This window comes from Camelina sativa, chromosome 17 (genome assembly GCF_030686135.1).
Source record: "Camelina sativa cultivar CO46 ecotype springtype chromosome 17, ASM3068613v1".
NCBI lineage: Eukaryota > Viridiplantae > Streptophyta > Magnoliopsida > Brassicales > Brassicaceae > Camelina > Camelina sativa.
In genome coordinates, this window is record NC_141896.1 from 13,687,866 (window position 1) to 13,759,954 (window position 72,089).

The following is a 72,089-nucleotide window of genomic DNA, read 5'->3' on the forward strand; positions in this document are numbered from 1 at the left end:
GAGAAGAATAAGTGTTTGCTATGAGGAATATCAAAGAAAATTTCTAAAAGTGTGACAATTTAAGAGAACATATTAAAGAGTAAAGACTAGTAATGAAGCTAAGGTAATGAATTTAAGAAATTTAAATAGAGTAGAGTTTAGAGCACAGCCTTTATGGTGTTTTGATGGATAGGAAGGAGAGGGTTGAACACTGATGCGGTTTGAAATTCCTCCTTGAGACCGCTTCTCTAACCATGGTTTTTAACCCGGTCAGTTTTATCGTCAGACTGACATATGCCCACTGAATCGGACATAACTTTCGAACGGCTGCTCGGATTGGTATGATTCCACTTCCACTGGCAAGATGACTCCATGGTCTAGAACTTTTGTGAAGAACGCGGAAGCTGAATCGCAGTGGAAGGGTTTCGTCCGAGTCGATCTTTGAGACGCTTCGGCTGAGCTTTAAGTAAAAACTTTTGCTTGTGGCCGAGCAGAATCTGTGAGGTACGGTCTGAAGTCACTTGATAGTTGATCTCCCCCGTAACCTTTACTTGATGATGGGCTGAAACCTCATCACCTCAGTTGAAACCTTGTGCATCACCGTTCTTGTGCACATCCGATCAACAGTTGAAACCTTGTGCATCACCTTTCTTAAAGACCATTGTGCACATCCGATCAACAACTTGGCACTAACACACATGCTCTTGGACTGATTCATCACATTCCACCAGCTTAACAAAGACTTGGTGGCCCTTGGTTCTAACTCCAGGCATTGTGCTGCGCTCTTACATGGCTATCTTGTAGCCTTCAACCTCGCCACTTCTTCTCCTTGAGATAGTGAGCGAGCTCCACACAATCTTCAATGCTGAAACTGAAACCAAAAAGATCAATGGAACAGATTCTAAACAAGAGATTGTTAGAGATTAGAGTATAGAGAATATTACTGAAATTAAATAGAGAATTTAGAGAATAAGTAACCAAGTATAAGTAACCAAGAGAATAAAGTATAAGAGAGTATAAGAGAGAATATGGGCGATAGTATAAGGTGAATGGAGAGTAGAATAGAGCTCAAGAGTTCCTATGGACAGAGTTAGACTCTGTTTTCTTGAGTTTGCAGAAGCTTTGACAGCCAAGAACAACCAAGAAGACAATCTCTTTTGGTGCTTTAATGGCTGAAACACATGGACCTTATGGAAAATTAGTTTCTCCAAAGGTTTAGGACACTTCTCATGGTAGAATCACTTAAACAGGTGTTCTCCAAGAGTCTAATGCCTTCAAGGATCACGAAAGAGCATATAGAAGATGCTTTCCATGTTCAAAATTCAAATAAAAGAAGAAACACCTTTGGAACAACCTTTTGTCCATTGGTTAAAAGAATGCATCTTGGACCAACTTGAATCTATTTGACCAAGCGGGCCATACATGCTAAAAACAAGAACTCTCTCTTCCCCAAACTCGAATCTGGACACACCATATGGCCAGAAACAAAGCTTTCTCAACCTTGAGAAGAAGAAGAAGCGATTTAGTAATTAAGCCTTTAAAGGAAATTTAACAAAAGCAAAATTAAACCTTTAGAGGAAAATTAACTAAATCCTAAGAGAACTAAATCCTAAGAATTTCGTGGCTCATTCAAGCACACAAGAACCGTGAATCCTCACCATGAACAACACAATTTGCTCAATGGTTCATCACTTCCCACACATCCCAAAATAAACAAAGCTATTACCAAATCGGTAAAGCTTAAGGATGGGGCTTGTAAAATCGATTTCTTTCCACACACTTGGTCTACAAATTCTAACAAGACAAGAGACCAAGCTTACTCAACAATGAGCTGCTAGAGAATCGATTTAATCAACAAAAGCAAAATTAAAGCTTTAAAGAAACTAAGCTAAGCGATTTAACACCTAAGCAAAGTCTAAAACTTTAACTAAGCTAACTCCTAAGAAAACGACTTTGAGAATGAGTTTAAAAACACCAAGAACAGAACCTGCTCTGATACCATGTTGGGATTTATGAGACAAAGCTCACAAGAGAGGGTAGACAAACACTTGGTGAATGAATCCCCCTTTACCCACAACAAACTAACTCATTCTCAAGGGGGAGGAGAGAACATCAACTTGTGATGAACTCCCCATAAACAAGCTAGATAGAACCCAAATACTAGAGAGTAAGCGGATCCTAACTAGGAGAAGCACTAGTTTGAGACTTATCCTCTTCTAGTATCACAACACTTAGAGTTTGTGTACTTAGGAGAAGGAGGATTAAGAATCAGTAATCTAGGCTAAGTAAAGCAGTAAATAAGAAGAGTTTAGGTGGATTTGAGAAGAGAATAGGCTGCCTTAAGGGCAGCCCCTAACCGCTAATCCTAAACTCTCTACATTGTTAATATGAAACAAGAACACAAGTATAGAGAGGAAATCGGTTTCTCTTCTATTGAATAATAATGTTATTGTGTTGATACATATGAGATAAATTACACCTTAATATAGAGAATACAAAATGCACATGACCGTTAGACACAAATGAGAGATGAAAGGGACATATGGCCGTTGGTGCACAAGTGGGTGTATGGTGAAAGGGACAGCTCCTTCCCTTCTTTTCCCTTTGTGAGACATTTAACTTCTTCTTGGGCCTCTTCTTCTTATAAGGCCTTTACTTCACAATTCTTCTCACATTGCACCTATGGCCTTGCTAACCACTCTCATTGTGCTACGGCCCACATGGCCTTATTGACCACTCTTATTGTGCTCACGGCCCACATGGCCTTATTGGCCACTCTTATTGTGCTCACGGCCTTACTGGCCGCTCCCACACCACTCATGGCCTTACCGGCCACACTTCTTGTACTAGCAGCCTTACCGGCCACTCTCTTTTGTAAGGCCTCGTTTTCCTTCTCCTAAGCCACTCAAACTTCGGCCTTTCCATCACATGGACCGAGAGCAGCCCTAAGAGCACGACCGTACGGACGGGCCTTCTCTTCATTGTACGGACGGGCCTGTACGGACGGGCCTGTACGGACGGGCCTTCTCTTCAATGTGTTCACGGCCTAACTGGCCGCTCACCGGACATGGGTCCGTTCACGGACACGGTACATGGTACCGGACACGGTACATGGTCGCTCACGGACACGGACATGGCCTTACCGGCCTTTACATGGCCTTTCCGGCCTTTCTTCTCTTCTTCCAAGGCTCGGCCTTACCGGCCTCTCCTCTCTCCTCCTTGGTACATTCTAATATTTAACCCCATAAACACTAACATAGCTGTTCACAGCTACTAAGCAATGTTTTCTTGCTGTTAGCCTGTTTTGGGACAAAATGGGTATAAGTGGCTTTTAAACTCTCCACATCTATCTCAAACTCTTATAATTAGTTAGTTGCATTGGATTAAGACACATTTTAACCCCATAAACACTAACATAGCTGTTTACAGCTTCTAAGCAATGTTTTCTTGGTTTTAACCTGTTTTGGGACAAAATGGTGATAAGTGGCTTTTAAACTCTCCACATCTATCTCAAACTCTTATACTTAGTTAGTTGCATTGGATTAAGACACATTTTAACCCCATAAACACTAACATAGCTGTTTACAGCTTCTAAGCAATGTTTTCTTGGTTTTAGCCTGTTTTGGGACAAAATGCTTATAAGTGGCTTTTAAACTCTCCACATCTATCTCAAACTCTTATACTTAGTTAGTTGCATTGGATTAAGACACATTTTAACCCCATAAACACTAACATAGCTGTTTACATCTACTAAGCAATGTTTTTTTGCTGTTAGCCTGTTTTGGGACAAAATGGGTATAAGTGGCTTTTAAACTCTTCACATCTATCTCAAACTCTAATAATTAGTTAGTTGCATTGGATTAAGATACATTTTAACCCCTGAAACACTAACATAGCTGTTTACAGCTACTAAGCAATGTTTTCTTGATTTTAGCCTATTTTGGGACAAAATGGGTATAAGTGGCTTTTAAACTCTTCACATCTATCTCAAACTCTTATAATTAGTTAGTTACATTGGATTAAGACACATTTTAACCTCATAAACACTAACATAGCTGTTTACAGCTACTAAGCAATGTTTTCTTGGTTTTAACCTGTTTTGGGACAAAATGGGTATAAGTGGCTTTTAAACTCTTCACGTCTATCTCAAACTCTTATCATTAGTTAGTTGCATTGGATTAAGACATTTTAATCCCATAAACACTAACATAGCTGTTTACAGCTACTAAGCAATGTTTTCTTGGTTTTAGCCTCTATTGGGACAAAATGGGAATAAGTGGCTTTTAAACTGTCCACATCTATCTCAAACTCTTATACTTAGTTAGTTGCATTGGATTAAGACACATTTTAACCCCATAAACACTAACATAGCTGTTCACAGCTACTAAGCAATGTTTTCTTGCTGTTAGCCTGTTTTGGGACAAAATGGGTATAAGTGGCTTTTAAACTCTTCACATCTATCTCAAAGTCTTATAATTAGTTAGTTGCATTGGATTAAGACACATTTTAACCCCATAAACACTAACATAGCTGTTTACAGCTACTAAGCAATGTTTTCTTGCTGTTAGCCTGTTTTGGGGACAAAATGGGTATAAGTGGCTTTTAAACTCTCCACATCTATCTCAAACTCTTATAATTAGTTAGTTGCATTGGATTAAGACACATTTTAACCCCATAAACACTAACATAGCTGTTTACAGCTTCTAAGCAATGTTTTCTTGGTTTTAGCCTGTTTTGGGACAAAATGGGTATAAGTGGCTTTTAAACTCTCCACATCTATCTCAAACTCTTATAACTAGTCAGTTGCATTGGATTAAGACACATTTTAACCCCATAAACACTAACATAGCTGTTCACAGCTACTAAGCAATGTTTTCTTGCTGTTAGCCTGTTTTGGGACAAAATGGGTATAAGTGGCTTTTAAACTCTTCACATCTATCTCAAACTCTAATAATTAGTTAGTTGCATTGGATTAAGATACATTTTAACCCCTGAAACACTAACATAGCTGTTTACAGCTACTAAGCAATGTTTTCTTGATTTTAGCCTATTTTGGGACAAAATGGGTATAAGTGGCTTTTAAACTCTTCACATCTATCTCAAACTCTTATAATTAGTTAGTTACATTGGATTAAGACACATTTTAACCTCATAAACACTAACATAGCTGTTTACAGCTACTAAGCAATGTTTTCTTGGTTTTAACCTGTTTTGGGACAAAATGGGTATAAGTGGCTTTTAAACTCTTCATGTCTATCTCAAACTCTTATCATTAGTTAGTTGCATTGGATTAAGACATTTTAATCCCATAAACACTAACATAGCTGTTTACAGCTACTAAGCAATGTTTTCTTGGTTTTAGCCTCTATTGGGACAAAATGGGAATAAGTGGCTTTTAAACTGTCCACATCTATCTCAAACTCTTATACTTAGTTAGTTGCATTGGATTAAGACACATTTTAACCCCATAAACACTAACATAGCTGTTCACAGCTACTAAGCAATGTTTTCTTGCTGTTAGCCTGTTTTGGGACAAAATGGGTATAAGTGGCTTTTAAACTCTTCACATCTATCTCAAAGTCTTATAATTAGTTAGTTGCATTGGATTAAGACACATTTTAACCCCATAAACACTAACATAGCTGTTTACAGCTACTAAGCAATGTTTTCTTGCTGTTAGCCTGTTTTGGGGACAAAATGGGTATAAGTGGCTTTTAAACTCTCCACATCTATCTCAAACTCTTATAATTAGTTAGTTGCATTGGATTAAGACACATTTTAACCCCATAAACACTAACATAGCTGTTTACAGCTTCTAAGCAATGTTTTCTTGGTTTTAGCCTGTTTTGGGACAAAATGGGTATAAGTGGCTTTTAAACTCTCCACATCTATCTCAAACTCTTATAACTAGTCAGTTGCATTGGATTAAGACACATTTTAACCCCATAAACACTAACATAGCTGTTCACAGCTACTAAGCAATGTTTTCTTGCTGTTAGCCTGTTTTGGGACAAAATGGGTATAAGTGGCTTTTAAACTCTCCACATCTATCTCAAACTCTTATAATTAGTTAGTTGCATTGGATTAAGACACATTTTAACCCCATAAACACTAACATAGCTGTTTACAGCTTCTAAGCAATGTTTTCTTGGTTTTAACCTGTTTTGGGACAAAATGGTTATAAGTGGCTTTTAAACTCTCCACATCTATCTCAAACTCTTATACTTAGTTAGTTGCATTGGATTAAGACACATTTTAACCCCATAAACACTAACATAGCTGTTTACATCTACTAAGCAATGTTTTTTTGCTGTTAGCCTGTTTTGGGACAAAATGGGTATAAGTGGCTTTTAAACTCTTCACATCTATCTCAAACTCTTATAATTAGTTAGTTGCATTGGATTAAGATACATTTTAACCCCTGAAACACTAACATAGCTGTTTACAGCTACTAAGCAATGTTTTCTTGATTTTAGCCTATTTTGGGACAAAATGGGTATAAGTGGCTTTTAAACTCTTCACATCTATCTCAAACTCTTATAATTAGTTAGTTACATTGGATTAAGACACATTTTAACCCCATAAACACTAACATAGCTGTTTACAGCTACTAAGCAATGTTTTCTTGGTTTTAACCTGTTTTGGGACAAAATGGGTATAAGTGGCTTTTAAACTCTTCACGTCTATCTCAAACTCTTATCATTAGTTAGTTGCATTGGATTAAGACATTTTAATCCCATAAACACTAACATAGCTGTTTACAGCTACTAAGCAATGTTTTCTTGGTTTTAGCCTCTATTGGGACAAAATGGGAATAAGTATGAAACCGCACACACACCTTGTCCGTACATCCGTCCGTACAACCATCACCATTGGGCCGTCCGTACAGCTAAAGGCCTACCAAGCTCAACCCATGAGGATCACGAGTCCATTCCATGTTCACCAGCCTCCAACGGTCACAAGAGCTTCTCGATCCTTCTCCTCATAGCCGTTAGTGTAGAGTGCGCAAGTGGGAAGGATCACATGTCTTCTTAAGGACATGTCGCTATCTTTATATGTAAATGTGCCTAGGATCATCTTAGTATATTCTTTTGTATATGTCTATAAGTAGATTGTAATTATGTTCTAAATGAGGTAAGAAGAGATAATATCTCTTTCTCCACAATACTCTCTCTATACTCTCTTACTATACTCTCAACGATTCTCACTCTCTTGTTATTCAAATCTTCTCACTAAACTCATAATCGATCCTATTAATTCTTTCATGGTATCAGAGCCTGGTTGCTCGTCATTCTAAAGTTTTTGATCATCACTTACTTCCGCTTCTCCTTCTCTCTCATTTTCTGTTTTGACTTGAAAGTCATTTTCTTTAACCGTTGGATAATAGCTTTACCTAACGGTCTCTTCATCATGGAAAGTGTCAAAACCATGGTTGTTCCGGTGACTCTCAAGGGAGAGAACTATCTGCTGTGGGCGAGGACCACGAAAACTGCCCTTTGTGGCCGAGGCCTTTGGTCTCACGTTGAGAAGAGCGAAGCTCCGAGTGGTGAGGCCACCAAGGACGGCAAGGAACTTGCCGGAGATGAAAAGAACAAATGGTTCCAAGAAGACCAAGGGGTCTTAGCCATCATTCAAAACTCTCTAGATGCCCCCATTCTTGAAGCCTACTCCTACTGCGAGACGGCGAAGGACTTGTGGGACACCCTCAAGAACGTTTTTGGTAATATTACCAATGTCAATCGTATCTTCGAGATTAAAAGGGCCATCAATAACCTCAATCAAGAGGATATGGAGTTTACAAAGCATTTTGGGAAGTTTAGGTCCCTTTGGGCTGAACTAGAAATGCTGCGACCGGCGACAATTGATCCGGCCATACTGAACGAGAGGCGTGAACAAGACAAAGTGTTTGGGCTGCTCTTGACCCTAAACCCCTCCTACAATGATCTCATCAAACACATCTTGCGGTCAGATAAACTCCCAAGCCTTGATGATGTTTGTAACCAAATTCAAAAGGAGCATGGCTCCATGGGATTGTTCGGCAGCAAGGGAGAGCTGGTGACCGCTAACAAAGCTGAGATGGCATCAGCAAACAAAGGCTACTACCGACCGGAGGACAAGAACAACCCGCCGGTTTGTGAGCACTGTAAGAAACTTGGCCACTTCAAGAGCCGCTGCTGGATCCTACATCCGCATCTAGCACCACCACCGGGAACAATCCGAGGTGGACGACCAAACCGCGGAGGACAACCGAGAGCTCACCAAGCAACTGCCGTGGGGGAGCCATTGATCTCTGAGCAGCCTCAACAAGTGACCGGTGGAACTGCTCTTGCTGCAGCATCGTCCGAGCTGGTAAGGCGGTCCGACCTTGATGCGCTCATCAAAGCCCTCAAGGAGGCCACCGGTAAGGCGTTTCTTACTTCAAACAAAACTAAGTCTCTTATTGTTGATTCTGGTGCATCTCATCACATGATTAGTGATTCTAGGTTAATGAGTGATATTAAGCCTGCTAATGGTAATGTTGTGATAGCTAATGGTGAGAAAGTTCCAATTAAAGGCATAGGGAATTTAAAGTTATTTAACAAAGAAACTAAAGCTTTCTATATGCCAAATTTCACATCTAATTTGCTATCAGTTAAGAGGGCCACCACTGATTTAAATTGTTATGCAATATTTGGTCCTAACAAGGTTCATTTTCAGGATATTGAGACAAGTAAAGTTCTTGGTCAAGGAGGTTCCAAGGATGATCTATATGTGCTTGAGGACTTGAATCTATCTTCTTCTACTGCATCTTGTTTTAATTCGGTTATTATTAAACCTAGTGATTCTATTTTACATGCTAGGCTAGGACATCCTCATACTAGAGCTTTATCATTAATGTTTCCTAATATTTCTTTTAAAAATGATGAGTGTGAGGCATGTATTCTTGGTAAACATTGCAAGGCTGTTTTTCCTAAATCTATGACTATTTATGAAAATTGTTTTGATTTAATCCATTCAGATGTTTGGACTTCCCCTTGCTTGTCTAGAGAAAATCAAAAATATTTTGTGACCTTTATTGATGAAAAATCAAAATATACTTGGCTGACCTTGCTTCCCTCTAAAGATAGAGTTCTTGAAGCCTTCACTAATTTTCAAAAATATGTGACTAACCATTATAATGCAAAGATTAAAATTTTGAGATCAGATAATGGAGGAGAGTATACAAGCCATGCCTTCAAACAATACCTAGCAAACCATGGGATTATTCATCAAACAAGCTGTCCATATACACCCCAACAAAATGGTGTTGCTGAAAGGAAGAATAGGCACCTCATGGAAGTGGCAAGATCCATGATGTTTCACACCAATGTTCCAAAGAAGTTTTGGGGAGATGCTGTTCTTGCGGCTTGCTACCTCATTAACCGGACACCAACCAAAGTTCTTCAAGACAGTTCACCGTTTGAGGTAATAAACAAGGTAAAACCCTCATTTGATCATTTAAGAGTATTTGGCTGCGTGTGTTATGTGTTGAAGCCAGGAGAACTACGCGACAAGCTTGATACTAAGAGTGTTAAGAGCATGTTCCTTGGGTACTCGACGACTCAAAAAGGCTACAAGTGCTACGAGCCAAACATGAAGCGCGTTTTTGTCTCTCGTGATGTTAAGTTCGTGGAGTCTAAAGGCTTCTATGAGGAAAAGAACTGGGAGAGCCTTCGAGACTTGTCCACCTCACCATCTGACCGAGCTAACAACCTTCGCATCCTTCTCGAGAGACTCGGTGTTGACAATGCCCCCGCGTCAACACCTGCACCCCCAGTCAATGCACCGGCCACTTCACCGCCGGAGTCTCTAGACAATGATCCCTCGGCTGCACTTGATGAACACTCGGCTGAACTTGATGAACAATCCGATGATGAAAATGGTTTAAATTCAGTTCCGGTGGACAATGCTTCCGGTGATGAGGATTATGTGCCCACCGAGGAAGACAATGACGATGAGGCCACACCACAGGAAGTTATCCCACTTCGCCGCAGTGAACGCCTCAAGTTTCCCCTCTCCAATTGGCGAAACACTCGGGTCTACTACAACAACGTTGCTGTAGCTCATCCGATTCAAGCGGTATGCACCTTGGCTCATTTTCCTCCACACCATCAAGTGTTTCTTGGCAAGATTGATGCTCATTGGATTCCCAAAGACTATGAAGAAGCCAAGAATCATAAGGAATGGTGTGATGCTGTCAATGCCGAGAAGAATGCAATGGAGGCCAATCATACATGGGACGAGGCTGACTTACCCAAAGGCAAGAAGGCTGTGACATCCAGGTGGATCTTTACCATTAAATATAAGAGTGATGGGGAGATCGAACGCTACAAAGCCAGACTCGTTGCAAGAGGGTTCACTCAAACGTATGGGGAGGACTACCAAGATACGTTTGCACCGGTGGCCAAACTTCACACGGTTCGAGTTGTTCTCTCTCTTGCAACCAACCTTGACTGGAACTTATGGCAAATGGATGTTAAGAACGCCTTCTTACAAGGAGAGCTCGAGGATGAAGTTTATATGAGGCCACCTCCGGGTTTAGAAGACATCATTGGTCCCGGGAAAGTATTAAAACTGAACAAGGCGATTTATGGACTCAAACAGTCCCCTAGGGCTTGGTATCACAAGTTAAGCACCACACTCCTTGAGAAAGGCTTCCGCAAATCAGAGGCTGACCACACTCTATTCACCTTACCAAGTGAAAAAGGTATTATAGTCATTCTAGTTTATGTTGATGATATCATCATAACTGGAAGTGACAAGGTAGGCATTCAAGAGACTAAGGCTTACCTTAAGTCAGTTTTTGATATCAAAGACCTAGGAGAACTTAAATATTTTCTTGGTATAGAAGTATATAGGACTAATGAAGGATTGTTTTTATCACAAAGAAAATATGCTCTTGATTTATTGAGTGAAGCAGGGAAGCTAGGTTCAAAAGCTGTATCTACACCCCTTGATGAAAACTATAAGGCCGGAGGAAAGGGGGAGTTTGATGCAGCTCCATTTCAAGACGTCAAGCGATACCGGCGGCTAGTAGGTAAGCTTATATACCTTACTATCACTAGACCTGATATTTGCTTTGCTGTTAATCAGGTGAGCCAACACATGCAAAGTCCTACCGTGCATCATTGGGGTATGGTGAACCGCATCCTCAAATATCTCAAGGGCTCGCCGGGGCAAGGCATATGGATGGGTCGAAATGAAAGCACGGAGCTAGTAGGGTATTGTGATGCGGATTACGCCGGAGACCGTGGAGACCGTCGCTCCACTACAGGCTACTGCACGTTCCTAGGAGGCAACTTGATCACATGGAAGAGCAAGAAACAAAAGGTGGTATCCCTATCAAGTGCTGAATCGGAGTATAGAGCCATGAGAAAGTTAACAACCGAGTTGATGTGGCTCAAGGCACTCATCAAGGACCTTGGAATCGAGTCACCTAAGCCTATTACTATGCATTGCGACAATGAGGCAGCTATTCACATCGCAACAAACTCGGTGTTCCATGAGAGAACCAAGCACATTGAAGTCGACTGCCACAAAGTCCGAGAGCAAATTAAACTTGGAGTTGTTCTACCATGTCACACCGAGAGCTCTGAACAATTGGCTGACGTTCTCACCAAGGCGGCCAGTCCACAAGTGTGTGAGTACATTCACCCCAAACTTGGCCTCAAAGATCTTACTCGGCCATGATTGTCTTCACATGATACCCACACTCTTTTTCCCTTAAGTATAGTTTTTCCCAAGTGGTTTTCTATACTAAGGTTTTTAATGAGGTGGGTGTGCATGAGTCCAAGCTTGATCAATGCTCATGATCAAGCTTGAGGGGGAGTATGAAACCGCACACACACCTTGTCCGTACATCCGTCCGTACAACCATCACCATTGGGCCGTCCGTACAGCTAAAGGCCTACCAAGCTCAACCCATGAGGATCACGAGTCCATTCCATGTTCACCAGCCTCCAACGGTCACAAGAGCTTCTCGATCCTTCTCCTCATAGCCGTTAGTGTAGAGTGCGCAAGTGGGAAGGATCACATGTCTTCTTAAGGACATGTCGCTATCTTTATATGTAAATGTGCCTAGGATCATCTTAGTATATTCTTTTGTATATGTCTATAAGTAGATTGTAATTATGTTCTAAATGAGGTAAGAAGAGATAATATCTCTTTCTCCACAATACTCTCTCTATACTCTCTTACTATACTCTCAACGATTCTCACTCTCTTGTTATTCAAATCTTCTCACTAAACTCATAATCGATCCTATTAATTCTTTCAATAAGTGGCTTTTAAAATGTCCACATCTATCTCAAACTCTTATACTTAGTTAGTTGCATTGGATTAAGACACATTTTAACCCCATAAACACTAACATAGCTGTTTACAGCTACTAAGCAATGTTTTCTTGCTGTTAGCCTGTTTTGGGACAAAATGGGTATAAGTGGCTTTTAAACTCTCCACATCTATCTCAAACTCTTATAACTAGTCAGTTGCATTGGATTAAGACACATTTTAACCACATCAACACTAACATAGCTGTTTACAGCTACTAAGCAATGTTTTCTTGTTGTTAGCCTGTTTTGGGACAAAATGGGTATAAGTGGCTTTTAAACTCTCCACATCTATCTCAAACTCTTATAATTAGTTAGTTGCATTGGATTAAGACACATTTTAACCCCATAAACACTAACATAGCTGTTTACAGCTTCTAAGCAATGTTTTCTTGGTTTTAGCCTGTTTTGGGACAAAATGGTTATAAGTGGCTTTTAAACTCTCCACATCTATCTCAAACTCTTATACTTAGTTTGTTGCATTGGATTAAGACACATTTTAACCCCATAAACACTAACATAGCTGTTTACAGCTACTAAGCAATGTTTTCTTGCTGTTAGCCTTTTTTGGGACAAAATGGGTATAAGTGGCTTTTAAACTCTTCACATCTATCTCAAAGTCTTATAATTAGTTAGTTGCATTGGATTAAGACACATTTTAACCCCATAAACACTAACATAGCTGTTTACAGCTACTAAGCAATGTTTTCTTGCTGTTAGCCTGTTTTTGGGACAAAATGGGTATAAGTGGCTTTTAAACTCTCCACATCTATCTCAAACTCTTATAATTAGTTAGTTGCATTGGATTAAGACACATTTTAACCCCATAAACACTAACATAGCTGTTTACAGCTTCTAAGCAATGTTTTCTTGGTTTTAGCCTTTTTTGGGACAAAATGGGTATAAGTGGCTTTTAAACTCTCCACATCTATCTCAAACTCTTATAACTAGTCAGTTGCATTGGATTAAGACACATTTTAACCCCATAAACACTAACATAGCTGTTCACAGCTACTAAGCAATGTTTTCTTGCTGTTAGCCTGTTTTGGGACAAAATGGGTATAAGTGGCTTTTAAACTCTCCACATCTATCTCAAACTCTTATAATTAGTTAGTTGCATTGGATTAAGACACATTTTAACCCCATAAACACTAACATAGCTGTTTACAGCTTCTAAGCAATGTTTTCTTGGTTTTAACCTGTTTTGGGACAAAATGGTGATAAGTGGCTTTTAAACTCTCCACATCTATCTCAAACTCTTATACTTAGTTAGTTGCATTGGATTAAGACACATTTTAACCCCATAAACACTAACATAGCTGTTTACAGCTTCTAAGCAATGTTTTCTTGGTTTTAGCCTGTTTTGGGACAAAATGCTTATAAGTGGCTTTTAAACTCTCCACATCTATCTCAAACTCTTATACTTAGTTAGTTGCATTGGATTAAGACACATTTTAACCCCATAAACACTAACATAGCTGTTTACATCTACTAAGCAATGTTTTTTTGCTGTTAGCCTGTTTTGGGACAAAATGGGTATAAGTGGCTTTTAAACTCTTCACATCTATCTCAAACTCTAATAATTAGTTAGTTGCATTGGATTAAGATACATTTTAACCCCTGAAACACTAACATAGCTGTTTACAGCTACTAAGCAATGTTTTCTTGATTTTAGCCTATTTTGGGACAAAATGGGTATAAGTGGCTTTTAAACTCTTCACATCTATCTCAAACTCTTATAATTAGTTAGTTACATTGGATTAAGACACATTTTAACCTCATAAACACTAACATAGCTGTTTACAGCTACTAAGCAATGTTTTCTTGGTTTTAACCTGTTTTGGGACAAAATGGGTATAAGTGGCTTTTAAACTCTTCACGTCTATCTCAAACTCTTATCATTAGTTAGTTGCATTGGATTAAGACATTTTAATCCCATAAACACTAACATAGCTGTTTACAGCTACTAAGCAATGTTTTCTTGGTTTTAGCCTCTATTGGGACAAAATGGGAATAAATGGCTTTTAAACTGTCCACATCTATCTCAAACTCTTATACTTAGTTAGTTGCATTGGATTAAGACACATTTTAACCCCATAAACACTAACATAGCTGTTCACAGCTACTAAGCAATGTTTTCTTGCTGTTAGCCTGTTTTGGGACAAAATGGGTATAAGTGGCTTTTAAACTCTCCACATCTATCTCAAACTCTTATAATTAGTTAGTTGCATTGGATTAAGACACATTTTAACCCCATAAACACTAACATAGCTGTTTACAGCTTCTAAGCAATGTTTTCTTGGTTTTAACCTGTTTTGGGACAAAATGGTGATAAGTGGCTTTTAAACTCTCCACATCTATCTCAAACTCTTATACTTAGTTAGTTGCATTGGATTAAGACACATTTTAACCCCATAAACACTAACATAGCTGTTTACAGCTTCTAAGCAATGTTTTCTTGGTTTTAGCCTGTTTTGGGACAAAATGCTTATAAGTGGCTTTTAAACTCTCCACATCTATCTCAAACTCTTATACTTAGTTAGTTGCATTGGATTAAGACACATTTTAACCCCATAAACACTAACATAGCTGTTTACAGCTACTAAGCAATGTTTTCTTGGTTTTAGCCTCTATTGGGACAAAATGGGAATAAGTGGCTTTTAAACTCTCCACATCTATCTCAAACTCTTATACTTAGTTAGTTGCATTGGATTAAGACACATTTTAACCCCATAAACACTAACATAGCTGTTTACAGCTACTAAGCAATGTTTTCTTGCTGTTAGCCTGTTTTGGGACAAAATGGGTATAAGTGGCTTTTAAACTCTTCACATCTATCTCAAAGTCTTATAATTAGTTAGTTGCATTGGATTAAGACACATTTTAACCCCATAAACACTAACATAGCTGTTTACAGCTACTAAGCAATGTTTCTTGCTGTTAGCCTGTTTTTGGGACAAAATGGGTATAAGTGGCTTTTAAACTCTCCACATCTATCTCAAACTCTTATAATTAGTTAGTTGCATTGGATTAAGATACATTTTAACCCCTGAAACACTAACATAGCTGTTTACAGCTACTAAGCAATGTTTTCTTGATTTTAGCCTATTTTGGGACAAAATGGGTATAAGTGGCTTTTAAACTCTTCACATCTATCTCAAACTCTTATAATTAGTTAGTTACATTGGATTAAGACACATTTTAACCCCATAAACACTAACATAGCTGTTTACAGCTACTAAGCAATGTTTTCTTGGTTTTAACCTGTTTTGGGACAAAATGGGTATAAGTGGCTTTTAAACTCTTCACGTCTATCTCAAACTCTTATCATTAGTTAGTTGCATTGGATTAAGACATTTTAATCCCATAAACACTAACATAGCTGTTTACAGCTACTAAGCAATGTTTTCTTGGTTTTAGCCTCTATTGGGACAAAATGGGAATAAGTGGCTTTTAAACTGTCCACATCTATCTCAAACTCTTATACTTAGTTAGTTGCATTGGATTAAGACACATTTTAACCCCATAAACACTAACATAGCTGTTTACAGCTACTAAGCAATGTTTTCTTGCTGTTAGCCTGTTTTGGGACAAAATGGGTATAAGTGGCTTTTAAACTCTCCACACCTATCTCAAACTCTTATAACTAGTCAGTTGCATTGGATTAAGACACATTTTAACCACATCAACACTAACATAGCTGTTTACAGCTACTAAGCAATGTTTTCTTGCTGTTAGCCTGTTTTGGGACAAAATGGGTATAAGTGGCTTTTAAACTCTCCACATCTATCTCAAACTCTTATAATTAGTTAGTTGCATTGGATTAAGACACATTTTAACCCCATAAACACTAACATAGCTGTTTACAGCTTCTAAGCAATGTTTTCTTGGTTTTAACCTGTTTTGGGACAAAATGGTTATAAGTGGCTTTTAAACTCTCCACATCTATCTCAAACTCTTATACTTAGTTAGTTGCATTGGATTAAGACACATTTTAACCCCATAAACACTAACATAGCTGTTTACAGCTACTAAGCAATGTTTTCTTGCTTTTAGCCTGTTTTGGGACAAAATGGGTATAAGTGGCTTTTAAACTCTTCACATCTATCTCAAACTCTTATAATTAGTTAGTTGCATTGGATTAAGACACATTTTAACCCCAGAAACACTAACATAGCTGTTTACAGCTACTAAGCAATGTTTTCTTGCTGTTAGCCTGTTTTGGGACAAAATGGGTATAAGTGGCTTTTAAACTCTTCACATCTATCTCAAACTCTTATAATTAGTTAGTTGCATTGGATTAAGACACATTTTAACCCCAGAAACACTAAGATAGCTGTTTACAACTTCTAAGCAATGTTTTCTTGGTTTTAGCCGGTTTTGGGACAAAATGGGTATAAGTGGCTTTTAAACTCTCCACATCTATCTCAAACTCTTATAATTAGTTAGTTGCATTGGATTAAGACACATTTTAACCCCATAAACACTAACATAGCTGTTTACAGCTTCTAAGCAATGTTTTCTTGGTTTTAAACTGTTTTGGGACAAAATGGTTATAAGTGGCTTTTAAACTCTCCACATCTATCTCAAACTCTTATACTTAGTTAGTTGCATTGGATTAAGACACATTTTAACCCCATAAACACTAAAATAGCTGTTTACAGCTACGAAGCAATGTTTTCTTGCTGTTAGCCTGTTTTGGGACAAAATGTGTATAAGTGGCTTTTAAACTCTCCACATCTATCTCAAACTCTTATAATTAGTTAGTTGCATTGGATTAAGACACATTTTAACCCCATAAACACTAACATAGCTGTTTACAGCTACTAAGCAATGTTTTCTTGCTGTTAGCCTGTTTTGGGACAAAATGGGTATAAGTGGCTTTTAAACTCTTCACATCTATCTCAAACTCTTATAATTAGTTAGTTGCATTGGATTAAGACACATTTTAACCCCAGAAACACTAACATAGCTGTTTACAACTTCTAAGCAATATTTTCTTGGTTTTAGCCTGTTTTGGGACAAAATGGGTATAAGTGGCTTTTAAACTCTCCACATCTATCTCAAACTCTTATAATTAGTTAGTTGCATAATGGGTATAAGTGGCTTTTAAACTCTCCACATCTATCTCAAACTCTTATAATTAGTTAGTTGCATTGGATTAAGACACAGTTTAACCCCATAAACACTAACATAGCTGTTTACAGCTTCTAAGCAATGTTTTCTTGGTTTTAACCTGTTTTGGGACAAAATGGTTATAAGTGGCTTTTAAACTCTCCACATCTATCTCAAACTCTTATACTTAGTTTGTTGCATTGGATTAAGACACATTTTAACCCCATAAACACTAACATAGCTGTTTACAGCTACTAAGCAATGTTTTCTTGCTGTTAGCCTGTTTTGGGACAAAATGGGTATAAGTGGCTTTTAAACTCTTCACATCTATCTCAAAGTCTTATAATTAGTTAGTTGCATTGGATTAAGACACATTTTAACCCCATAAACACTAACATAGCTGTTTACAGCTACTAAGCAATGTTTTCTTGCTGTTAGCCTGTTTTTGGGACAAAATGGGTATAAGTGGCTTTTAAACTCTCCACATCTATCTCAAACTCTTATAATTAGTTAGTTGCATTGGATTAAGACACATTTTAACCCCATAAACACTAACATAGCTGTTTACAGCTTCTAAGCAATGTTTTCTTGGTTTTAGCCTGTTTTGGGACAAAATGGGTATAAGTGGCTTTTAAACTCTCCACATCTATCTCAAACTCTTATAACTAGTCAGTTGCATTGGATTAAGACACATTTTAACCCCATAAACACTAACATAGCTGTTCACAGCTACTAAGCAATGTTTTCTTGCTGTTAGCCTGTTTTGGGACAAAATGGGTATAAGTGGCTTTTAAACTCTCCACATCTATCTCAAACTCTTATAATTAGTTAGTTGCATTGGATTAAGACACATTTTAACCCCATAAACACTAACATAGCTGTTTACAGCTTCTAAGCAATGTTTTCTTGGTTTTAACCTGTTTTGGGACAAAATGGTTATAAGTGGCTTTTAAACTCTCCACATCTATCTCAAACTCTTATACTTAGTTAGTTGCATTGGATTAAGACACATTTTAACCCCATAAACACTAACATAGCTGTTTACAGCTTCTAAGCAATGTTTTCTTGGTTTTAGCCTGTTTTGGGACAAAATGCTAATAAGTGGCTTTTAAACTCTCCACATCTATCTCAAACTCTTATACTTAGTTAGTTGCATTGGATTAAGACACATTTTAACCCCATAAACACTAACATAGCTGTTTACAGCTACTAAGCAATGTTTTCATGCTGTTAGCCTGTTTTGGGACAAAATGGGTATAAGTGGCTTTTAAACTCTCCACATCTATCTCAAACTCTTATAATTAGTTAGTTGCATTGGATTAAGACACATTTTAACCCCAGAAACACTAAGATAGCTGTTTACAACTTCTAAGCAATGTTTTCTTGGTTTTAGCCGGTTTTGGGACAAAATGGGTATAAGTGGCTTTTAAACTCTCCACATCTATCTCAAACTCTTATAATTAGTTAGTTGCATTGGATTAAGACACATTTTAACCCCATAAACACTAACATAGCTGTTTACAGCTACTAAGCAATGTTTTCTTGCTGTTAGCCTGTTTTGGGACAAAATGGGTATAAGTGGCTTTTAAACTCTCCACATCTATCTCAAACTCTTATAATTAGTTAGTTGCATTGGATTAAGACACATTTTAACCCCATAAACACTAACATAGCTGTTTGCAGCTTCTAAGCAATGTTTTCTTGGTTTTAGCCTGTTTTGGGACAAAATGGTTATAAGTGGCTTTTAAACTCTCCACATCTATCTCAAACTCTTATACTTAGTTAGTTGCATTGGATTAAGACACATTTTAACCCCATAAACACTAACATAGCTGTTTACAGCTACTAAGCAATGTTTTCTTGCTGTTAGCCTGTTTTGGGACAAAATGGGTATAAGTGGCTTTTAAACTCTTCACATCTATCTCAAACTCTTATAATTAGTTAGTTGCATTGGATTAAGACACATTTTAACCCCAGAAACACTAACATAGCTGTTTACAACTTCTAAGCAATGTTTTCTTGGTTTTAGCCTGTTTTGGGACAAAATGGGTATAAGTGGCTTTTAAACTCTCCACATCTATCTCAAACTCTTATAATTAGTTAGTTGCATTTTATTAAGACACATTTTAACCCCATAAACACTAACATAGCTGTTTACAGCTTCTAAGCAATGTTTTCTTGGTTTTAACCTGTTTTGGGACAAAATGGTTATAAGTGGCTTTTAAACTCTCCACATCTATCTCAAACTCTTATACTTAGTTAGTTGCATTGGATTAAGACACATTTTAAACCCATAAACACTAACATAGCTGTTCACAGCTACTAAGCAATGTTTTCTTGCTGTTAGCCTGTTTTGGGACAAAATGGGTATAAGTGGTTTTTAAACACTCCACATCTATCTCAAACTCTTATAATTAGTTAGTTGCATTGGATTAAGATACATTTTAACCCCAGAAACACTAACATAGCTGTTTACAGCTTCTAAGCAATGTTTTCTTGATTTTAGCCTATTTTGGGACAAAATGGGTATAAGTGGCTTTTAAACTCTCCACATCTATCTCAAACTCTTATAATTAGTTAGTTGCATTGGATTAAGACACATTTTAACCCCAGAAACACTAACATAGCTGTTTACAACTTCTAAGCAATGTTTTCTTGGTTTTAGCCTGTTTTGGGACAAAATGGGTATAAGTGGCTTTTAAACTCTCCACATCTATCTCAAACTCTTATAATTAGTTAGTTGCATTGGATTAAGACACATTTTAACCCCATAAACACTAACATAGCTGTTTACAGCTTCTAAGCAATGTTTTCTTGGTTTTAACCTGTTTTGGGACAAAATGGTTATAAGTGGCTTTTAAACTCTCCACATCTATCTCAAACTCTTATACTTAGTTAGTTGCATTGGATTAAGACACATTTTAACCCCATAAACACTAACATAGCTGTTTACAGCTACTAAGCAATGTTTTCTTGCTTTTAGCCTGTTTTGGGACAAAATGGGTATAAGTGGCTTTTAAACTCTTCACATCTATCTCAAACTCTTATAATTAGTTAGTTGCATTGGATTAAGACACATTTTAACCCCAGAAACACTAACATAGCTGTTTACAGCTACTAAGCAATGTTTTCTTGCTGTTAGCCTGTTTTGGGACAAAATGGGTATAAGTGGCTTTTAAACTCTTCACATCTATCTCAAACTCTTATAATTAGTTAGTTGCATTGGATTAAGACACATTTTAACCCCAGAAACACTAAGATAGCTGTTTACAACTTCTAAGCAATGTTTTCTTGGTTTTAGCCGGTTTTGGGACAAAATGGGTATAAGTGGCTTTTAAACTCTCCACATCTATCTCAAACTCTTATAATTAGTTAGTTGCATTGGATTAAGACACATTTTAACCCCATAAACACTAACATAGCTGTTTACAGCTTCTAAGCAATGTTTTCTTGGTTTTAAACTGTTTTGGGACAAAATGGTTATAAGTGGCTTTTAAACTCTCCACATCTATCTCAAACTCTTATACTTAGTTAGTTGCATTGGATTAAGACACATTTTAACCCCATAAACACTAAAATAGCTGTTTACAGCTACTAAGCAATGTTTTCTTGCTGTTAGCCTGTTTTGGGACAAAATGTGTATAAGTGGCTTTTAAACTCTCCACATCTATCTCAAACTCTTATAATTAGTTAGTTGCATTGGATTAAGACACATTTTAACCCCATAAACACTAACATAGCTGTTTACAGCTACTAAGCAATGTTTTCTTGCTGTTAGCCTGTTTTGGGACAAAATGGGTATAAGTGGCTTTTAAACTCTTCACATCTATCTCAAACTCTTATAATTAGTTAGTTGCATTGGATTAAGACACATTTTAACCCCAGAAACACTAACATAGCTGTTTACAACTTCTAAGCAATATTTTCTTGGTTTTAGCCTGTTTTGGGACAAAATGGGTATAAGTGGCTTTTAAACTCTCCACATCTATCTCAAACTCTTATAATTAGTTAGTTGCATAATGGGTATAAGTGGCTTTTAAACTCTCCACATCTATCTCAAACTCTTATAATTAGTTAGTTGCATTGGATTAAGACACAGTTTAACCCCATAAACACTAACATAGCTGTTTACAGCTTCTAAGCAATGTTTTCTTGCTGTTAGCCTGTTTTGGGACAAAATGGGTATAAGTGGCTTTTAAACTCTTCACATCTATCTCAAACTCTTATACTTAGTTAGTTTCATTGGATTAAGACACATTTTAACCCCAGAAACACTAAGATAGCTGTTTACAACTTCTAAGCAATGTTTTCTTGGTTTTAGCCGGTTTTGGGACAAAATGGGTATAAGTGGCTTTTAAACTCTTCACATCTATCTCAAACTCTTATAATTAGTTAGTTGCATTGGATTAAGACACATTTTAACCCCAGAAACACTAACATAGCTGTTTACAACTTCTAAGCAATGTTTTCTTGGTTTTAGCCTGTTTTGGGACAAAATGGGTATAAGTGGCTTTTAAACTCTCCACATCTATCTCAAACTCTTATAATTAGTTAGTTGCATTGGATTAAGACACATTTTAACCCCATAAACACTAACATAGCTGTTTACAGCTTCTAAGCAATGTTTTCTTGGTTTTAACCTGTTTTGGGACAAAATGGTTATAAGTGGCTTTTAAACTCTCCACATCTATCTCAAACTCTTATACTTAGTTAGTTGCATTGGATTAAGACACATTTTAACCCCATAAACACTAACATAGCTGTTTACAGCTACTAAGCAATGTTTTCTTGCTTTTAGCCTGTTTTGGGACAAAATGGGTATAAGTGGCTTTTAAACTCTTCACATCTATCTCAAACTCTTATAATTAGTTAGTTGCATTGGATTAAGACACATTTTAACCCCAGAAACACTAACATAGCTGTTTACAGCTACTAAGCAATGTTTTCTTGCTGTTAGCCTGTTTTGGGACAAAATGGGTATAAGTGGCTTTTAAACTCTTCACATCTATCTCAAACTCTTATAATTAGTTAGTTGCATTGGATTAAGACACATTTTAACCCCAGAAACACTAAGATAGCTGTTTACAACTTCTAAGCAATGTTTTCTTGGTTTTAGCCGGTTTTGGGACAAAATGGGTATAAGTGGCTTTTAAACTCTCCACATCTATCTCAAACTCTTATAATTAGTTAGTTGCATTGGATTAAGACACATTTTAACCCCATAAACACTAACATAGCTGTTTACAGCTTCTAAGCAATGTTTTCTTGGTTTTAAACTGTTTTGGGACAAAATGGTTATAAGTGGCTTTTAAACTCTCCACATCTATCTCAAACTCTTATACTTAGTTAGTTGCATTGGATTAAGACACATTTTAACCCCATAAACACTAAAATAGCTGTTTACAGCTACTAAGCAATGTTTTCTTGCTGTTAGCCTGTTTTGGGACAAAATGTGTATAAGTGGCTTTTATAATTAGTTAGTTGCATTGGATTAAGACACATTTTAACCCCAGAAACACTAACATAGCTGTTTACAGCTACTAAGCAATGTTTTCTTGCTGTTAGCCTGTTTTGGGACAAAATGGGTATAAGTGGCTTTTAAACTCTTCACATCTATCTCAAACTCTTATACTTAGTTAGTTTCATTGGATTAAGACACATTTTAACCCCAGAAACACTAAGATAGCTGTTTACAACTTCTAAGCAATGTTTTCTTGGTTTTAGCCGGTTTTGGGACAAAATGGGTATAAGTGGCTTTTAAACTCTTCACATCTATCTCAAACTCTTATAATTAGTTAGTTGCATTGGATTAAGACACATTTTAACCCCAGAAACACTAACATAGCTGTTTACAACTTCTAAGCAATATTTTCTTGGTTTTAGCCTGTTTTGGGACAAAATGGGTATAAGTGGCTTTTAAACTCTCCACATCTATCTCAAACTCTTATAATTAGTTAGTTGCATAATGGGTATAAGTGGCTTTTAAACTCTCCACATCTATCTCAAACTCTTATAATTAGTTAGTTGCATTGGATTAAGACACAGTTTAACCCCATAAACACTAACATAGCTGTTTACAGCTTCTAAGCAATGTTTTCTTGGTTTTAACCTGTTTTGGGACAAAATGGTTATAAGTGGCTTTTAAACTCTCCACATCTATCTCAAACTCTTATACTTAGTTAGTTGCATTGGATTAAGACACATTTTAACCCCATAAACACTAACATAGCTGGTTACAGCTACTAAGCAATGTTTTCTTGCTGTTAGCCTGTTTTGGGAAAAAATGGGTATAAGTGGCTTTTAAACTCTCCACATCTATCTCAAACTCTTATAATTAGTTAGTTGCATTGGATTAAGACACATTTTAACCCCATAAACACTAACATAGCTGTTTACAGCTTCTAAGCAATATTTTCTTGGTTTTAGCCTGTTTTGGGACAAAATGGTTATAAGTGGCTTTTAAACTCTCCACATCTATCTCAAACTCTTATACTTAGTTAGTTGCATTGGATTAAGACACATTTTAACCCCATAAACACTAACATAGCTGTTTACAGCTACTAAGCAATGTTTTCTTGCTGTTAGCCTGTTTTGGGACAAAATGGGTATAAGTGGCTTTTAAACTCTTCACATCTATCTCAAACTCTTATAATTAGTTAGTTGCATTGGATTAAGACACATTTTAACCCCAGAAACACTAACATAGCTGTTTACAACTTCTAAGCAATGTTTTCTTGGTTTTAGCCTGTTTTGGGACAAAATGGGTATAAGTGGCTTTTAAACTCTCCACATCTATCTCAAACTCTTATAATTAGTTAGTTGCATTGGATTAAGACACATTTTAACCCCATAAACACTAACATAGCTGTTTACAGCTTCTAAGCAATGTTTTCTTGGTTTTAACCTGTTTTGGGACAAAATGGGTATAAGTGGCTTTTAAACTCTCCACATCTATCTCAAACTCTTATAATTAGTTAGTTGCATAATGGGTATAAGTGACTTTTAAACTCTCCACATCTATCCCAAACTCTTATAATTAGTTAGTTGCATTGGATTAAGACACATTTTAACCCCATAAACACTAACATAGCTGTTTACAGCTTCTAAGCAATGTTTTCTTGGTTTTAACCTGTTTTGGGACAAAATGGTTATAAGTGGCTTTTAAACTCTCCACATCTATCTCAAACTCTTATACTTAGTTAGTTGCATTGGATTATGACACATTTTAACCCCATAAACACTAACATAGCTGTTTACAGCTACTAAGCAATGTTTTCTTGCTGTTAGCCTGTTTTGGGACAAAATGGGTATAAGTGGCTTTTAAACTCTCCACATCTATCTCAAACTCTTATAATTAGTTAGTTGCATTGGATTAAGACACATTTTAACCCCGTAAACACTAACATAGCTGTTTACAGCTTCTAAGCAATGTTTTCTTGGTTTTAGCCTGTTTTGGGACAAAATGGTTATAAGTGGCTTTTAAACTCTCCACATCTATCTCAAACTCTTATACTTAGTTAGTTGCATTGGATTAAGACACATTTTAACCCCATAAACACTAACATAGCTGTTTACAGCTACTAAGCAATGTTTTCTTGCTGTTAGCCTGTTTTGGGACAAAATGGGTATAAGTGGCTTTTAAACTCTTCACATCTATCTCAAACTCTTATAATTAGTTAGTTGCATTGGACTAAGACACATTTTAACCCCAGAAACACTGACATAGCTGTTTACAGCTTCTAAGCAATGTTTTCTTGATTTTAGCCTATTTTGGGACAAAGTGGGTATAAGTGGCTTTTAAACTCTCCACATCTATCTCAAACTCTTAGACTTAGTTAGTTGCATTGGATTAAGACACATTTTAACCCCATAAACACTAACATAGCTGTTTACAGCTACTAAGCAATGTTTTCTTGCTGTTAGCCTGTTTTGGGACAAAATGGGTATAAGTGGCTTTTAAACTCTCCACATCTATCTCAAAGTCTTATAGTTAGTTAGTTGCATTGGATTAAGACAATTTTAACCCCATAAACACTAACATAGCTGTTTACAGCTACTAAGCAATGTTTTCATGCTGTTAGCCTCTTTTGGGACAAAATGGGTATAAGTGGCTTTTAAACTCTCCACATCTATCTCAAACTCTTATAATTAGTTAGTTGCATTGGATTAAGACACATTTTAACCCCATAAAAACTAACATAGCTGTTTACAGCTTCTAAGCAATGTTTTCTTGGTTTTAGCCTGTTTTGGGACAAAATGGTTATAAGTGGCTTTTAAACTCTCCACATCTATCTCAAACTATCTCAAACTCTTATCATTAGTTAGTTGCATTGGATTAAGACATATTTTAATCCCATAAACACTAACATAGCTGTTTACAGCTTCTAAGCAATGTTTTCTTGGTTTTAACCTGTTTAGGGACAAAATGTGTATAAGTGGCTTTTAAACTCTCCACATCTATCTCAAACTCTTATAATTAGTTAGTTGCATTGGATTAAGACACATTTTAACCCCATAAACACTAACGTAGCTGTTTACAGCTTCTAAGCAATGTTTTCTTGGTTTTAACCTGTTTTGGGACAAAATGGTTATATGTGGCTTTTAAACTCTCCACATCTATCTCAAACTCTTATAATTAGTTAGTTGCATTGGATTAAGACACATTTTAACCCCAGAAACACTAAGATAGCTGTTTACAACTTCTAAGCAATGTTTTCTTGGTTTTAGCCGGTTTTGGGACAAAATGGGTATAAGTGGCTTTTAAACTCTCCACATCTATCTCAAACTCTTATACTTAGTTAGTTGCATTGGATTAAGACACATTTTAACCCCATAAACACTAACATAGCTGTTTACAGCTACTAAGCAATGTTTTCTTGCTGTTAGCCTGTTTTGGGACAAAATGGGTATAAGTGGCTTTTAAACTCTCCACATCTATCTCAAACTCTTATAATTAGTTAGTTGCATTGGATTAAGACACATTTTAACCCCATAAACACTAACATAGTTGTTTACAGCTTCTAAGCAATGTTTTCTTGGTTTTAGCCTGTTTTGGGACAAAATGGGTATAAGTGGCTTTTAAACTCTCCACATCTATCTCAAACTCTTATAATTAGTTAGTTGCATTGGATTAAGACACATTTTAACCCCATAAACACTAACATAGCTGTTTACAGTTACTAAGCAATGTTTTCTTGCTGTTAGCCTGTTTTGGGACAAAATGGGTATAAGTGGCTTTTAAACTCTCCACATCTATCTCAAACTCTTATAATTAGTTAGTTGCATTGGATTAAGACACATTACAGCTACTAAGCAATGTTTTCTTGCTGTTAGCCTGTTTTGGGATAAAATGGGTATAAGTGGCTTTTAAACTCTTCACATCTATCTCAAACTCTTATAATTAGTTAGTTGCATTGGATTAAGACACATTTTAACCCCAGAAACACTAACATAGCTGTTTACAACTTCTAAGCAATGTTTTCTTGGTTTTAGCCCGTTTTGGGACCAAATGGGTATAAGTGGCTTTTAAACTCTCCACATCTATCTCAAACTCTTATAATTAGTTAGTTGCATTGGATTAAGACACATTTTAACCCCATAAACACTAACATAGCTGTTTACAGCTTCTAAGCAATGTTTTCTTGGTTTTAACCTGTTTTGGGACAAAATGGTTATAAGTGGCTTTTAAACTCTCCACATCTATCTCAAACTCTTATACTTAGTTAGTTGCATTGGATTAAGATACATTTTAACCCTAGAAACACTAACATAGCTGTTTACAGCTTCTAACCAATGTTTTCTTGGTTTTAACCTGTTTTGGGACAAAATGGTTATAAGTGGCTTTTAAACTCTCCACATCTATCTCAAACTCTTATACTTAGTTAGTTGCATTGGATTAAGACACATTTTAACCCCATAAACACTAACATAGCTGTTTACAGCTACTAAGCAATGTTTTCTTGCTGTTAGCCTGTTTTGGGACAAAATGGGTATAAGTGGCTTTTAAACTCTCCACATCTATCTCAAACTCTTATAATTAGTTAGTTGCATTGGAGTAAGACACATTTTAACCCCATAAACACTAACATAGCTGTTTACAGCTTCTAAGCAATGTTTTCTTGGTTTTAGCCTGTTTTGGGACAAAATGGGTATAAGTGGCTTTTAAACTCTCCACATCTATCTCAAACTCTTATAATTAGTTAGTTGCATTGGATTAAGACACATTTCAACCCCATAAACACTAACATAGCTGTTTACAGTTACTAAGCAATGTTTTTTTGCTGTTAGCCTGTTTTGGGACAAAATGGGTATAAGTGGCTTTTAAACTCTCCACATCTATCTCAAACTCTTATAATTAGTTAGTTGCATTGGATTAAGACATATTACAGCTACTAAGCAATGTTTTCTTGCTGTTAGCCTGTTTTGGGATAAAATGGGTATAAGTGGCTTTTAAACTCTTCACATCTATCTCAAACTCTTATAATTAGTTAGTTGCATAGGATTAAGACACATTTTAACCCCAGAAACACTAACATAGCTGTTTACAACTTCTAAGCAATGTTTTCTTGGTTTTAGCCCGTTTTGGGACAAAATGGGTATAAGTGGCTTTTAAACTCTCCACATCTATCTCAAACTCTTATAATTAGTTAGTTGCATTGGATTAAGACACATTTTAACCCCATAAACACTAACATAGCTGTTTACAGTTTCTAAGCAATGTTTTCTTGGTTTTAACCTGTTTTGGGACAAAATGGTTATAAGTGGCTTTTAAACTCTCCACATCTATCTCAAACTCTTATACTTAGTTAGTTGCATTGGATTAAGACACATTTTAACCCCATAAACACTAACATAGCTGTTTACAGCTTCTAAGCAATGTTTTCTTGCTGTTAGCCTGTTTTGGGACAAAATGGGTATAAGTGGCTTTTAAACTCTCCACATCTATCTCAAAGTCTTATAATTAGTAATTGCATTGGATTAAGATACATTTTAACCCCATAAACCCTAACATAGCTGTTTACAGCTACTAAGCAGTGTTTTCTTGCTGTTAGCCTGTTTTGGGACAAAATGGGTATAAGTGGCTTTTAAACTCTTCACATCTATCTCAAACTCTTATAATTAGTTAGTTGCATTGGATTAAGACACATTTTAACCCCAGAAACATTAACATAGCTGTTTACAACTTCTAAGCAATGTTTTCTTGGTTTTAGCCCGTTTTGGGACAAAATGGGTATAAGTGGCTTTTAAACTCTCCACATCTATCTCAAACTCTTATAATTAGTTAGTTGCATTGGATTAAGACACATTTTAACCCCATAAACACTAACATAGCTGTTTACAGCTTCTAAGCAATGTTTTCTTGGTTTTAACCTGTTTTGGGACAAAATGGTTATAAGTGGCTTTTAAACTCTCCACATCTATCTCAAACTCTTATACTTAGTTAGTTGCATTGGATTAAGATACATTTTAACCCCAGAAACACTAACATAGCTGTTTACAGCTTCTAAGCAATGTTTTCTTGGTTTTAGCCTGTTTTGGGACAAAATGGGTATAAGTGGCTTTTAAACTCTCCACATCTTTCTCAAACTCTTATAATTAGTTAGTTGCATTGGATTAAGACACATTTCAACCCCATAAACACTAACATAGCTGTTTACAGTTACTAAGCAATGTTTTCTTGCTGTTAGCCTGTTTTGGGACAAAATGGGTATAAGTGGCTTTTAAACTCTCCACATCTATCTCAAACTCTTATAATTAGTTAGTTGCATTGGATTAAGACACATTACAGCTACTAAGCAATGTTTTCTTGCTGTTAGCCTGTTTTGGGATAAAATGGGTATAAGTGGCTTTTAAACTCTTCACATCTATCTCAAACTCTTATAATTAGTTAGTTGCATAGGATTAAGACACATTTTAACCCCAGAAACACTAACATAGTGTTTTCTTGGTTTTAGCCCGTTTTGGGACAAAATGGGTATAAGTGGATTTTAAACTCTCCACATCTATCTCAAACTCTTATAATTAGTTAGTTGCATTGGATTAAGACACATTTTAACCCCATAAACACTAACATAGCTGTTTACAGCTTCTAAGCAATGTTTTCTTGGTTTTAACCTGTTTTGGGACAAAATGGTTATAAGTGGCTTTTAAACTCTCCACATCTATCTCAAACTCTTATACTTAGTTAGTTGCATTGGATTAAGACACATTTTAACCCCATAAACACTAACATAGCTGTTTACAGCTTCTAAGCAATGTTTTCTTGCTGTTAGCCTGTTTTGGGACAAAATGGGTATAAGTGGCTTTTAAACTCTCCACATCTATCTCAAAGTCTTATAATTAGTAATTGCATTGGATTAAGATACATTTTAACCCCATAAACACTAACATAGCTGTTTACAGCTACTAAGCAGTGTTTTCTTGCTGTTAGCCTGTTTTGGGACAAAATGGGTATAAGTGGCTTTTAAACTCTTCACATCTATCTCAAACTCTTATAATTAGTTAGTTGCATTGGATTAAGACACATTTTAACCCCAGAAACATTAACATAGCTGTTTACAACTTCTAAGCAATGTTTTCTTGGTTTTAGCCCGTTTTGGGATAAAATGGGTATAAGTGGCTTTTAAACTCTCCACATCTATCTCAAACTCTTATAATTAGTTAGTTGCATTGGATTAAGACACATTTTAACCCCATAAACACTAACATAGCTGTTTACAGCTTCTAAGCAATGTTTTCTTGGTTTTAACCAGTTTTGGGACAAAATGGTTATAAGTGGCTTTTAAACTCTCCACATCTATCTCAAACTCTTATACTTAGTTAGTTGCATTGGATTAAGACACATTTTAACCCCATAAACACTAACATAGCTGTTTACAGCTACTAAGCAATGTTTTCTTGCTGTTAGCCTGTTTTGGGACAAAATGGGTGTAAGTGGCTTTTAAACTCTCCACATCTATCTCAAACTCTTACACTTAGTTAGTTGCATTGGATTAAGACACATTTTAACCCCATAAACACTAACATAGCTGTTCACAGCTACTAAGCAATGTTTTCTTGCTGTTAGCCTGTTTTGGGACAAAATGGGTATAAGTGGTTTTTAAACACTCCACATCTATCTCAAACTCTTATAATTGGTTAGTTGCATTGGATTAAGATACATTTTAACCCCAGAAACACTAACATAGCTGTTTACAGCTTCTAAGCAATGTTTTCTTGATTTTAGCCTATTTTGGGACAAAATGGGTATAAGTGGCTTTTAAACTCTCCACATCTATCTCAAACTCTTATAATTAGTTAGTTGCATTGGATTAAGACACATTTTAACCCCATAAACACTAACATAGCTGTTTACAGCTACTAAGCAATGTTTTCATGCTGTTAGCCTGTTTTGGGACAAAATGGGTATAAGTGGCTTTTAAACTCTTCACATCTATCTCAAACTCTTATAATTAGTTAGTTGCATTGGATTAAGACACATTTTAACCCCATAAACACTAACATAGCTGTTTACAGCTTCTAAGCAATGTTTTCTTGGTTTTAGCCTGTTTTGGGACAAAATGGGTATAAGTGGCTTTTAAACTCTCCACATCTATCTCAAACTCTTATAATTAGTTAGTTGCATTGGATTAAGACACATTTTAACCCCATAAACACTAACATAGCTGTTTACAGCTACTAAGCAATGTTTTCATGCTGTTAGCCTGTTTTGGGACAAAATGGGTATAAGTGGCTTTTAAACTCTCCACATCTATCTCAAACTCTTATAATTAGTTAGTTGCATTGGATTAAGACACATTTTAACCCCATAAACACTAACATAGCTGTTTACAGCTTCTAAGCAATGTTTTCTTGGTTTTAGCCTGTTTTGGGACAAAATGGTTATAAGTGGCTTTTAAACTCTCCACATCTATCTCAAACTCTTATACTTAGTTAGTTGCATTGGATTAAGACACATTTTAACCCCATAAACACTAACATAGCTGTTTACAGCTTCTAAGCAATGTTTTCTTTGTTTTAACCTGTTTTGGGACAAAATGGTTATAAGTGGCTTTTAAACTCTCCACATCTATCTCAAACTCTTATAATTAGTTAGTTGCATTGGATTAAGACACATTTTAACCCCATAAACACTAACATAGCTGTTTACAGCTACTAAGCAATGTTTTCTTGCTGTTAGCCTGTTTTGGGACAAAATGGGTATAAGTGGCTTTTAAACTCTCCACATCTATCTCAAACTTTTACACTTAGTTAGTTGCATTGGATTAAGACACATTTTAACCCCATAAACACTAACATAGCTGTTCACAGCTACTAAGCAATGTTTTCTTGCTGTTAGCCTGTTTTGGGACAAAATGGGTATAAGTGGTTTTTAAACACTCCACATCTATCTCAAACTCTTATAATTGGTTAGTTGCATTGGATTAAGATACATTTTAACCCCAGAAACACTAACATAGCTGTTTACAGCTTCTAAGCAATGTTTTCTTGATTTTAGCCTATTTTGGGACAAAATGGGTATAAGTGGCTTTTAAACTCTCCACATCTATCTCAAACTCTTATAATTAGTTAGTTGCATTGGATTAAGACACATTTTAACCCCATAAACACTAACATAGCTGTTTACAGCTACTAAGCAATGTTTTCATGCTGTTAGCCTGTTTTGGGACAAAATGGGTATAAGTGGCTTTTAAACTCTCCACATCTATCTCAAACTCTTATAATTAGTTAGTTGCATTGGATTAAGACACATTTTAACCCCATAAACACTAACATAGCTGTTTACAGCTTCTAAGCAATGTTTTCTTTGTTTTAACCTGTTTTGGGACAAAATGGTTATAAGTGGCTTTTAAACTCTCCACATCTATCTCAAACTCTTATAATTAGTTAGTTGCATTGGATTAAGACACATTTTAACCCCATAAACACTAACATAGCTGTTTACAGCTTCTAAGCAATGTTTTCTTGGTTTTAACCTGTTTTGGGACAAAATGGTTATAAGTGGCTTTTAAACTCTCCACATCTATCTCAAACTCTTATACTTAGTTAGTTGCATTGGATTAAGACACATTTTAACCCCATAAACACTAACATAGCTGTTTACAGCTACTAAGCAATGTTTTCTTGCTGTTAGCCTGTTTTGGGACAAAATGGGTATAAGTGGCTTTTAAACTCTCCACATCTATCTCAAACTCTTATACATAGTTAGTTGCATTGGATTAAGACACATTTTAACCCCATAAACACTAACATAGCTGTTCACAGCTACTAAGCAATGTTTTCTTGCTGTTAGCCTGTTTTGGGACAAAATGGGTATAAGTGGTTTTTAAACACTTCACATCTATCTCAAACTCTTATAATTGGTTAGTTGCATTGGATTAAGATACATTTTAACCCCAGAAACACTAACATAGCTGTTTACAGCTTCTAAGCAATGTTTTCTTGATTTTAGCCTATTTTGGGACAAAATGGGTATAAGTGGCTTTTAAACTCTCCACATCTATCTCAAACTCTTATAATTAGTTAGTTGCATTGGATTAAGACACATTTTAACCCCATAAACACTAACATAGCTGTTTACAGCTACTAAGCAATGTTTTCATGTTGTTAGCCTGTTTTGGGACAAAATGGGTATAAGTGGCTTTTAAACTCTCCACATCTATCTCAAACTCTTATAATTAGTTAGTTGCATTGGATTAAGACACATTTTAACCCCATAAACACTAACATAGCTGTTTACAGCTTCTAAGCAATGTTTTCTTGGTTTTAGCCTGTTTTGGGACAAAATGGGTATAAGTGGCTTTTAAACTCTTCACATCTATCTCAAACTCTTATAATTAGTTAGTTGCATTGGATTAAGACACATTTTAACCCCATAAACACTAACATAGCTGTTTACAGCTACTAAGCAATGTTTTCATGCTGTTAGCCTGTTTTGGGACAAAATGGGTATAAGTGGCTTTTAAACTCTCCACATCTATCTCAAACTCTTATAATTAGTTAGTTGCCACGCATTTTTGTCTGTCGTTTCTTTAAATTTTGTTTCGTTTCCCAATTTTATAATGTATATACTACGCAATTTTTGACTTTGAAATATTAATAAAGTTTCTTATGCATAATAACTAAAGTTTTTGGGATTAACAAATTTTTGATGGTGTTATTATTATTTCTATTAATTTGCATGAAAAGTAGCATAAAAAAAAAAGATGAATACACAAATTCAAGATAACAACAGAAATTATCTAACACTTGATTAACTAAATAGAAAGCGTTCTTATCGTCGAACGTAGTCTTACAAGAAAGTGAGAAGCAAGAAATTAAAAAAAAAAAACAATGAGCTCATTGGAATAAATTATCTCATAAAGTAGAAAAGGGATTAAGGAAAATATAGAGAAAATTATTAATTCTAAAAAATGTAAATACTCACTTCTATATAAACATAGATCGTCTCATATGATTCATCTAACAAAATAACTTATTCAAAAATATGCTTTCAACTTTGTTCTATTGGTCAAACTTTTTTAATGGGAAGACAAATTTTTCTTATTTTTTTAAACCAAAATATACTCATACTTTCTACTTTTTCAGTTTGGAATAGGTAAGATTAAACTGTTGACCCAAAAAAAATGGAAAATTAATATATGCATCTTCTTTTTCTAATATTATATTTTAAAATTTATTGTAGTAGTTTTAGATTGTTTTATTTAATTTATATATTCATTTTTGAATTATTTGAGATTCATATATTACGGTGCTTATAATTTTCAATTATTTCATTAATTATGTCAAACTTTTTTTTTTTCTAATTTCACAACCTTGATTGGTTGGTCATAGACATTTTTTTTGTGCAAACATAATTGTTACCATTCGTTCAATCTATCTCAATAGGAGATAAAAAAGAGAATATCATCAACCTAATGGTTGGATAAGATAGGCTAATCAAGCACAAACCTACAACAAACATAGATACATTGGAAAAACATAAATCGTTGTTGATAGATCCATAAGAGCTTGGAGACAGAGGCTACATCATGGTGTGTCAAAGAAACTTCCACAAATACATTGGAAAATTTAACATTAGTTACTATCAAAAGATTTTGTGACGTTGGAAAAGAGTCTTTAGTTTCATTGGTTGCTGGAGCAAGCCACTTTAAGATAGGTAAAAGACGTGAACATGTTCTCTCCACACAGGAGTAGAGCATAGCCGAGGTTCTCTCTATGGTGGAGAAGGTTGGACGCAAGATTATCTCCCCAAAGAAGGAAGGTGGGGGAGGTTAGACGCAAGATTATCTTCCCAAGAGAAGAAGGCGAAGCGAAGGTTCTCTCCATGGTGGAGGAGGTTAGACGCAAGGTTCTCTCCACAAGGGAGGAGGGCAGAACCGAGGTTCTCTCCATGGTTGGTCATACACTATTGTGATGTAATTTATTTTTTATTCAAAATATTTTTTGAACCAACAATTTTAGTGATTAAAGAAACTATGCAAAAGTAAAAGTAAAGAGACATAAAATAGTTGGCTTACTTTGTTCATATAGATATTTTCTAGGTGGTGGTAAATAATATATTTGTAACATACAATATACCTAGGTGTAAAAAATACATTTTTAATGATAACATACATAAAAGATTTGTATATAAATATAAATCAATATTATAGCCCAAAATAATTATAAATAATGTACAAGAAATTTTAATATATTTTTACTAGATTTAATTTTATTTACAAAAATTTAAACCTGCACATCGGACGGGTTCTTATGTAGTGTTTATATAAAAAGTACTAAAATTTTAAAAATTTGCTTTAAAAAAAAAAGAAAAGTCAATGAGTAATAGTGGCTCGATAGAATTTTAACTGGACCTTAAATCTTTAAAAAAGAAGCCCAATAAAAATACTCTGGCCCGCTTCGAGTCATCTTCTCCGGAGCATAGATACAAAACCGAGTCTCCGTCAAGACAGCCGTCGGCCGTTGTAATGGTTGGCGACGTCGATTTATGTATAAGAAGATTGGTATGGAACATATTAAGTAGACCACTGCAGATACTTTGAAATCAATACTTTTTTTTGGTAAGGTTCGTGTTCTCATTTCCTATTTCAGTTTCGTTGAAAATTCCATGAATTGGGAGCATTATTATTAGCCACGAAAAGACATAATCTTATTAAGTTTGACGAAGACGTGTTCATTTTGGTCTCCAATCTCAACTATAGTTTTAATTTGTTCTGCAAGAAAACTAAGGGTCCGAATGGTAACCGCGGATTTAGTAGTGCGGGACAAATATTTTGACAGTGCGGTGCGGTTCAACTGCGGTACATGCGGGACAAATATATTTGCGGGACAAGTGCGGTTACTCTAAAATAAGCGGTACGAAATAATGTTTGATTGGTGAAAAACAGTTTGCGGTACAGAATTTATATTATTTTATAAATAAAAATAACTAGTATAGTTATATCTTATAAATAAACATTATAATAAAATATATTATAAATTAGTTTTTTAATTGTTAATGATATAGTAATTCATCTACTATTTATAAACTTCAAAAACCGAAATTATTTGAAATTAATCATGTAAATTTTATTTCATTAAAATATACATTGTTTTAAAAATAAATTCATTCTAGAGGAAACTATGGATTTTATTTTAAAAATTTTAAATCTAGTTAAAATAGATATTATACATTTAGGATGATATAATTTTTTCTTCACAAATCTGTTTTCATATTAAAAATGATTATTTTATAATTTGTGAATATATAGTGAAGTAATTTTTTGAAGAAAAGATTAAAAAGATAATTTATTTATCAAAAGTTTTAAAAATTTAAAACTGAAAATAAATTTTTAGCATAGTAATTTCTTGATTCCACTATATAATTTAAATATAATAAATTAAGGTTTTATATTATGTTGTGCGTTATTTAGAAAACCGCTGCTAAATGGATGTTGGACAAAAAAAAGGCGGTCCGTTTGTTATTACGTTCACTTGAAAAACGCAAAGTGGGTTTTGATTTTCTCTTTCCAAAAACGCATATTACTGAATGCATACATGAATGGTGACATATAGCAAAAAAAATTAAAAAGTGTTGAAATAGTGTTGCCATTCATGGCCTAAATCAATCATGTTTTCTACTATAAATTTGATTGATGGGTGCTGCTTACTCAAACAAAAAAAAGTCTTTCGAGTTAATTGCAAAAATTGAAAACACATTTTTTCTTTGGAATGAGGAACTACAGATCATTAACTGTCTTGGTGCTAAGTTTGATTATAGTTTTGAATCTTGTTCGAGCTAGTAGTGATGAAAGCAAGGTAAAAAAAATGATCTTCTTCTTTTATCATACAGCACAAAAATATAACTCTTATGACCAATTTTTGTGTTGTATTGTGTTGTGATGATAATCAAAATAGGTTCATATAGTGTATCTTGGTGAGAAGCAACATGATGATGACCCTGAGTTTGTCACAGAATCTCATCACCAGATGTTGTCGTCACTTCTTGGAAGGTACAAAGCTAGCTAACTAACTACTTGATTAGTAGTATTTTAACTCCATTATATATATATGTCTCAAAGCTGTTTACCTTTTTTTATCTTGTGTCACAGTAAAGCGGATGCACATGAATCGATGGTGTACAGTTACCGACATGGCTTTTCAGGCTTTGCTGCCAAGCTTACTGACTCACAAGCCAATAAACTTGCTGGTACTCTCATACATAGCCTTTGTTGTTTGCCTTCAGTTTCACCACGCCCTTAGGCTTCTTATAGCATTTTTTTATGATATGATCTAAAATTTTGAGCTTAATAGTTTCATCGCTGATGCAATCTTGGAAACAGATTCTCCTGAAGTTGTTCATGTCATGGCTGATAATTTCTATGAACTTGCGACTACTCGGACTTGGGACTACTTAGGTCTTTCTGCTGCTAATCCTATTAACCTCCTAACTGATACAAACATGGGTGACCATGTTATCATTGGCTTTATTGACACAGGTTAGAAATTGTAGCTTGGTCTTAATTCATGTTTCAGATCATACCTTTATTGTAGCAGAGTAGATTTTTTTTTCTTTCCCTAAACACAATTCAAATCTTGAAACGGTCTGAGTATGAGTTTTCACATACAGAGTCAAGCACTGTACACAGGTCAAGAACTCGGCTTCACCAGTTTGGTTTACCCAGAGAATGCAGGGAACACCAATGAGACCTTTAGCGGGTATCATCAAATTACTTGCTTTTTGTTAAGACTTACGTGCAAATGTTCTATATTTTTCTAAATATGGACGTAACATTTTTGCAGTGTCTGTGAACGCCTTGATCTCAACCCAAACCGTACGATGGCAGGGAAAGTTGTGTTGTGTTTCACAACAAACACACTCTTTAGTGCTGTATCGAGAGTTGCCTCTTATGTAAAAGCAGCCGGTGGTCTTGGCGTGATCGTCGCAAGAAATCCAGGTTACAATCTTACTCCGTGTAGAAATGATTTCCCCTGTGTAGCCATTGATTACGAGCTCGGGACAGATGTACTTCTCTATATACGCTCCACTAGGTATGAAAAAGTACTACGATCTTAGTTGTTGCACTCCCTCCAAGAAACATAGAATTGTAATAAGAAAAGTACGCAACTCTGCAGATCACCTGTTGTGAAGATACAACCTTCTAGAACACATGTTGGACAACCTGTGGGGACAAAGGTGGCTACATTCTCATCAAGAGGACCTAACTCGATCTCCCCAGCGATCCTCAAAGTATGTTTTGATCCTTATTCTTTGATTTTCTTCCTCTGATGTTTTGAATCACGATAAAATATCTACTTTTCAGCCAGACATAGGGGCACCAGGAGTGAGCATATTATCTGCTACATCCACTGACTCCAATTCTAGTGTTGGGGGATTTGATATTCTTGCGGGAACATCAATGGCTGCTCCAGTTATTGCAGGAGTAGTTGCAATTCTTAAAGCTTTGCATCCTAATTGGTCTCCTGCTGCCTTTAGATCAGCTATTGTCACTACAGGTTTCGTATTTTACTTCAATTACTAAAGCAAAAACCTTGAATATTTTTTACACACTGATCTCAATATTTGTGTTCATTACTTTTACAGCTTGGAGAACAGATCCATTTGGAGAGCAAATTTTTGCAGAAGGATCATCTCGTAAAGTAGCTGATCCATTTGATTACGGTGGAGGCATCGTGAACCCTGAGAAAGCTGCAGACCCTGGTCTCATCTACGACATGGGAACACAAGACTACATTCTCTACTTATGTTCTGCTGGTTACAACGACTCAGCTATTTCTCAACTTGTTGGTAAAGTAACAGTCTGCTCGAACCCTAAACCTTCCGTTCTTGATGTCAACTTGCCTTCAATCACCATCCCAAACCTTAAAGGCGAGGTCACTCTCACAGAGAACCGTCACTAACGTTGGATCAGCTGACTCGGTCTACAAAGTCGTGGTAGAGCCTCCGCTTGGGATTCGAGTGGCTGTGACACCAAAGATACTAGTGTTTAACTCTAAAACAAATAGTGTCCCCTTCACAGTTCGTGTCTCGACCACATACAAAATCAACACTGGATTCTTCTTTGGAAACTTGATGTGGACAGATTCTATTCATAATGTAACTATTCCCGTGTCTGTGAGAACGCAGCTTCTGCAGAACTATTACGATGAGAACTAAATGATTCTTATTAACGTGAATACATTGTTTCTTGTCCATGTGTTTATAAATCCAAGAAGAAGAAGCGAACCAGTGGATTTGTCTTTTTGCTTTCATTTAACAGTTTTACTTAGAAATGAAAGTACTCACGCACATGCTTTATGTGTCGTTCATCTCTCTGAAATAGTCTCTTCTTAATGTCTGTTCATCTCTCTGTATCATAAAATGTTATCTTGGCCACACAAAGAAGACCAAACATTCTTGGCCACACAACATTAAAAGTTAGCTTGACCAAGACATTTCTACTTCTTGAATTTTCTTCTTAATCTCGACAAGTTGTAATTTTAAAAGCACGAAAACTAAAGCATGTTTCTATATAAAATGCTGTTGCTTCCTCAAAATTTTCTAAGTAGATTGAGAAAAATAAAACTCTACTATTTATTGGGATGAGTAACTACGTACCATTTATTCTCTTGGTGCTAAGTCTGATAATAGTTCTGAAGAATGTTGCACTTGCTGGTGCTGAGAGCAAGGTAAGTTGGTATTTTTTTATACCAAATAGCAAAAAAAAAAAAGAGAAACTAGTAACAGGTTATGACCAAGTTTTTGGTTGTGTTGTGATGATAATCAAATAGGTTCATATAGTGTATCTGGGTGAGAAGCAGCACCATGATCCTGAGTTTGTCACAGAATCTCATCACCAGATGTTGTCGTCACTTCTTGGAAGGTACAGAGTGCTGATTGATCAATTATTCATTCAATTCTTGTGGGTCACATCATGTCTCAAGCTTTTTTAACCAAGAATTTTATTTGGTGTCACAGTAAAAAAGATGCACATGACTCAATGGTGTATAGTTACCGACATGGGTTTTCAGGCTTTGCTGCCAAACTCACCAAGTCACAAGCCAAGTTAATCGCTGGTAGTACTCGCAGTTGTCTTAAGTCACACACCTTTTCTTTGCTTCTTAGCTTTCAAAATCTGTGACAAAACTAAGACTACTTTGATTTGATTTTATAAGCAAGACTAGCTAAATGTTTTCATTGCTGATGCACATAATTCTGGAAACAGATTTGCCTGAAGTTGTTCATGTCATACCGGATGGTTTTTATGAACTCGCGACAACACGAACATGGGACTACTTAGGCCTTTCTGCTGCCAATCCAAAGAATCTCTTAACTGACACAAACATGGGTGACCAAGTTATCATTGGTGTTATTGACACAGGTATAAATAGATTTAGTCACACTGTAGATTTTATTGTTGTTGATGTTTCTTTTGATTTCTTTATTTAAGCACCTCATTGACTTGTTTGGTTTTGTGTGGTAACCACACTGTGGTTTGTAGGAGTGTGGCCAGAGTCTGAATCATTTAATGACAATGGGGTTGGACCAATACCAAGAAAATGGAAAGGAGGATGTGAATCAGGAGAAAACTTCAGACCAACAAATTGCAACAGAAAGCTCATAGGAGCCAAGTACTTTATAAAAGGGTTTCTTGCTCAAAACAAAGGGTTCAATTCCACAAAATCCCCTGATTACATTTCCGCTAGAGACTTTGACGGCCATGGAACGCACGTCGCCTCCCTTGCGGGTGGATCATTTGTTCCCAACGTAAGCTACAAAGGTCTCGCTGGAGGAACCTTGAGAGGTGGTGCACCACGTGCTCGCATAGCAATGTACAAGGCTTGTTGGTATATGGAAGAGCTAGAAGGATTGACTTGTTTAAATTCTGACATCATCAAAGCAATTGACGAAGCTATGCATGACGGTGTTGATGTTTTGTCAATCTCTCTTGTTGGTCAAGTCCCTCTACTTCCTGAAACTGACATGCTTAATGAGTTTGCTACTGGATTATTCCATGCTGTTGCAAAAGGCATTGTAGTTGTTTGTGCAGGTGGTAACGATGGTCCAGAAGCTCAGACCGTGGTAAACACAGCTCCTTGGATCTTAACAGTGGCTGCAACCACTCTAGATCGGTCCTTTCCCACACCTATTACACTTGGGAACAATAAAGTGATTTTGGTAAAGCAGAGTTATATGTTCTACAAACATTTTTGTTTCTATTGTTATCACTTTTTTTCCCTTGGAACTCTCTGATTATGTGTATTTCCAATCTTACTTCAGGGTCAAGCAACCTACACAGGTCCGGAACTTGGCTTAACTAGTTTAGTTTATCCAGCAGATGCAGGGAACAGCAGCGGGTTAGTAACGAGAACCTGACTTCTTGCTAAGACATGTGTTTAGTTTTCACTGAATCTGTAACACTTTGTAGTGTCTGTGAATCCCTTAATCTCAACTCCAACCATACAATGGCCGGGAAAGTTGTGCTGTGTTTCACAACTTCAAGAACCAACACTGCTATACCGAACGCTGCATCTTTTGTGAAGACAGCCGGAGGGCTTGGCCTGATCATCTCAAGAAACCCGGTGTACACTCTCAAGCCATGTGATGATGATTTTCCATGTGTCGCCATTGACTACGAGCTCGGGACAGATATACTTGCTTACATACGTTCCACTAGGTATGAAACTATAAACCCTGATCCTCACTTCATACAGTAGTACATTTTCAGTTGTTTCCTTCCCTTCCAAGAAAAACATATTCATAAGAAAAAGATTAACAGATCACCTGTTGTGAAGATACAACCTTCTAGAACACTCTCCGGACAACCTGTTGGTACTAAGGTTGTAAATTTCTCATCAAGAGGGCCTAACTCGATGTCCCCGGCGATTCTAAAAGTATGTCTTCAAAGTTTTGACACCATCAGAAGTTCTGCAATATCTTAATTAATAAAATGCTCTATATTTATGATACAGCCCGACATAGCAGCACCAGGAGTAAGGATATTAGCTGCTACATCTCCCAACTCCACCTTGAGTGCTGGTGGATTTGCTATTCTTTCAGGAACATCGATGGCGACTCCAGCTATTGCAGGAGTTATTGCACTTCTCAAAGCTCTACATCCTGATTGGTCCCCTGCTGCTTTTAGATCAGCCATTGTCACTACAGGTTCTTTATCTTCTTCCAACTACAATAACAACCGATCAATATATCCAACTCAAGAAATCGTTGTCTTTACTTTGTGTTAGATTTACGATATCACTACTCCACTGATAAGAACAGAGAGAGACTAGCACATCACTAGCTCAGCTCCCAACACACCATAAGAGAGAAACTAGCACATCACTAGCTCACCTCTCCAAACACAAGCACATCGCTTGACCAATCTTCACAATATTCAACATAATCTCTCTCGATACTCATCTCTCTTATTTATACTCTCAGACTGCAACTGCAACTCTCAGATTGTAACTGCAGACCTTCCAATTCCATTAGTGGCTTCTCTAGTTCTCTTCAAACTACTCACTCAAAGTCCACATCATTAGCCTTCTCTTTACAGTGAAACACTAGACCAAGTGACCAACCGTATCAATACTCCCCCCCATTTAGACAAGCTTGTCCTCAAGCTTTAAGAAAGAAAACTGCCGTGGCAAGTCACCAATATTGGTCCGTGTGATGGCAGGAACAGACTGCTCGCAACAACTGTGACAGTCTTACATCTCCATAGAAATGTTGAGCACCTGAGATCAGCCATTGTTATAGGACAATCGCCACTCTCTTTCATCTTGTATTTGTACTTGAATTTCCAGGATTTAAGAAACTTCTGTTTCTTAAGATTGTGCAAGATAATGGCAGTGGCTTCACGTGAGTCTTCATCAAGCTCTCTCTGTAGAACATCAAAGCCAGAACCAAAACCAAAGGATGGTGTTGTCCTACCTTACAGCTCACACGCATTCCCCCAACTAACCATTCTGCATTCCAGTCCAAACCGATTATGATGTTGTTGTAGTCCCTCTGACTCATGGTAGAATGCAAATTTCCAAGAGTTAGAACTCTTTTCCATCAGCCTCACAAGCAGAGATCCGATATTGTTCAACACATACGCAACCTGCAACCAAGTCACAAACTTCTTCTCCGAAGTATAACCCAACAAATAACATAACTGGGACATGGAACTGATAAGTGGAATGTTGACGCCTTGGCCTTTCTGCAGCTCTATCTCAGCAAGACTAACTTGTAGCCCCACTATTCTCAACCCATTCACAAAGACATGGCCACGTTTGTATGGAGCTTGCCAAAACCTCAACAAATGGCACTTCTTTTTCTGTTGCAGCTGTTCCTTGAAAGATGTAAAGTACAGAATCTGCTTGTGTTGTCTTTGCATTCCCACTCTCTCAGATTTGTATTTAAAGTTTCAGGTTTTTAGAAACTTGTGTTTCTTAAACTTATACAAGACTGTGGCATGGATCACACACTTGTTGGAGATCATCCCAATCATCATACCCTTTAGAATCACCCAAGTAAACAGCCTCACATGCACCTCAACAATGTTATCACTACTAACGGCACCATTAGCTGCAACTACAGGTCCAAGATTGATACCGCAGAAGCTGATCCCTCCCGTGAACTGAGAATACACCAGTTCACACCTTAGATGTTCTGAAATAGCCTGCAATGTCTCAACTTTTATTTTCCAACGATGCCACAAGTGAGCAACAGCCTTTCTCTCAACATCCAGAAACAGAGAGTCTGCACCTAACTCTCTCCCTTGTAAAGCTGCTTGTAACACACCTGAAATCACAGAATATGTATGGCCTTTGTTTTCGTCTTGTGTAATACCAGTCTCTTCCCCTGATTCCACTTTACACAAGAACATGGATTGTGTAGCTGCAGGCCCTAAAAGTGAATGCAGAATCTGAGATCTCCATTTCTGCTTCAAGTGAAACTTCACCTCACTAAAACAAAGCTGATACAGTCCTCTTAAATGCAGTCTCATTCTCATTTTACAAATAAACTGTGACCGAGGTGACTGTCTCATCTTTCTCCAAGGCTTAAAGCTGTTCTGTTTCCCATTTGATCTTTCAGAAGCAAAAAAACATGAATCCGTGAGCTGCTGAATTCCTGACCTCAATTTGAACTTAAACCGCCAAGCCTTGAGATGCTTTCTCTGTTTAAGTTTTTGTTTCCTTCTTTTGTCTCCCACCAGCATTTTATCGAACACTTGGAGTTCACATTGTGTGTTCTTGACACTTGTTAACAACTCAGAAAACTCAACCACTTCTGAAGCATGAACAACATGTGATTGCTCGCAGAACACAGATGAATCCTCCATGGCATCCAATGACTCTTTGCTAAATTCAAGGCTAGGTTCCAAGGGAGAATCTTGTACCTGAAACTGTGAAAACGTTTCTCTCGAAGCTGAAGCATGTTGTTGAATCAATTTCGCCTGCAACACAATGTCACCACTTGATTCTATCTCTTGAATCACGTCGACACTTGTGACCACAGTGTTTTCTGACTTCTGATGCTTGCGATCAAAATCTTTGATCCACTGTTCCAGTTTGCGATCCAGCTCCAAACCTACACGCTTTTGATCCCTATCGTTTCCAAACATTAACAATAAACCATCTTTCACCTCGTTCCAACTATTGAAAGGAATCCAGGATTGTTCCTTGTGGAACCAAGATTTTGCTTGGCCGCCGAGAAAATTGGAAACGAACGCCAACTTCTCCTTCTCTGAACACTCACCACCAACAAATTGAGCTTCAATCCTTGCGATCCACTGTTTTGGATCACCTCCGATGAAGATCGGAAGCTGTGAAGCTTGATGCGAAGACTCCGGTTGCATCGGACGTTTCTCAAGGTAATTCGACAACGCCGATAAAGTTTGCTTCATCTTTTTCAATGTCAAATCCAACAAATCGAACCTCGCCTCATGTTCCGCTGACGTCTGCCACAAGCGCTGATGCTCACCGTATAAGAACTTCAAACTCGCCTCATACTCCGCCATCACCGTCGCGTTGAAGTTCCGATCTTAGTTTCACCGCACCAATATTAGATTTACGATATCACTACTCCACTGATAAGAACAGAGAGAGACTAGCACATCACTAGCTCAGCTCCCAACACACCATAAGAGAGAGACTAGCACATCACTAGCTCACCTCTCCAAACACAAGCACATCGCTTGACCAATCTTCACAATATTCAACATAATCTCTCTCGATACTCATCTCTCTTATTTATACTCTCAGACTGCAACTGCAACTCTCAGATTGTAACTGCAGACCTTCCAATTCCATTAGTGGCTTCTCTAGTTCTCTTCAAACTACTCACTCAAAGTCCACATCATTAGCCTTCTCTTTACAGTGAAACACTAGACCAAGTGACCAACCATATCACTTTGCAGCCTGGCGAACAGATCCATTCGGAGAGCAGATTTTTGCAGAAGGGTCTTCTAGCAAAGTAGCTGATCCGTTTGATTATGGTGGAGGCCTTGTGAACCCTGAGAAAGCTGCAGAACCTGGTCTCATATATGACATGGGCTCAGAAGACTACAAACTCTACTTGTGCTCAGCCGGTTACAATGACTCTTCTATCTCTCAGCTTGTCGGTGAAGTAACAGTCTGTTCAAACCCCAAACCTTCTGTTCTTGACGTCAACTTACCTTCAATCACAATCCCAAATCTCAAAGACGAAGTCACTCTCACTAGAACCGTCACTAATGTTGGACCAGTCGACTCGGTCTATAAACTCGTGGTGGAGCCTCCGCTTGGTGTGATAGTGGTTGTGACGCCGGAGACACTAGTGTTTAACTCCAAATTTAAAAGTGTCTCCTTCACGGTTAGAGTCTCGACCACACACAAAATCAACACTGGGTTTTACTTTGGTAGTTTGACTTGGACTGACTCTGTACATAATGTGATAATCCATGTATCTGTTAGAACTCAGATCCTGCAAAACTACTATGATGAGAACTGATGATTCATAGAACTTTTATTAATCAAAACTGATTTGAGGACTTTATATTTCCTCTATGGCCCTATCTTCTTCCCCAAGAAACTTAGAATAAGCTTTTAGTAGAAATGTTAAGAATATTAAATAACCACAATAATCGTTTTATTATTCAATCATGAACTCAATGATGATACACTAAATAAGAAATTAAAAAAAAATAATAATAAAGGAATGCAGAATCTGAAGTAATCTCACAGAGATCTAATCAGTTCTCGTCGTAATAACGCTGCAAGATCTGAGTTCTAACAGACAAAGGAATAACCACATTATGAACAGAGTCAGTCCAAGTCAAGCTTCCAAAATAGTATCCAGTGTTCACTCTATGGTTCGTTAACACGCGGACCTTGAACGAGAGCTTCCTGGTCTTAGCATTGAACACTAATGTGCTTGGTGTCACAGTCACATTTACACCCATCGGAGCCTCAATAACAGCCTTATAAACCGATCCAACTGTTCCAACATTGGTAACGGTTCTAGTGATAGTAACTTCTTTTGCAAGGTTTGGGATAGTGATTGAAGGCAAGTTAAGATCAAGAACTGAAGGTTTGGGGTTTCCACAAACCGTCTTCTTGCGGACGAGTCTAGTAATGGATGAATCCGTGTAACCAACAGAGCACAAGTAGAGAACATAGTCGTTAACTCCCATATCGTAAACAAGACCGGGTTTTGCGGCTTTCTCTGAGTTCACAACGCCTCCTCCATAGTCAAATGGATCAGCTAATTTGCGGTTTGACCCGTCTGCGAAAATGGGTTCACCTGATGGATCTGTTCTCCAAGCTGTAGTGACAATAGCGGATCTAATGGCGGCTGGAGACCAATGAGGGTGCAAAGACTTGAGGAGTGCAACAATTCCTGCAACAACAGGAGTTGACATTGATGTTCCTGATTTCATGGAGAATCCTCTGTCGTAGAATGTATCGTTTGGAGAAGTAGCTGCGAGTATGTTCACTCCAGGTGCTGCAATATCAGGCTGTATAAAACCATCAAAAGAAACTTCAGTCAAAAGTAACTACATGAAACTTGTAAATTTTAGGGTTTAAAGTTTTAAGACTTATCAAAAACAGAGAATTTAGTAGCTAAGCTTGGATCATACCTTGAGAATTGCTGGAGTGATTGAACTAGGTCCTCTCGATGAGAAAGTCGCGACCTTTGTAGCAACAGGGAGTCCAACCAATGTTCTTGTAGGTTGAATCTTGGCGACTGGTGATCTACAAAACCAACCATTTGATATACAGAATCAATATCTAGGTATTGGTTACAATTACTAACTAATATGTAAGGGGTTATGTAATATATATACCTAGTGGAACGTATGTAGAAGAGTATATCAGTTCCTAGTTCGTAATCAACAGCTAGACAGGGGAAACCGTCGCATGGATTAAGCTGATAGCCTGGATTTCTTGCAACTATAACGCCGTAGCCATCAAGGTTGAATACATCTGATGCAGCCTGGATCACGGTACCATAATCTGTCGATTTCGTGAAACACAAGACAATCTTTTCTTTTATTATACGAGCTGGGTTTTTAGCAAGATCTTCACAGACTCTGCAAGTTTTTTAAAAGGTTTGGTCTTAGTAAGAGAAAACGATTGAGATGACAGACTAGAAAGAAAAAAAAGATTAGAGAGTTTGAAAATTACCCTGAAAATGTCTCGTTGCTTGCTCCTGGACCTTCAGGGTAAACTAGACCGGTGAAATCCATGTCTGGACCTTGATACAATGCTTGACCCTAAAATTTGAAATGTTAAAAACAGAGTTTGTGCAAGAAGTGATTTTTTTCCTCTGTTTTTTTTTTTAACTTACCACAATCGTAATGTTGTTGCCAAGTGTGATAAGTGTTGGAAAAGACCGATCTTGAGTGGTTGCAGCGACGGTAATGATCCAAGGAGCCGTGTTGGTGACGGTTTGAGAAGCAGGACCCGCGTTACCACCTGAACAGACAACGGGGATTCCCTTGGCAACCGCATGAAACGCTCCAACAGCCATAGCGTCCTGAGCATCCACTTCCGGAAACAGAGGAATTGGGAACGATGTGGAGATTGACAAAACGTCTACACCGTCGTGAATCGCTTCGTCTATTGCTTTCAACATATCTGCAGCTGAACAAGTCGCTGTTCCTATAGAGGCTAAGTGCCAACAAGCCTTGTACATTGCTATGCGTGCCCGTGGAGCACCACCTCTAGCGGTTCCTCTCCCGAGAGCTAAGTAGCTCGCGTCTGGCACAAATGAGCCAGCAGCGGTTGCAGCCACGTGTGTCCCGTGACCATTGAAGTCTCTAGGAGATATGTACTCTGGATTCTCTGTAGTGTTCCAGTTGCTTTCGTCGGCGCCATTGATTAAGCCACTGATGAAGTATTTGGCGCCAATCAGTTTTCTGTTACAAACGGTTGAGCCGTTAAAGCTCTGTTTTGACTCACAAGTTCCTTTCCAACGTTTTGGTATTGGTCCAAGACCTTTGTCACTGAATGATTCAGACTCTGGCCATATCCCTGATATAAATATAAAACCAACCCCGGTTTAATTAAATCTGAAACTTTACAAGAATTCGGTTTAAGGGGCAAGAGTTGAGTTTATACCGGAGTCAACTACACCGATGATGACTTTGTCTCCCATGTTAGTTTGGTTTAGAAGATTCTTTGGATGTCTTGAAGTATGTTTTAAGTAATCCCAAGTCCTAGTTGTTTGTAGTTCGTAGAATCTATCGCGTATGACATGAACAACTTCAGGTAACTCTGTTTATATCACACAAAATAAATAGTTGCATTAAGCCATGGCGAAAAAACAAACAAGAACTGACCCAAATGGTCATTCCAAAGTATCAATCTTTGTGTGTTTATCAGTACCTGAGAGTTGAATCACTTGGGAATCAGTTAGTTTGGCTGCGAAAGCGGAAAATCCATGGCGATAACTATACACCATTGACTCATGTGCAGCTTCTTTGCTGTGATATGTGATGTGACATTAACAAAAATGAGTATAACAACCAGTGTGGATATGGTTTGGTCAAAGTTGATAATACAAGTTTTTAAAGTAGTTATTACCTTCCGAGGATTGACCAAAGCATCTGATGATGAGACTCGGTGACTGAGTCAGGATGATCGTGCTGCCTTTCACCGAGATACACTATGTGAACCTATTGAATCATCAAACAAAGCATACTAATCTTAGCTTCTTGCAAGAACTAAAACTCGTATAAGCTAAGTAGACCAAGGAAAAACAAAAAAAAACAAAAAATAACTGAGTAGAGAGATTCAGATCTGGGAACAGAAAAAACATATATTGCGTACCTTAGTTTTAGCAGCAATGTTGAGAGCAAGCATTAGACATATTGCCACAATGATCGATGTTTTCGTCATTTTTGGTTCTGTTAGAGAGATGAAATGTAATGTAGTTTACTTGAAGAGACTCATGTGGAAGAAGAAGGGTTTATATATACAATGAAGTTGAGTTCTTTTAGGCTCACATTGTTTGAACTTTGAATGATTTGGAACATAATAATGGGTTGCTCTGATTATGACAACTTGTATGTTTTTTAATAAAGCTTTTTTGTCATTAATAATGATTGTTAGTTTATGTGACAATGCAGCCTCGTGGACCTTTTCTCTCTTTGCATGATAGGAACCACATAAGAAGGTCCCTATATTTCCAATCTCATGAGTCAAGAACCATTCAGTTGACCACTTCTTTGTAAAAAAAAAGTCTTATTCATCTCCTTTCAATATTATTATATCTACGGCGCATTACACGGAGAAACAAAGCCGCCCTGATTTTTATCTTATTATATAGAATATGATTGGTTCAATTTTGAAATGCAATTGTCACTGGAAAGTGGAAACGAATAATTTATTCTTGATCAAACCAAAAGAAAGAAGGATAACAACACGAGGTCTAATCTAATGATACACTATATGGTTATGGACGATGGTTCTATGGTTATGGACGATGGTTCTATGTGAATGCGATACTTGTTCTTTTTGTTATATTTTCTGGTTGGAAAAAACATGCGATGATGACAATGAAACAATATGTTGTGATAGTGGAATTCACTTTTATGACAAAGCTGATAATGTTATTCCAAATCTGTGTGTCCTCCCAATATCTTAATTAGTTTTATGCTCAACATGCTATATATACGGGATTGTGGTCTTTTACTGTAATCTGGAAGGTCCCAAAGTAAAATATCATAAGAACAAAAGAAGTGGTTAATTAATAAAACCTATTGACAGAATAGTTAAAATACAATGTTTCTTATTCTTAGGTGAATGGGGTGTATCACGTAGTGGAAAATGCTTAGATTCTCTAATAAATCATCTTATGGGTGGCGTTATTCGAATTATATTGGGTTTGTGTGATTGGAGAGTGTTAGAAAAATTGAGATAAAAAATTAGTAGTTGATTTTTTTTTTTCTTTTTCGAAAGTTGGTTAATGAGAATAATATGTTGAAAGTAATTAAGAAGAATTGATACAAATATATACTAATAAAAAGTAGGAGCTATAAACTCCTAAGGCTGTCCACCTAGTATTTAAAACAACCAATAGTGATAAGACATGTCACTAATTAACATTTTCTAAAATCTCCAGAATATTATATATTAAAAATTATTTTAAACAACCTATCATGATTTGACATGTCATTTATTAACATTTTTTAAATTTCCAGAATTTTTTAGAAAACGGAAAATTTTAAATTTATGGAAATAAAAAAACTATGCATAATATCCCACATCGGCTAGAAATTTTTTAGACAATAGTTCAGAACCAGTATAAATAAGATTAATATGCCTCCAACAACGAATAAGCAGGAAAGCTTGATTTATCAGGCTTCCAAGTTTAAAAGTTTTATATGGTTTGATCTGGTTTTTTATTTGATCAAACTAAAACTTTAAAAAGTTTCAAAAAAATATTATAATATTTAAAATTTTTAAAAGTTTAAATATTGAAACTTTTAAAAGTTCTTAGCTTTTAAAAAGTTTTTATATATTATAAGTTTTAAATTTTAAAAGTTTAAAATATTATAAATATTGAAACTTTTTTAAAGGTTCAAATTTTATATTTCGAAACCTTTTAAAAGTTTAAAATATTATAAATATTGATGTAAAACATAAATTATCTTATTTATCTACATTTGTGCTTTTTATTTCTTATGAGCTGTAAAACACATTTTTGTGTATGATTTTATAGATGAGTTGATATTTTTTCATTATTATTTTTTTATTTTTGGATCTAAGGAAGAAGGATTGACATCGCAAGCCTTAATTTGATGTTTGAGTCAAATTTTGAGGTTTAAAGAAGAAAGATGGACGACAAACACACATGTTTTATTAGCTATACATAGGCATGACAAGGGTTACGGTTGTCACGGTTACGGTTTATTAACCATCGGTTATGGTTAGAAATTTTTAAACCTTAACCAGAACCGTTTAATAAACGGTTAAACAGTTACGTTTAAATACGGTTACGGTTCAAGCGGTTACTGTTATATAATGTTACGATTATCTAATAATATGATACGGTTGATATTATTTGATGATATAATATAATTGATATTATTTATTTATAATTAATATGTTCTTATAGTGTACTCATATTTCTATATATCATATGATTCATATTAAATAAATAATTATTAGTATGTTTTATTATGTTTTTAAAATATTATAAACCAAAGTAAGGATTTTGGTTTGAGAAGTTTCTAAACGCGTAGATCTAAAACCAAATAAGTATATGGATAAAATTATCAATAATTGGGTGCATGTGTTGACTATGCTGGTCTTCATGAATTTCACAAATTTTATGGGAAAATAAATGATTTTGTTCTTGGAGTTTGATGGGTTAACAAGTTGTGTGGTAGTCTTAAAAAAAGATTTTTCAGTGGAAGAATGTGAAGATGTTGACAAGAAGAAGAAGAAAAAGAGTATAACGAAGAACCAAATAGTAAAAGTAACGATGACAATTACCACAAAATTTGACAATGAAAATGACAAGAAAGAATATGAAAAATAAGAAAACATTGAATAAAAAACACGAAAGCATAGGTGGTAGCGATCAATTAAATATGAAAACGAGTTATATTCATGATTATAAAATTGTTTCGTTTTTCTAGTGGTCAAAAAAATGGTTTAGTATATGTGAGGTCATCAGTTTGATTTGTCTCGCCTGGACGTCGAGTTAAATTTATGAGTTTTTTTATCAGATTTGATTTTATAACACAACTGATTTTTATATTTTAAAAGATTGTGTATCTGAAATTTAATTTTTTTCATTAGTACAAATTTGAATTTTTTTTATGAGATAATATATTATTACCGTCATCAATCATATATAATTTTTATCAAAATATATCAAATAAACCGACGCTACTCAAAACCTAGTAATTAATTAAAGAAACATAATCTATCTATATAAAGTTATTTTTTTTCTCTTTTCGGGTGCAGCCACGTCAGCACCCCCACGTGTACTCTCCATACGAATAACGCTCATTTCTTTTTAAAACAAACAAAACCAAATTTGGGCTTAATTCTAATGCAGCCCATTACTGCAAACCAGTATCAGCCTAGCGCAATGAATTAAATTAAAAAATAGCCAACTTTGTCTTTTCCTAAGAATCTGTAGAGCCAATTTCGAAAAGGAAATCTAATTACGATCTGGAAATCGAGAGGGTTGCGACGAGTGAGCTTCTCTTCCTCAGAAGCCATAGACACCACCTGCAACTGCTTCCTTGTCCTGCGGCTCAGAGGGAAGCGTTGAACGGAGATGAAAGGGCTACCGATAGAAGAAGCAGCTCCGTTTAGCGACGGTGAAGATAGTGGCAGAGAGAGAAGTGGCAACGGTGACTAAAGCGATGCCGATACATGAAGCGGCGCCGTAGCTCCTCAGCCTCTCTGTCTTCTATGATTCTATCGGTTCTGTCAACACTTTCTGATAAGAGAGAGTGGATTTGGTCAGAGGAAGAATCTCAACTGCATTACTTTTAATTGCAGGAGCATATGACAGCGACGAAGCAGCAGCACATACTGGGGACCCGACACACCATCTTTTATTTTCTGGTAAACAAAAAAAAAACAGTTTGATTGGGTTTGATGATGCATGTAGTTTGGCTTCAATTTCATCTATCTTGACAAGGCTTCAATTAGTTTGATTTAATCAATTCTTGTGATTTTATCCAAGTTAAGAACTTTGGCTTTTGTTTCTTTGAGTATTCATCTTTATGCCTCATGATGCATCGCTTTGTAAATAGCTATCTTTTTTAACTTATTTCATTTTGTTAAGTCTACGAATCAAATATGAAACCTTTTTATAGTTACTTGATATGTTTGTTTCGGATTAGTGTTTGTGCAGAAGAACACTCCGTCCCTATCAGTGCCACAGTTTGGTGATTGGGACCAAAAAAGAGGAGGAACATTGCCTGACTACTCTCTGGATTTGACTAAGATTGAAGAGATGAGGAAACAAAAAAAAAGAGACCCTTCTCCAGCCAGTTTAGGCAACGAGGATGATGAGCTCATTAAGCCACCCGACTCAGCTACTTCCACAACTGCTAAATTCACAAAATTGTTTATGTCAAGGTATTCCCCCTCTTTAATATATTTCCTCATATGAATCCTAAAAACTCTAGAAAGTAATTTGCCTTTTGAGTTGTCCTGTAATTGCTGTCTTTTGTTTGGTTTATCTGATGTTTTTCAAAAAATTGAATCGTTATTTGACACAGCCTTTCTGGTCAATAATTTGAAAAAAACTTCGCCTTTCAAAACAAAACATTCTAGGGCCTTACAAAACTGCAGCCCTTCACAGTAATACCAGTCTCAGCCAGATGGTTTTACTAAGACTTTTTCGTTTCTGCTCACTCTTTCTCTTCCAAACGTTTGCGAAAAGAAAATTGTAACTGTCGAAAGATCTATGTTGCGACCTTTAATTTAACCTAAATTGTGGCATTTACTGTTCTTCCAAAACGGGCTACTCACCATAGGCTACCCATACTCTCTCATCTTCACCATAGACATTAAAAAGTAATTGTCATCCTCCTTAGTACCTTATACCTATAAATACATAATCATTTGCTCACACAAAAACACTCCACCTAATCATTACAAGTGATATGTTCTAAATTATGTTTGGTTCCATCTCTTTCTTGAGTAATCTTTGACTTTGTTTGTTCTGATTGATTGTGATATATCAGTAAGGAAATAAAAGGTGTGGAAGAAGAATGATTCTACTCTGCTCGGTCTGGACAGTAGGGTGAACTACCAACTGTATGTATAACTCTCAACTGGCAGCTCTTTGGACTCCCAAATGAAAAAGAGGCTGTGTATGGAGACTCTTAAAAAAGGGGTAGATTGGGAGGCATATTTTTCCCATTATTGTTGCAGCTAAGTCTTTGCAACTCTTAAGAGAAGCCAATTTCATCGTGTGATTCAAGTATAGTAGTACGACTTCTTATATCCAAGTGTAAGTTTCGCTAAATATGACGTCATGAGTTGATTGGTTTAGTGACAAATATGGGTGGCTAAGTGGATGTTAAGCATATGGCAAGGCGCTACAATGGGAACATACGATACCCTCTTATTGGCATTTGATATGAACGAAAGAGCTAACGAGGCCAAATCTTTATGGAACATTATTCCTGTGACGATATTCCTACAAGTATCTTTTGGAGATTTAACTCGACTTTCGAGCCTTTGTTCTCTTTCTACGGGAATCAAAGTTCATCTAAAAAAGTATATATGTAATGATTGTCAAAAAAAAAGAAGAAGTATATATGTAATGTATATACATACTAATATTTGAATCGTCTTGTGAAAGAAACTTTATGAAACTACTTGGTCAGGTGAAGTAATGTGCATAATTGTTTTATCTACTGGCTCTAGATATTTATTTTTCTTTGTTATTGCAGGTCCAGGGTGAAAAACATGTTTTAACATTGATGAATGGCCTCATGTTGAATGATGTGATATTATAGTTGCCTTCTGGCCTTCTGGGTATTATATATGAAATGGTAATGCACGTTTTTTATTTCTAACGTTTGTATGTAAACAAGTGTGTAGGAAAAAGAAGAGGAGCCAAAGAACGATGGTGGAGAAAGAACAGTATATATTCAGAAGAGAGGGAGTTTTCACTATTGATTAAAAGATTAGTTAAAAAAATTCACAACTGTAAAATGTTGGTTCAAGAAAACGTAGAGGTAAAGACGAAAGGAGTCTTCATATGATTTTGTTATATAAAACAACACCAAACTCTAGAGTTATACTCAAGAAAATAAACAGCTACAGAGATATGAAAGATGCTTATCTTAAGTAAATTAAAGAGTAAGTGAAGTTAAGAAAAAATCATTCCTAATAAATTCCTTAAGATTGATGATTTAACCAGAACATTTAGGTTTAACAAATAATTATTTAATTTTTTTATACATAAGCTTGTGCGTAGCATGGATATTCACCTAGGTTGATAGCTGCATGTATTTAGGGAAATATCAAAAGAAGTGTAAATATAATTTTTAAAAAGAATTTTAACTTTGCCATACACAGCGGAACGATATTTAAATACCTAAAAATTTTCAATTGCATTTGTTAGTTAGTATTGTTTTTGATGTTCATTATTTAAAAATATATAATAATGTTTTCATTGTCATATTAAAAAATTGACCAATAGTATACCGCAGCCACCATGGGTCGATAATTAAATTTATCTATAATAACATTACATTTATACATAACTAAATTTTTAATGATTAGAATAAATTAAAATTGTAGGGCTTTTAACAAATAACCTATGAGAAAATTATAATCATAATATTATTTTTAAAAATTTACACTGAGGTTAAATTTATCCCGTAAATTAAGTGTTTTTTAGATACAACCCGTGAAAAAATTATATCCATAAAATTCATAAGATGGTATACCACGGATTAAATTTGTCAATAAGTATAATTCAATGGTTATAACAAAAAATGTACTTAAAAATGTTAATATAGATAATTCAATTAAATTATATAATTCACAGTTTTATTTACTTCCATTTACATACTTCTTAACTTGGGTAAATAATTTAGAGTTTCTTAGCAAACAAAATAGAATAGTTAAAATAAAAAATGTGGTTAGATTAAGTAATTACAGTCTCACTTTACCAAATAAAAAATATTATGGAAAAAACAAATAAATAAATGATGTTAGAAAAGTTAAATAGTATTTAATTATTTATCTCAATTGTCTTATTAGTTTCTTCAAAAGTTTCCCAAAGATTATTCTGAACCAAATTCACAATACAATTACTTTAACTAATTATTATTCTATAACTAATATCACATTTATATCAAATACATTTACTATACAAGTTGTTGATTTAGTTGATTTAGTAGTAGTAGTAGTTGTTGTTGCAACTCCTGCATGTGGAACACTTGCGGTAGAAAAATAGGTATTTGCTATTGTTATTTATCCGTTTGTCTATAACAAGAATTTGACATCGTACTTGATGTGATCACGGGTTCGACCCCCTGACCAAGACGCCCGAGACGTCCCGGACGACTCCGAGACGCGTGACCGAGAAGCATCGGACATGGACAGAACGCCTATCTCGAACGCGGCCAAGGCACCGGCGACCCTCCCAGGAGCCTCAACGCGACCAAAGGAGCTCCAGCAAGGCGACCAAACGAAGAATCAACTTGGAGGAGCAAAACATTTCACCTCTTGAGTACTTCAAGGCCGAGCTTCAACCTACGGACAAAGGACCCGAGGTTAGCATCACCACCTAGGCACATTGAGCCGCGACCAGCTTTGGGAAGCTTGAATTGAGTGTCTTCACCATCACGCCAGTGTGAAGACATCCCTAAGCCATTAGAAGGAGCTGTACTCTTTTTCCTACTTTGGGTTTGTCCCAATGGGTTTACCAAAGAGGTTTTAACGAGGCAGCAAACTCTAGTGCATCTCCACTTTGATCCCACTTGGCTCATGACTTGGAAACACTTATTGACATGCTTAGGAGCCAAGGAAGTGAAGATCATATCCACGTTCAGCCAATGACGTGGCCACCCTATCCCCTTCCCTTCCTTTCTTTTGAATTTCTTCTAGATCCCTCTATGACCGTTAGATTGGTCTTTGCTTGTTTTATCTTTGCTTTTGCTTTTTGGCCATGTGTATGGTTTAGATCATGGCCACGTCCCTAGGGTTTTTAGAGTCTCCTTATGTAAGCCTCACTATATAAAGGCACCAACCCTCATTGTAAAAATCAGGCTTGAAAGAAATAGAAATTTTCACAAAGAGAGATTCTTTGTTCTTGTCTCACCCCTCTCCTTAGCCTAAGTCCGGGACTTGGCTCTTGAGAAACCCTAAGAGATTCACAAACCGGGTTTGTAATCTCTTAGTTGACCGTATCAAGAGGAGAGCCAACCCTCTTGTGTCGTCGCATCAAACCACCTCTATTCCATCGCCCATCTCTTTCGTCCCACCGTCCCAACCTCGAGTTCTCTTCCGCCAGCTCTCGAGTCTATCATCGAATCCACTTCGCCAGCCTCGAGTTCTTTACCATCAGTCCTTGAGACTTCCCAGTACCATCTCGCGTCGCTTCCACCTCCGTTTCCCACCGAGTCCTGCCATTAGCCGTATCCGTTCCGCCGCGTCCGTACGTCCGAGAAGGCTTCACGACCGTTTTCACGAACCGTTCGTTGGAACCTCCTCAACTCTCGTTTCTGTCGTTTGAATCCTCTCTGGATTCGAATCCTTGAAGCTTGGTCGAGGAAAGTCCCACCGATTCTGACTTGACCGAAGACACACTCCTCCATCGATCCATAGCCGCGTCCGCGGGTCACATCAGTACTACTCCTGCAATATCTACTGCAGAGTATGAAACATCGATTGAGGTGACTGCTATTAAACACATATTATTTTAAAACCTACACAAAACTTCCTATGAACAAACGTCAATATACAAAATAGAAGACCAAAAAATAAACAACATAAACGAAAACAATATATAAAACGACGTAAATACTCTTAAATATAGCAACCAAAATCAAATACAACAACAAACGTAAATATGGCTTTACGTAACAAAAAAACAAATAATACACAACAAAACCTAGAATACACCTTAATCTAACTATCGCGCGTAGCGCGGGTCAATTGCTAGTTTAATTATATAAACATTATTTATAGAGCACGCAAAAGTCAATGTACTGGATTTTAGGCCTTATTTGTTAAAGCCCATTAAGCCCATAAAGCAAGAACTCAAAAGTGGATAGGATTTTTTCCCCGGAGACGACTATCCTGTGAACTCGCCTTCAGCTTTCTTCACTCACCTTCCTTCCTTCACAGTGAGAATCAATGGCGTCTTCTACTCTATCAACCCTTTGCAGCTCAACCTCGTCTTCTCTACATCCCAACTCTAAACTCTCACATTCTCTTTCAGCTAAATTATCATCTAAAGCAAATGTTTCGGTTCAGTTTCTGGGAAAGAAACAGTCTCCACTTCTCTCTTCATCCCCGAGGTTTCTCACTGTTATCGCCATGGCTCCACCTAAACCCGGAGGCAAAGCTAAAAAAGGTTCAATCTTTTAACTACCCATTTCCTTAAAACCTATAAATTCTCTTACTTCCTTCGGCTTAATTGAGAGGTTGTTGTGTTGGGATTTTTTTTGCAGTTGTGGGGGTTATTAAACTGGCTTTAGAGGCGGGGAAGGCAACCCCGGCGCCACCGGTCGGTCCGGCGCTTGGTTCGAAGGGAGTTAACATTATGGCTTTTTGCAAGGATTACAATGCAAGAACCGCTGATAAAGCTGGTTATATCATTCCTGTCGAAATCACTGTCTTCGATGTGAGTTTATGCTCTTTTACTACAATCTTGATTAAGGTTTGATTAAGGTAGAGAAGAGTAACATTGTGGTAATTTGTCATCAAAGCTGGGTTTTCAAGTGTTGCAACTTGTGATTGAGTGGCTTTAGAATGGTGATTTGTCTCTGATTTATAGCTCTATGAGGTCGTTTCATGGAGTTTATATGTATGGTTGCAGGATAAGAGCTTCACGTTTATCCTCAAAACCCCACCTGCTTCGGTTTTGTTGCTTAAGGCTGCAGGTATTCTTTTAATGTGCCTTGTGACTTGTGACCAATGATTGTGCATTTTGATAAATAGGTTTGCCTATGTAGAAATGATTATATGGCATGGTTGAATATTACTTCTGCTCCTTTGTCAACTATAGAGATTCTAATTTATAGCATGGTACAAGAACAAAATCATTCATACTTGTGATGTTGTCCTCTCAATATAGAATCAATTTAACTTGAGGTGTGCTAGCTACACTATTTCTGTTTTGTTTCGAGTTTCATCAGATCATTACTTGAGCTTCTACTCAAAGATATAGTTATTGGAAAGATTATCATGTTTGTGATGTAGGTTTCTGAATATATCATGTATGAGATGTGGCATCTCTAGTCTACTCATTTTGTGTCTTTTCCTGGGAGTTTTGTGATGTTTGACATTTGTTGAGTTTTGGAAATAGGTGTTGAGAAGGGATCAAAAGATCCACAGCAAGATAAAGTTGGGGTGATCACAATCGATCAGCTGCGAACAATTGCAGCAGAGAAGCTGCCTGACCTGAACTGCACGACCATTGAATCCGCTATGAGAATCATTGCAGGAACTGCAGCTAACATGGGGATAGACATTGACCCTCCAGTTCTTGAACCCAAAAAGAAAGCAGTTTTGTTGTAAAAGCCTGCATGGTAGTTTCTATTCGATAATGCCTTACTCCTTTCAAAATGTAATTTCCAACATGATGCTTAAGAGAGTTCGATCTAATGATTGTTTTGCATAAATCAGTGTTTTGGTACAACATGTGTATCGTGTGTATTGTGTATGTGTATTTGTTATCAAAAATGAAATTAGCAGGTGCAACATTTGAAAAGCATGAATGGTTACAGTCTCAAGAATTGGTAAGGCATGTAAAGATTGTGATTGTATAGGAAACAAGTCAACGAGAAGGGATTATATAATGGCAATGACCTTCAAGTAAAGAGATTATTGTTTCCACTCTAGTCTCTAGGCAAACCAAAGTTTCTTCTACATTTAATCTTGATGAGCCGCATATGCAAGAATTGTGAGACTGATGGCTTTTATGCCACCAACAACTTCAACTGCCATGAAGATGAGCCAGAAGAGTACGGCGGTTGAGGGTTTCTTCGTAGAGGTTGATCGATCTTTAATGTCGTGAGGACATACAAGATTGTTCAATGTCCAAGAAGAAACCTGAGCCGCCATGATCATTGGTCTGTGTCTCTTTAGCAGATGAAGCTATTTGTGGTTATAAAGCCAACAGCTTTGTCATTCTCACATATGCGTCCCATATCCTTCCTTAACTCTGAGCGCTCCACTTGCTAATTTTGTTTTTCATAATCACTTGATTTTGCAAATTTCTACTCAGTTTTATAACCTAAACAATCATCTTAAACTTTCACTTGATTTCGTCAATTTACACCTTTCTCCAATGAAATTTCCGTAGCAATTACTTCGTTTATGCAATACATAAAAATCTTAGAAGAATCAAGAAATTATTTCATTTTGTCTCAACTATAAATGGCTACAGATTTTATCGTTTTAACTTCTTGTATGTTTTTTTTTGTCTACATACCATTTGATGAGTATGAAAAAGACTAGTGGATTTTACGATGCAGAGGATATTGAGGATCACTTCATGTTCAAGAAGAAGCTCTAAGCCTCTAAGATATTGAGGATCGCTTGTAGCACGTGCTATACGACATGGATGAAGGCATACTGCATGCTGTTTACATACAAGGTTAGAGTGATTAATGTGTCAAGCGTTGCGACTAAAATCATCACCAAAAGGGTTTCTTTCAATGTACATTGGGAGAAAACCAGAAGAAGAAGCAGAGTTACAATGACATTGTGTCAATTCCTTACTTTTGAACCAGCCTTTCTTTCAAACTCTTCTCAACAAAGCCAAAAGAAGAGTTTGGATTTAATCATCAAGGTGGCTTCACAATCCGTAGATATTTATTCTCACAGTAAATTTCCACATGCCATATCAGAACTCTAATGCTAAACCAAGAAGCATACTTGCCGTTTGGTGAGTTAACGATGTAGCTTGGCCTGAAAGAAACATCAATGATTAAAAGTATAAGAGATGGAAATTGAATCCAAAAACCAATGAAACAATAAAGCCAATGCTTTTTAGAAACATTAATGAACAGTTATTGACTATTGTAATAGTCTTTACAATTTGTATTCAACGAACTCGTTGCTGATGCTTGGTGCTATTAATTTCTTTGGGATTGTTTTCACTCTTTTGGTTCCTGAATCTAAAGGCAAGTGTCTTGACTCTTGAAGAGATTTCGAGAGAAGATGAGGAACAGAGATGTGGCGGAGATGACTGTTCCCGTTTGATTTTTTTGGCATACGCATTTTGTAATATATGAAGTCCATTGAATAAAGATTTCTAATTACTATAGACCACCATTGATCTTTCTGGAAACACAAATTCATGAACATTGGTCTGTTGTTGAAGGCATCGGTTATTCCCAAACTTATCGAACAATGCCTTCACAAGTCAGCCATATTCCTCTGTTTTTTGTCCAATGGTAAGGAGCTGTCAAGAAACCAACTCTCAGGGACTATTCTAAAGGACTCCGTTGAAGGGAATGGAGGATTTTGGTGGTCTTCCTCTTGAGGAAAGTTGTCTTGTAATGAACAAGTTCCTTTATTACACATTTTGTTTGATACTTTGTCTTATAACAAAGAAAACTTTAGTATGTCTCTCGGCTACAGAAGAAAAACTCCAATTTCAATGTTATATATATTAACAGAAGAAAAACACACTCGAGTTGAACCATACAAAGAGAAATAGTGAAATATCCTTACTACATATTCCCAACTCACAGCTTTTGAGTAATGGAATTTAAGTGGTGACTACACTAGTCTAATTTACCAAAAGAAATAAACAACCAAAGCTGTCAAGTCTCACAAGTCTACTAATATATCTGACCATTGTCTTTTTGCTAATGACATTATCCTTGAGTTTTACACACATATCAATGTTGTTGATCCTTAATTTTCTGTATATATCAATAGAACATAGGGATCTACTTGTAATTATTATTAAATCCTAGACTTTCCTTGTACTATATATATGTGTATAACTCATTCTTAATAAGATAAGAAACATTCGGAACCTATATGGTATCAGAGCCTACGATCAAAATAACCCTAAAATTTTTCTAAACACAACGCCGCCACCATGACTACCTCTCCATCGACAGGTGAAGTCATCACAAACGGAACCACTCCGCTCTTCATTGTCAACACTGGCAATGTCACCAAACTCACCGATACCAACTACTTAATGTGGAGTCTTCAGATCCACGCTTTGGTTGATGGTTATGAACTTGCTGGATACCTTGACGGATCCACCATTGCCCCTCCTCCTACGGTCACCACTGGAACCATCTCTATCCCCAATCCATATTTCGTCATCTGGAAACGTCAAGATCGCCTCTTGTTTAGCTCCTTGCTTGGAGCTATGTCTCCATCTGTTCAACCTCTGGTCTCGCGCGCCACCACGACTGCTGAAGTATGGGAAACCCTTGCTTCTACCTTTGCCAAACCAAGTCGTGGACATGTTCAAGGCATCCGCACTCAACTCAAGGTATGGACTAAGGGAAATAAAACCATTGATGAATATGTTCGTGGCCTTGTTATACGTTTTGATGAATTAGCTGCACTTGGTAAACCTATGGATCATGAGGATCAAATTGAGAAGATTCTTGAAGGTCTTCTAGAAGACTTCAAACCGGTTGTCGACCAGATCGAGGGCAAGGGCTCTCCACCAACCATCGCTGATGTTCATGAGCGCTTGCGTAATCGTGAAGCAAGGCTCCTTGCCGTTGCTGCTGCCACTCCAGCTCCATTTTCCATCTCTGCTAATATGGTACAACATCGTCCCAACAACAACAACAACTCCTACCACAACAACAACAACAACAACAGGAACAACAACCGCTTCCGATCTCAACAACAACAATAACAACAACTGGCAGTCCTATAACAGCAACAACAACCGCAACACCAACAATCGGTCTTCAAGACCCTACTTGGGCAAGTGTCAACTATTCCACACACAGGGACACAGCGCTCGGCGCTGTCATCAACTTCTCTCCATGCAGTCTGCTACCTCTAGCAACTCCAGTCCGTTTACGCCGTGGCAACCCCGTGCCAATGTCGCCGCTGTTCTCGACTCTGGAGCAACACATCATATCACTTCCGACCTCAAAAATCTCTCCTTGCACCAACCCTACAATGGTGGTGACGATCTGACCATTGCTGATGGCTCTACCATGCCTATTACACATACTGGTTCCATTCTTCTTCCTACTCAAACTCGATCTTTAAAGTTGGATAAAGTCTTATGTGTTCCTGATATACATCGAAATCTCATTTCTGTATATCGCCTTTGTAACGCTAACCAAGTATCTGTTCATTTCTTTCCTGCGTTCTTTCAGGTGAAGGATCTGACTACGGGGGTCCCATTACTCCAAGGCAAAACTGATCAAGAGTTGTATGTGTGGCCGCTGACACAACCGATGGCTATGGCCATGTTATCCTCGTCGGGTCCAAGAACAAGTCTTCTCTCGTGGCATTCACGATTGGGTCACCCTTCTCCTCCAATTCTAAACACTATTGTTTCTACTTTTTCCCTTCCTGTTGTTTCTTCTGCTTCAAAACACTTATGTTGCTCAGATTGTCTTATCAATAAAAGTCACAAATTACCTTTTACACAGTCTTCAATCACCTCCACATATCCTCTTGAATATGTTTTCACAGATGTTTGGACCTCTCCAATCCTTTCTACTCAAAACTACATATACTATCTTGTTCTTGTTGAGCATTACACTCGATACACATGGTTGTATCCTCTTCAACGCAAATCTGATGTTAAAACCGTGTTTTCTACGTTCAAGGCTTTAGTTGAAAATCGATTTCACACACGGATAGGGACATTATTCTCGGATAATGGGGGCGAATTTATAGCTTTGCGGCAACTACTCTCGACTCATGGAATCACTCATCTCACTTCACCGCCTCATAAACCAGAACATAACGGTTTATCAGAAAGGAAACATCGCCACATTGTGGAGACAAGTCTCACACTCATGTCGACAGCAAACTTACCCAAGGATCACTGGCCATATGAATTTGCCACTGCAGTATTTCTTATCAACAGGATGCCCACACTTGTTCTTGGTCTCCAATCACTGTTTCAGAAGCTCTTTCAAACCAGTCCAAACTATGAGAAGCTACGGGTGTTTGGCTGCTTATGCTTCCCTTGGCTACGACCCTACACGAATCACAAACTCGATGCTCGCTCTCTTGGTTTTGTCTTCCTTGGTTACTCTCTCACGCAGAGTGCATACTACTGCCTCCACATTTCCTCTGGTAGCATCTATACTTTACGTCACGTTCAATTTGTGGAACATACTTTTCCGTTTCGACAAACGATGCCGCAAAATGCAAATGAAACACCATCATACTCGAGCTCATCTCCCTTGCAAATGCTTCCGGCTCTGCCTCCGGTGACGTCATCGCCAGTGATCCCACCATAGTCACCACCTTCTCGGCCATCACCATCGTCATCACCGATTGCTAATACCTTTGTTTCTCCCTCGCTACCATTGTCGAGACCTCCTGTAATGTTTACATATCAACGACGTGACAAAACTGTGGCTCCTTCTACTGGACCATTACTCACTACTCGAGCTCATGATCAGTCTCCAGCTCGCCAAAGTTCGCCTGCCTCCCCGACAACGAGTAATGGACCCCCCTCTACAGATCCTCACCTGCCATCGTCTCCTCACCAACATGTATCGTCCTCTATCTCTATTACTTCTTCATCTTCTTCCTCTCCCTCAGTGTCTCCGGAGCCTACTGGTCCTCATGAAAATGAGTTGAATCCCACAACTCAGACTCACCCTCGTCCTCTTGAGCCCACTGCTCGACCACAAAATGAGTTGCAACCCACAACTCAGCTTCAACCACCACAAAACCACCCACCACGCCAAGCTGTTTCCACACGACCACAGAGCCAAACACAAAATATTGAACCACCGCAAAATCACCACAAAATGCAAACTCGATCCAAAAATAATATTAGCAAACCCAACCCAAAATTTGGTCTACATGCAACAGTTCACAACTCCTTATCTCCGGAAACAAAAAGAATAGTTCAAGCTCTTAAGGATCCGTTTTGGGGACGGGCGTGTTTGGTTGAGTACGATGCTCTAACGGGCAACTTCACATGGTATCTGGTGCCTCATGATGTCAAATAAAATATAGTCGGTTGCAAGTGGGTGTTCACCACAAAATTTCTAGCTGATGGATCACTTGATCGGTACAAAGCACGCTTGGTTGCTAAAGGATTTCATCAACAATATGGCAAAGACTATGCTGACACTTTTAGTCCTGTAATCAAGTCTACAACTATCCGCGCTGTCCTTGATGTTGCAGTGAAGAAGAATTGGGTCATCAAGCAGCTTGATGTTAACAATGTTTTTCTTCAGGGTGACCTCACTGAAGAGGTTTACATGTTTCAACCGCCGGGATTTGTTGACAAGGATCGACCCCACTATGTCTGTCTACGGTCTTAAGCAAGCTCCTCGCGCTTGGTATATGGCTCTTAAACAACATCTTCTTGATTCTGGTTTTACTAACTCTCTCGCAGATGCGTCCTTGTTTATTCAAGGCTCAGGCTCTAACCTCACATATGTCCTTGTCTACGTTGAAGATATCATCGTCACGGGAAGTCATTCACCCACCGTTGATGTTGTCCTCACTGCCTTTGCAGATCGTTTCTCCATCAAGGATCTTGTTGATCTTCATTACTTCCTTGGTATTGAAGTCTCTCGGTCCAAACGCAGAATGCATCTCATGCAGCGTAAATACATCAATGACCTCCTCCTCAAGACCAACATGTCTGATGCAAAGCCTGTTTCTACGCCTTTACCAACCTCACCAAAACTCACACTCACAAGTGGTGCTCTTCTTGATGATCCATCTAAATACCGCTCTGTTGTGGGTAGCCTTCAATACCTTTCATTCACTCGACCTGATATCTCTTATGTTGTGAGTCGCCTGTCTCAGTTCATGCATCGCCCGACTCAGGATCATTGGCAAGCTGCAAAACAAGTACTCTGATATCTTGCGGGTACCACGACTCATGGTATTTATCTTCATGCCTCTTCTCCTAGCTCACTCCACTATTTTTCAACGTCTCCTGTTAAACTACACGGCTTCTCTGATGCGGATTGGGCGGGAGATATTGATGATTATATCTCTACAAATGGCTATGTTATTTACCTTGGTCGCAATCCAATCTCTTGGTCCTCCAAAAAGCAGACCGGTGTTGCTCGTTCTTCGACTGAAGCTGAGTATAGAGCTGTCGCTAACACTGCGGCCAAACTTTGTTGGCTGTGTTCCTTGTATTCTGAACTGCGCTTGAACCTCCCATCTGCTCATGTCATCTATTGTGATAATGTTGGTGCTACGTACCTCTGTGCAAATCCGGTCTTCCATTCCCGAATGAAGCACATCGCTCTTGACTACCATTTCATACGAACTCAAATTCAGTCCAACCAACTTCCTATTTCACATGTTTCTACTCATGATCAGTTGGCAGGATACTCTCACCAAACCACTACCACGCGCCCGGTTCCACGAAGCTTGTTTCAAGATTGGAGTCATCAAGCTCCCTCCATCTTGAGGGGGTGTATAGGAGATCAGTATATATCAATAGAACTTAGGGATCTACTTGTAATTATTATTAAACCCTAGACTTTCCTTGTACTATATATATGTGTATAACTCATTCTTAGTAAGATAAGAAACATTCAGAACCTATATCCAACTGTGAAGAAGCGCTGATGCAGAATTGCAGATCTTTCTATCTTTGTGTTTTGTAAGACTCTCAAGCCTTAGCATGATCCGTCTTGTTTCAGTAGCAGTTGTGCTGATGCAAAATTCTATGAGTAATGAGAGAGTGTCTACACAGATTGATGCCTCTGCTTTAGCCGCTAGAAGTCCCTTTGCTTTGGCCACATCCGCTGTTTTTTTTTGGTGATATCGAAGAGTTCCAACATCTCTGTTGAGTTCTTCTTCAAGGCTGGACAGTGTTTAAGGTTTTGAGAATCTTTCAAAGGCGCCTGCTTCTTCTTCTTTATCTGGAGAGTTGTTCTTGATGTTGGTAAAACAGACTTGCAAACGCCAGGCTTGTGCTTAGTTTTTCCCGTTTCATGAGCCTTGGATATAGGGGTTTCAGAAAGCTTCATTGGTAGAGACCTTGCTGCGATAGTCTTATTGCAATCTTCTTCAGGCTTGTGTTGAATCTCTCTCGTTTCAAGAGGCTTAGATCTCTGATCATCTGTCTTGTCCAATACTTGAACAGAAGCATCAGGCTTGTGTTGTTTTAGATGAATCTTGGTTGGAAATTGGAATAGATGATATGGTAGTATTGTTGTTGTCCCTCAAGTCAGATAATTTCACCAGACGTCGACGTTTCTTTGCCTGAACTGAAAAGGACTTGCGATCACCATCATCAATTTGTTTAATCTCTGCGGTTTTTTCCTGAGACCTAGATGGAGGTTTGTTGCAAGTAGAAGAGTTTCGTCCGTTGGAGTAAAAAAGAGTCTTCATCCATGATTTGAACAGAGATTAGCTTCCATTCGCAACTTAGGGTTTTCATGATCTCTCAGACTCGCCAACAGAGGGATCGCATTGGAATGACAAAGATCTTTGACAGAGAGATTCAAGCTCTGCTTCATGTATCGTAGAATATCAAAGCAGCGATCATCCTCATGTGAATTCGCAGCTCTAATTGCAGAATATGCCAAACGGTGAAGATCAGATAATCTCTCCTCTGTTGCAATCGCAATCTTCATCATCTTCTTCAATCAAGTATTCGTCTGTTGAATTGAATGCTCCAAAACGTTGTAAGCTAGCTAGGGTTATTAAAACTCAACACAAGATATCAGATTATGGAAAAATAGAGAGAGAGAGAGAGGGGCTTTAGTCGTATTGTATATTTGATACCCACTCCAAATTATATATAGACGGTAAGAGACTTCAGAAAAAGGAAATAAAAGGAAGCTACTTCCTTTGATCCCAAGGAAATTCACGAAGACAAAGTCTCAGGTAGATTTAAACTGGCATACAATATTTCCTTTTCTTTGTCCTGAGGGTAAATTCGTTAGATCAAGTATTTTAACGTTAATCAGACTAGGAGTACTTTTAAACATGAGAAATACCCTAGAATGGTACACATTTGGGTTTTTGTTCCAAAACTAGCACACATGCTGGAATGTTCCAAAACTAACATTTCTTAATATTTAGTAATTAATAGAGAGAAATATTATTATTTAAAAAAACTCAAAAAAATCAAAACCCGATCTCTCTTACATTTTTCTCCGGCGAAGCTTGATGAATTTTCCGATCAGAGATCTTCATTTCTGATCTCAGATTTTCCCGTGAAGCTTCAATCAGGTACAAAATCTGTTGGCTTATCTTTCAATTTCTCTTTCTTCTTCTTCGATTTCTGAGTTTGAAATTGTTGGGTTACTTCCAAAGGCGGTCACTATAACGACAAAGGAAGAAAATCAAAACTTTGACAGGTCAATTTAGAGAATTGATGAAGGAGAAGCGTAGTATAGAGACGAACCTGAACGCGACGGCGAACAGAGTTGCAGGGATGGATCTGTTTCACCTTCGGTGGCCAAGATTGACACTGTTATGTACCAATTGAGAGAAATTGACGGTTCCAATCATCTCTTCTTACCAAGATCAACACCCTCAGGTACCAATTTCAAACTGGAAATCTCATTGTAGAGAAATAGAAACTGGTGTGTGTGATAGAAACTGCAAATGCTTCAATAACACTGATTGGCTTGTGGAAGTTGATGGAAGCCAAATCCTTCATGAATTTAGTACATTGTGATTTTGATATCCTTTTTATTGATGAAAATTATGAATTTAAGTGTTGATTTGAACTAGATGATGAATTTTAAGCTAGGTGGTCTTTAAATTTTTTGACAGATATGGTGCCTTGCTCGAGAGATTCTTTGGTAGACAAGATTTAGTAAAAAACACTAAGGATTGTATCATTGATTTAGGAGGAGCAGATCTTCTAGATACCAATGTTTGTTCTTTTATATGATACTTACTCTCTTTAAACCAAGACACTTAGGATGTGATTTGTATGATTTCTCTAATCTATTCATTTCATTATTTGCCTAAGATGCAAAACTCAAAAGATTCATACTTAGGGGCAGGCATATCATCAGTTTTTATTTCTATTACCATGTCTATCATCTTATTGAATCTCTTGGTTTCATTATTTTAGTTCTAGTTAAAATTATAAATAATCATTATAGTTACATTCATTTTTCTTGCTAGCCTAGTTTTGAATTATTGTCTTGTACTAACTTGATAAGTCTCCATGTTGAGGACCAAAGAGGTTTACTGCACTTTCCTATAGTCTTTAGAAGTGCAGTGTAAGTTTAAATGTTTTCATGAATCTATTTGGGGTTCTGCTAGTGATATAACATAGCAACATTGTTTGGAAGTTCCCTCATGTGGTTTGTTTTGGGAATGGTTTAGTCTATTTTTGAGAGGTCTGAGAAGGACATGAGGGACATAATATATCTACATGAGCTGAGGTGTCTAAGTTTGACAAAATTGATGGAAAGAACAAGGCCATCGAATATGACAACTTCATGGAGAAATGATAGACAAGAAGCATAGTACATAGCCAAAGTTGAACACGACGGTGAAGCGAGTCACATCAATGGATCATTTGTAAAATCTGTATAATACTTATATTCGTCAAGAGTTTGCACTTGAATGTATTATGATCATCCTACTTCTTGAATTTTTTTGAAGTTAAAGAGAACCTGTAACAGTAAATATGTTCATGAAGTCTTCATGAATTTTTATGAAATTTGTCATGAAATTATTTTTCTATGAAGGTCTTCCTGAATTGGGTAAAGTCTTCCTAAATATATGAGAATCCTTCCTGAATGTTTTATGATCATTTAACAATTTTTACTTGGATGTATTAGGGCAACCCCAATGGGGGGTTATATTTTTGAGCCTCTTAAAATTTTTAAGTAATATATTATGTACTTTTAGTAGACTAAGAATTTTGGGAATCTTAACTAAAATTTCTCCTCCAATGGTGGGTTTTAATTTTGAGTCTCTTAATTTGAATTTTTTTTTTCTGTAAATCACAACCAACAAACACAGAAAATACACTTGTACAGATCTATTCACTATTGTAGTCTTAAAAAAGCACAATCTAAATCAACAATGCAGCCTCTCTATGTCTTCAGAATCAAAACAGAGAATGCTAATAAGTTTTGTTTCAATCAATTCTACATGCACAATCATAAGTTCATGACACATAAACGTCAGATTCACCAATGCAACCAAACAGAAATGAGATCATCAAGCAGCTGAACATCAGCTAAAAGCTTTGTTGGAGGACAACCTGCGGATGCAAAAGCTTTACCAGAAGATTCCACTCTCTGCAACTCTTTTTTCATCAGTAAAATTTTGTCAATTGCAGCAATAAGAGACCTCACTGAGTTGGATAATCTCTAATGTAATGTCTGCATTGACAAAACATGAAAGTAACAGAAAATAGTAGAGCTTTATCAATCCAAAATCACAAACTTCTATCAATCCGAAACCAAACCAAATTCTAATCTAATCACCAAATCGAGAACCAAAAGCAATAGATCTAGAGGGTTATACCATGTTAGGTTTGAACTCCTTGATTGTTCTTCCTCATCACCATGTTCTGTCTGCTCATTATCCACTTCTCAGCATCATTCCATTTGGATGGCATTTGTCTCGAAGGGTAAGCTCTTGAGCCATGATTCTGATTCGAACGCTCGCCACGAGCTCGGTGAAACTCGAAGCTTGAAGAGCTAGCTTTACTGTCATAATCAAGGTTCTCATCTTCTTGAGGTCTCATCATGTGAGAAGCCATACTCAAGTCCCCTTTTCTGTATTGTTGCGGTCTCGGTTGATCGTGTTCCTTCACAACACCATCAGAACGGTGTCTTGACACTTGATTATCGCACTCGGTCAGATCCAAAACTGGCTCATTTGGAAGTTTAGCTACTTCAACATCCGTAGTTGTAACCGCCACTAGACGTAACACACTACAAGAACAGAGCAAAGAAACAAATTTTAGCCAAATTCAGGAGTTAAATCGATGAAAAGACTTCAAATTGTAATATAGAACAGCGAAACCAAACAAAGAAGAGGTCAAAGACACAAACTTTATCCAAGAACAGAGCAAAGACACAAGCTTAAGCAAAGTTTTCAGGACCAAAACAGAACAAAGACACGAGCTTTTGCCAAGTGTTGAGGACCAAAACAGAACATAGCAAAGACATATGTTGGATACAATCCAAGTCCCACATCTGAAGTTTAAAGGGACCTTGATCTGAGCTACAACCTTAGCTCTGATACCAAATCTAAGAACAAAGAGCTTGAAGATATAAGAACACCTCTCTTATATTATTGATTTAGAAAACTCTCTCAAAAACTAAATCTCTCTCTCAAGTCTTATGGAACACCTCTCCATAGACTCTTATATTTATAGGTTTCTTATTTTCCTAAACCTATTAGAATTAACATATTACAATTTATTAATCTTAGGAACTTTTCCTTTTCCTATTCTATCTCTTTTGGCAACTTCCTAGGAGATAGCTTCTTCCACAAGTTGGAATTATCCAACATTCTCCCCCTTAATTCCAACTTGAACTTCGTGTGCTTCAATCTCTTGTACTCCGATCAGGTTCCTCATTTCTTTGAACTTGATTCTTGCTAGTGGCTTAGTAAGGATGTCCGCCTTCTGTTCATCACCAGGAACATGCTCTACTTCAATCTGATCATTCTCCACACTCTCACGAATGAAATGGTACTTTGTGAGTATGTGCTTACTCCTTCCATGAAACACTGGATTCTTACTTAGAGATATGGCTGACTTGTTGTCAATTCTTAGTAAGATCTTCTCATCTAGACTAAGTATTTCTCTTAGCAGCTCCTTCAACCATATGGCTTGCTTTGCTGCTTCTGTAGCTGCCATAAACTCCGCTTCAC

At 37.0% G+C, this 72,089-nt stretch overlaps 5 protein-coding genes and 1 pseudogene across 7 annotated transcripts; 4 read left to right on the forward strand and 2 right to left on the reverse strand.

The window, feature by feature from the left end:
* Positions 1–36,493: 36,493 nt before the first annotated feature.
* Positions 36,494–39,149, forward strand: LOC104759634 (subtilisin-like protease SBT3.5; annotated as a pseudogene). Its single transcript, XR_015587470.1, has 10 exons — positions 36,494–36,740; positions 36,840–36,934; positions 37,034–37,131; positions 37,265–37,420; positions 37,458–37,471; positions 37,552–37,640; positions 37,725–37,973; positions 38,058–38,172; positions 38,246–38,438; positions 38,527–39,149. The product of XR_015587470.1 is annotated as a subtilisin-like protease SBT3.5 (transcript).
* A 262-nt stretch (positions 39,150–39,411) lies between these two features.
* LOC109125169 (subtilisin-like protease SBT3.3) lies at positions 39,412–45,962 on the forward strand. Its single transcript, XM_087497099.1, has 10 exons — positions 39,412–39,611; positions 39,714–39,805; positions 39,901–39,998; positions 40,148–40,303; positions 40,424–41,100; positions 41,203–41,279; positions 41,351–41,599; positions 41,702–41,816; positions 41,895–42,087; positions 45,329–45,962. Exons 1-10 carry the CDS (start codon positions 39,525–39,527, stop codon positions 45,898–45,900), a joined length of 2,316 nt encoding a protein of 771 aa, XP_087353225.1. The 5' UTR covers positions 39,412–39,524; the 3' UTR covers positions 45,901–45,962.
* On the reverse strand, positions 40,527–45,244 carry LOC104757662 (uncharacterized). The gene has a single exon (XM_087497100.1). It carries the CDS (start codon positions 44,927–44,929, stop codon positions 43,334–43,336), a length of 1,596 nt encoding a protein of 531 aa, XP_087353226.1. The 5' UTR covers positions 44,930–45,244; the 3' UTR covers positions 40,527–43,333.
* A 59-nt stretch (positions 45,963–46,021) lies between the features above and the next one.
* Positions 46,022–49,445, reverse strand: LOC147923680 (subtilisin-like protease SBT3.2). The gene is made up of 9 exons (XM_087497098.1): positions 49,224–49,445; positions 48,978–49,069; positions 48,780–48,877; positions 48,513–48,668; positions 47,740–48,425; positions 47,577–47,665; positions 47,237–47,482; positions 47,030–47,144; positions 46,022–46,906 (listed from the first exon to the last, which is right to left on the reverse strand). The coding sequence occupies exons 1-9, from the start codon at positions 49,290–49,292 to the stop codon at positions 46,142–46,144; spliced, it is 2,316 nt and encodes a 771-aa protein (XP_087353224.1). The 5' UTR covers positions 49,293–49,445; the 3' UTR covers positions 46,022–46,141.
* Positions 49,446–52,536: 3,091 nt separating this feature from the next.
* Positions 52,537–54,790, forward strand: LOC104757663 (uncharacterized). Of its 2 annotated transcripts, none has more exons than XR_015585946.1 (4): positions 52,537–52,838; positions 52,917–52,982; positions 53,264–53,501; positions 54,113–54,790. XR_015585946.1 is itself a non-coding variant. In XM_087494047.1 (4 exons), the coding sequence occupies exons 1-4, from the start codon at positions 52,788–52,790 to the stop codon at positions 54,141–54,143; spliced, it is 348 nt and encodes a 115-aa protein (XP_087350173.1). In that variant the 5' UTR covers positions 52,545–52,787; the 3' UTR covers positions 54,144–54,790. The 2 variants fall into 2 exon arrangements, 1 of the variants encoding a protein (XP_087350173.1); XM_087494047.1 differs by having other exon boundaries at positions 52,545–52,800.
* A 3,311-nt stretch (positions 54,791–58,101) lies between these two features.
* On the forward strand, positions 58,102–59,826 carry LOC104757664 (large ribosomal subunit protein uL11c). Its single transcript, XM_010480415.2, has 4 exons — positions 58,102–58,467; positions 58,565–58,737; positions 58,933–58,996; positions 59,422–59,826. The coding sequence occupies exons 1-4, from the start codon at positions 58,248–58,250 to the stop codon at positions 59,631–59,633; spliced, it is 669 nt and encodes a 222-aa protein (XP_010478717.1). The 5' UTR covers positions 58,102–58,247; the 3' UTR covers positions 59,634–59,826.
* Positions 59,827–72,089: the final 12,263 nt, after the last annotated feature.

Bases quoted from the DNA above. Each gene is read 5' to 3' on its own strand.
- LOC147923680 (XM_087497098.1), bottom strand. From the start codon at position 49,292: ATGACGAAAACATCGATCATTGTGGCAATATGTCTAATGCTTGCTCTC. The intron at 48,426-48,512 runs GTATAAACTCAA...TATTTATATCAG, and splicing joins CATCGGTGTAGTTGACTCCG to GGATATGGCCAGAGTCTGAA. The intron at 47,145-47,236 runs GTATATATATTA...TTGGTTTTGTAG, and splicing joins TTCTACATACGTTCCACTAG to ATCACCAGTCGCCAAGATTC.
- LOC104757663 (XM_087494047.1), top strand. The intron at 52,983-53,263 runs GTAAACAAAAAA...GTTTCGGATTAG, and splicing joins ACACCATCTTTTATTTTCTG to TGTTTGTGCAGAAGAACACT. The intron at 53,502-54,112 runs GTATTCCCCCTC...GTGATATATCAG, and splicing joins ACAAAATTGTTTATGTCAAG to TAAGGAAATAAAAGGTGTGG.
- LOC104757662 (XM_087497100.1), bottom strand. From the start codon at position 44,929: ATGGCGGAGTATGAGGCGAGTTTGAAGTTCTTATACGGTGAGCATCAG.
- LOC104757664 (XM_010480415.2), top strand. From the start codon at position 58,248: ATGGCGTCTTCTACTCTATCAACCCTTTGCAGCTCAACCTCGTCTTCT. The intron at 58,738-58,932 runs GTGAGTTTATGC...GTATGGTTGCAG, and splicing joins TCGAAATCACTGTCTTCGAT to GATAAGAGCTTCACGTTTAT. The intron at 58,997-59,421 runs GTATTCTTTTAA...TTTTGGAAATAG, and splicing joins TTTGTTGCTTAAGGCTGCAG to GTGTTGAGAAGGGATCAAAA.
- LOC109125169 (XM_087497099.1), top strand. From the start codon at position 39,525: ATGAGTAACTACGTACCATTTATTCTCTTGGTGCTAAGTCTGATAATA. The intron at 39,612-39,713 runs GTAAGTTGGTAT...ATAATCAAATAG, and splicing joins TTGCTGGTGCTGAGAGCAAG to GTTCATATAGTGTATCTGGG. The intron at 41,101-41,202 runs GTAAAGCAGAGT...ATCTTACTTCAG, and splicing joins GGAACAATAAAGTGATTTTG to GGTCAAGCAACCTACACAGG.